Below are 72089 nucleotides of genomic sequence, written 5' to 3' on the forward strand. Positions count from 1 at the left end.
CTAAATACACATTATATTAATATAATATAAATCACTTATTTCAATTTAAATTTCAATGTGTGGTTGTTTTTCGAAATCTTTGCATAAATGTAACTTTTTTTTGCGTATCTTCATACTTCGATTTTTTGGTGGTGCACATCCCCAGCAAAAAGATCAGCTAAAAAATGATATTAAAAAAAACTAACTTATACATCAGCGCAGTGAGTGCAAAATTAAATTTATGTTATACATACATAGGTAGTTACATATTTACATTATTATACACTGATATTTTGTTCATTAAAAAAAATTGGTTGCAATGCCACCCACTGGCCCCTCTCTGTGAGCGCCCCTGATTTTAATACATGTTTGAAAATGTTTGGAACCAAATTATATATTTATTACCTGACTATTAGGAGGCAACTAAATTACTAGACGCTTTTCGTTTATGTTAAAATTTAGTCGGGAGGCAATTCGTATAAAAATTTATGACCTTTTTGATTTCGGGAGAGAACTAGTGTGCACCCGTGAATCTAAACCATTCAAGGACCCACTTAAGCACACCCAAAAAATGTCATCAAAATTGTTCCAGCCATTTAGAAGGAGTTAAATCACATAGACACTGATAGAAGAAATACATAATATAATATATAACGATATAAAGATATATACATATATAAATCCTTATATACTACATAGAAATACTTATCTATACATTTAGATATATATATTTATATATTATATTATATTATATTTAATGATTTGAATATAATTATTAAAATAAGTATAATATAACTAGCTGATCCCGTGCACTTCGTTTCCCGTTAAATGTACCAACTCTATATGACTCAAACTTTGTTCAATTCTTTATTTAATATTCAGTGTATGGTGTTCAAAATTTATCTTAACTTTTCCGTGGCCCGAAATAAAAATTCTTATTCGCAGCAGCATATAATCAGGTAGGCAATCTACCTGCGGTATATCGCGGGCCCCGTGCTGTTAGTATGTAAATTTATGATTTAACCCTAAAATATCAAAGTAAATTTTTAAATTAGCCTATCTTCTTCCCAGAGGTATAATCTACACACAAAAATTATTACGTTAGTGTATGATTTAACTTTAAAGTATCAAAGTTATACCAAGTTTGTCGTATTTATTCCACCTACGATGGATTAATATAATCAAAATTCTAACATAACCTAACCGTACTCTAATCCGATGAATAAAAAAAAACAAATTTAACCATTTTTAAATTAGCCTGTCTACACACAAACATTAATTTATATATATATATAAATAATAATACAAATTAATAAACATGCCGGATTAACCAATAGAAACCAATATATAATACACTGTTACGCTACTGTTGTATTTTTTACATTCAGATTTCCTACTTTTCCGGTGGATTTTTCTAAAATGTCTTTCATTGAAACCTACTCCTAGCAATTACGAACATCTTAAAAAAATTTGAGCCAAATTGGACCAGCCGTTTTCGATTGATGAGGTAACGACATTTTTCTCGCTCCATTTATATATATATATATATAGATATTGTATTGCAATTTTCTTTATATTTTTTTTAAATGTCGATTTAGTGGACTAAAACAAGTTGAAATATTTAATTTATACAATTTTTTTAAATAAAATTTATTATGATCATTAAAATTTGTATAATTTATTATTCAAAGATTTGCAAAATTAAAAGTTATTTATTCGAGTTTTTATGTTAATAAATTATGATAGTTAGATTAACTTAAGTAAAACTACCTACCGACCGTTTTTAAGGAGTTCAATATAGGCAATTATCTATAAGTATTTAGGTGGGTCGTGTAAATTTGTGCGTGGTAAGTGATCATTAGTGTTAGTGACGTAGTAGAGCGCTCCAGCACGTGCTCGCACATGTCAGTAACGTTGAACTTTGCACACCAATACTACAAAATATGTAAATTTTAGTGAAACACCGAAACTTGGTTTCGTTTTTCCAATCATATAGCTTACTTGGTGTCATTATAGTGTGAACACTTATGATCCAAGTGGTAGAGAAGAAGTTTAATATCTAGGATCATATATGAGTCGATTTTCGATATTTTATTTTAAATATCCAATATTAACTCTAAAATGTGTGATTTTTTACTTTTTGAAATTAAATTATTGAGTTTAGTTATTAAAATATCGAAAATTAACTTTTATACAGGCACAGATTACAACACACTACATACAGGCGCACTTCACTTCTACAATATTGATGATAGGTGTTTTTATTCTCAAAACTCTCAACAAACCATTTTATGGGAAATACAAATATTAATATGCATAGAATTTTTCCATACCATTGATACCCGTTAATTGTGTATGATTTATAGCGGTAACATTTTAAATTTAATGAATGTTTATTCAAGGTTTTATGTTTATTAATAATTTCAATAAATATTATATATTTTAATAATATTAAACCATATTACCTCCTATTATTATCTTATAAATAATTAATACAATTGATTTTATTTAATTTAAAAAATACATGACATTTTTCAATTGTTAATAAGTTCTTAAAAGATTTTAATAATGATCAGTATTAAATATAAAATAATAAAGAAACTTGGATATAATTATTAATTTATGTATAAACTAAATAATATGTGCCAGCAGTTACAGTGTAACATAATGTAATAATAAAATTATTTAGTGTTTATTAGTGTTTAATTTTATTGATTTTTTTTATTAGGGTTAAATACCCTATTATAAATATTTCAATTAATTTACTTAAAAAATAATAGTTAATTTTCTTTAAATTTAAGAAAATTGGCAGCATTTTACTGATATAGAGGGACCGGTTTTTTAATTGATAACCCAAGATTAATTTTACTTTTATTATACTATAATGCAATGTACTTATGTACCTATGTGTAATGGTATACTGTGGGTGGCACTGTGTAGAAGTTGTTCCTAGCTTAGTTTCCCTATAACGGAAATTCCTTTCTAATGGAAAAATCAGTTAGTTAATACCGGATACAAATCCCATTTATACTGTTTTTTGTTGGTATGACGTGCTCTATGAAATTTTAGCTTTGATTTTAAGATGTCTTTTTATTTGTATGCATCTTTATATGACTTTTAAAATAATCTCCACGAGTAAATCCTAGAAATGCAGATATCACATTTATATGGGTTTTCTTCAGTATGTATCCTTGTATATCTTACTAAAGCTGATGCAAGAGAAAATACTTTATCTAATAGACCACATTTATATTGGTTTTATGAGTCATGAATTACTAAAACATGTTTTTTCATGTTACTTTTTGACCTAAATGTTTTAGAACAAATACCACATACAAAAGGCCTTTCATGTGTACCTACGTGTTTTTAAATGTTTTTTTTAATTGCAGTTTATAGAAAACTATACAGAATGTATTCTCATATGAATATCCGCAGCACTCTTATAATGAAATGTTTTAAACAGATGTCGCATTCAAAAGATTTTACTCCGGTGCATATTTTTGTATATGATTTTAAATATTGGTTTTTTCTCATCTGAATTGTTATATGTCTTTCAATATGCCATTTTGTAACAAAGGTTATAGAACAAATGTCAAAAGACCTTTCACCTGTATGTGTTTTTATATGACATTTTAAATAGCAGTTTCGAACAAACCGTCTACCATAGATATCACACTTCAATGGTTTTCATCCAGTGTGAAGGTGTATGTATTTTGTATGAACGTTTAGATTTGATTTAGAAGTAAACATTCCATCACAAATGTCACATTTAAAAGGTTTTACTTGAGTATGTTTTATGGTATGCTTTTTTAAATGACATGGATAAGAAAATATTAGATTGCAATTATCACTTTTGTATGGTTTTTTTCCAGAATGTGTTTTCTTATGTAGCTTTGCTCTTGATATAATTGTAGTTTTCTTTGAGGTTTTTAAATATTAATAATGTTATTATAATTACGAGAAATCGAAAGAGGGATGAATTCTGATAAGTGGTTCTCATTATTAACTGATCCTTCAAAAACATAACTCTCTATAAAATCTTTTTCAACTTTAATTTCTGTATCAGTTGTCTTTACTTTTTCTTCAGCTCCGCATATAGTTCTAAAAAATAAAATAATTGAGTTTATTACCCATATTAACAAGATGATATACAAGATGATTTTTCCATTCATTTTTCACATTATAAAAATTTTACACTAGAACAAAAAGTTTGAACAAAACGAACTGCATACTAGAGCAATCTTCATTAAATTTTGGATAAAAAATCCAGACGTTTAAAATTTCACAATTCAATTTACACTTTTTCTAAGGTGGTAATATAACAATAATTATTATATTATATCATATCTATATAAATATATATTGTATTTAAATGTGAAAAACAAAATCAAATATGTTTACAAAAAAGTATAAAAATGTTATGATTAATAATCGTTAAATATTTTTATTTATAGGTTATGCATCATTAAATTTCATATTATAATATAAGGTAAATACGATTCTTACACAATTCATAATATAAAAATAATTATTTATTATTAGATAGGTAGGTTAGGTTAGGTTAGAAATACTAAAATATAATAGTGCACATAAGTGATTAGTTAAATTATGAGAATGTGTATCACGACTATTATAGATAACCAGATAAATATCTATATCTATAGCTGTATTGTGTTTAGTCAGTATGTAGATTTTAGACGAAATAGGAAATTATACCAAACTTATTTCTAAATAAGTTTTGTTATACCTGCATAGAGTACATTCAGTTAAGTATTACATTTTTATTTACATGGGTATAAACTAGTTATAAGCCGTTGAATAGAGATACATATTTTATTGTAACTTGAAGCTACATGATACTTATACTAATAGCAACACAGTTACTCATACTACTTACTCAGTGTAAATGATTTGAGCTGTTAGTTAATTTAAAGCTGATACTACTGAAGGTTTAAGAAGGTTGAACTCTGGATTTTCGGTCTGAAAATAAATATTTCACACAATCTGCAGCAGTTGTAGAGCGGTGGGCGCCTTTAAACATGTAAAATGCAACAGGTCTGCGCCCCGCAGTCGCCGGATACAACCGATGCACCGACAATACAATAGAATTTTACCCTACGATTATGCATTATGCATGTGTAAATTGCATAAGCATTCGACGTTCTAAAGTAACAAATTTGAGTCTACAAACGAAGATGTTCAAGAAGAATATAAATCGATATGGAATAGTTACGTGCCGACTCTTATCGAAGTCTGAGTCCGATACGAGCCCGGTACGTATCGCTTTATATTACCGCAGACTTCTATACCACACTACTATTATTACCTATAATAATAGGTCATAAATACTAAACCATGTTTATAAGACCATTAGTATAAGCCTGAATAATGTGAAAGCTGGTTTCTACACGTAAATCGAAACCCAACAATAATTTCAAATCAGTTCATATTTAAAATATTATGTATTCATTGGTCATCGGTAAAAATGAACACGGGAATAAAGAACAATTTTTAAAAATTAAAAATATACCTTTTTATTGTTTATTACAATAAAAAAATTATTGATATCAAATAATTATTAATAATCACCGGTAACACTAATAAACTGCTATAAACCCACGGACCAAGATAATATATATCTAAGTCCGTGAATAAACATAATAAGTAAAATTCACTAAACATTCACAGAAATGCTTCATTTTCATTCCTATACACGGATATATAAAAATAATAGATAGACGACTACTTTTCCTACAATGTAATAATAATGAAGCCGACGATATATGTCCAAAATTCTCTTAACTAACAGGCGAATGTTTACAAAATATAATTTATGATAAACATATTATCAGGTATTAAACATATTATTATTATTATTCTTTATAGAATTAGGTAAAATGGTAAATTTTTGCTGTCTTTGGCAATGCAACAGTAAAAGAGTTGCAAATAGTGGTACCTATTCATTTTTTTTCGTAAGTATATCATTTTTAAAACTGCATGTTTAAATAAAATGTAGGTATACATTATCTATTTTTTAGGTTTCCTTTAGTAAATAAAAAAATCAATATCATTTACATCAATAACTCCAAGAAAAGTACAACTAAAATGTAATGCTAAAAATGTTAAAAGACATGTCAACAAGTTAGAAGACTAAACAGTAAAATTACAAATCTTAAAAAATTACTTCAAAGTATTAGAAAAAAAGTTTTAATTGGAGATAATGTACATGAAACATTGTTAGATGAATTTAAAGGCATGTCCAAGGAAATATTTAAAAATCAGATGAACAATCAAAATAAGAAGGTCAGAGATATAGTAATGAGTTACAAATTTGTACTTACTTTAAATTACTATTCCCCAAAAGCATATACATATTGTAGGTTGGTATAAAATAATTAAATTAGATATATTTGTTTAATTAGATTATCCATACTGAAATGTTGAAATTATATAATGAAAATTCAACGGTAGTTGGAAAAGCTCACTTACTAGGAAAAAAAATCAGTAGCATTATTCTGGGGATTGACTAACTATAAATTATTTGTAAAAATTATTTTATAAATTATATATTAGAAATAAAACTAATATTGTATATTATGTTGAAAATTGTCTTAGACTCTATAATTGTCTTAAATCAATATAAAAAAATGTATTCTTTGATACCGAGTTTAAGTAAAAAATAATATATGTAATGTCAATATATGATTAATTATAGTTGTTAAAAAAAATAATTGTGGTAAGTGGATGTCGCTTTGCTGTACAGTAGGTTACAAGTGGGTCAATGTATAAACTTGATTTCAATGATATGATAATATCATTGCATAAGAAAAACTATTCTGAGCGGAGACAGCTTGTCAGTCTGGATATTTTTATTATTTATTATATCCTGTAAGTTAAATTTATGTTATAATAGGTATTATTATTTTTTATTCGTTTCTATGGAGATAAACAAAGTGTTAGAAATTAAAATTCCATTTTTTCGTGGTTTTTCGTAATTTGTTGGTGGTTTTTCATGTGGTATTAAATAACTATTGAGAAAATCGAAAAATGACCTGTTTAAAGTACCATCTTGTTCCAATTTTCTAAAAGATAAGGTACTATATGTTGAAATCGAAGCACTCCTTCTGGTAGATATTTTGTACACAGGATATAAAAAAAAAAGAATAAACACCATTATAAAACCACTAGCTTCTAAAATATAAATATATAATATGTATTATATCATTGATATTTTATAAGTTATTTGTTTTTCTTCAATAACAATAGGTATGCTTAGTTAAGAGGACATTACCAATTGATTTGTTGTGTCCGTCTAACACAGAATTATTAAATTATCATTTCCTAGTTTGTAGTGATATGACTATATTAGACTGAATAATTAACCTATATATTATCAATTTTTAGGTAAGAACATAATCTGTGCTTGAACGTCAGAAATGTTTCAATTGCGATTTTTCAAATTATAATAATTATAATAATTGAAAAATCGCCGACGCTTAAATAACTATTTCACCAACATAATATTATTTTTAATATGTATTCCCAATTAGGTTAATTAATCCCCAGTATAATGCTACAGGGGATTTTTTTTTTCCACAATTCAAGTCAACACCACGACAGTTGACAATAATAAGATAAAAAAATTGTGAAAAAAAGTACTTAACAATTAACCAATAGAAAAATAAATGTGTAAAAATAAAACCTCTGATAACCGGATTTAACAATTTTCTGCCCCTATGCCAAATCAAAATTATGAAAATCCTTCCTCGAATACAGTTTTGGTAAGTATAAAAAAAATATGACACTCCAAAAATTCGACGCTTTATGCAACCATATATTTTGCTGTGCTTTAAATCAACCCCTGGATAACTGATACGCCACACCATCAAAATTCGCGTTCGTATAGAAACCTGCCTGTTAGCGCTCATATCTAAACGTACGGTTCAAAGCGTTTACAATAAAGGCTCAGTCAGACAGCTGAGAGCGGGCTGCCATGGTCACTGAGATAGATAAAAGTATTAGTAAGTATATAATATATTCTTAATAATTAAGAAAAGTCTGATTTAATGTACCTATCTTAATATTGTCTTAACTTGTTTATATAATATATTTATGATTTATTTACAATAAAAGCTTAAAAATATTATATATATAATATAGTACTTCGTGGAGTTATTAAATCATAATCGTTATTTATTTAAATAGTTGTCATTGATTGCATTAATTATTAATCAGGAAAATGTCTTAACTATAAATAAGATATTTTGATGCAATTTTTAGGTGATTTTGGTTTGGTTATTTTTTTGGTTTAATTTTTTGGTGTCTGGTTATTATCTAGTTAATCTGTTATCAGCTTTTGGTTTTATTTAGTGCCACATTTCTGGCAACACTGATTCTTATCTAACTCAGTGGCCACGGTGGTCCGGTTGTATTATTTTACAGTGCCCACGCGGGGCCCCTTTCTGTTTGACTGAGCCTTGTGCGTAAACACTGAAAGTAAAATATAAGCGCCCATGTCAAACGTTGACCTAGTGACCTATAAAGAAATATCAACAACTCTCGCTTCTCGACACCACCTCATGGTCATAAAATCGACAGAGTCACACAGAGTCCCGATTTATACGGTGACTTCGAGACACGACACATGTGGCGAGCATTTAGAGTTGTATATCAGCAGTCGTTCATGTGTTTGTTACTCCCGTCATTTGTTTCTTCAAGTTTGTGAAATAATACAATTCATATACGATACTATTCGCCGTTTAGCATCATTTCAAATATAAGGTAAGTACGTACTTGTCCTCATAACGATAGCGAAATGAAGTTATTATACACATTCTATCTCATATTCTTGTCCTATGCGTCTGTGATTTATGATATAATAGTAATAATATTATGTACAATTACTCATAGTATTTTTATTGTCTATATCTGTACTTAATATTTTTAATATATTTTACGTAATATTATGCCTATATTATTTTAATTACCCATTAATTTAATTGAATTTTTCAAAGTGATTTATTTTAAATTGAATAAACCAAACTACTTTACTGATATAGTGATATCAATGAATATTTAATTAAAATATATTTATAAATTATAAGTTAGTGTTCAAAAATTGGTTTAGGTAAATAGAGCAAGCATTATACTGAATGGAATGAACTATATCTTAATGGGTAGAAACTGTAAACCAGAGTTTATCTTTTTATAATACTGGTTAGGCATTTTTAAGTAGGTTATAATATAAATTATGTAAATTGACATAGATTTAAATGGTACCTACCTATAATAAACATCCTCAAAAGGAACAATATAACTTTAAGACGCTCATGTAAGTTTAATACATTTTATACATTATATAATATAATACCTTTTAATTTCAGGATAACCTACAACTGACGTTACTATTTGGTATTGGTGAGGTCTTACAAATACACTGAAGATATTGATTCTAACTTCTATATTGGTTGGATCGTTATTTAAACAACTAGTGAGTATTCCTAAAACATTAAATACAAATTTATAAAATAAAATTTTAATGCCGTCCCAATTTGAGTTATGAGACTGCAGACTGTCGACCATGACCAATTTTCTATAAATTAGAAGCTATATGTATATTTATGCTTGACTGGTGTGGTTACAATTTATGTTGTTAAGTTACATTTAGTAATTTACCTATATATATAACGAATGTTGTGGAGTAACTAACTAATGTTACAAGTCATAATTAGTTTGAAGCAATTCATTAGTAATTTAAGTTACTTTTTAAGTAGAGCTAATCTCTTCAAACTAGTCACTTTTTTCCCAATTAAAATGTTAGAACCATTTAAAAATATTAGAATAGCATTTTGGCAAGTCCATGATATTTTATAAACTTATAATACTGCTATATCAGTTATGTAGACAATTTATTTTGTATTTTAGAAAATTTTTATAAATTGTTATCTAAAATTTGTGACAGAAACTTTGAAGATAAAATTAAATATAATTATTATTTTAAAGACTATATTATCATAATTATTATTTAAATAACTTTTTCAGTATTCATAATACTAAGAGGAAAATATTATGTTAGTTGGAAGTATAATAAATTTAAAATGTTTGAAGGATTTGTAAAATAAGATTTTAAGAAGGCGCTACACCAGCGTGCAAAGAAAATGAGTACTGTTATAGCGTTGAGCTTGAAAAACACTATCATTATACTCTAATCCTAATATAATATGTTTTATTTTGAATTTTGTCAATATTTTTTATTGGTACTTTAGCAAAATTTTAAATCTTTTCATTACATACGAATAATCAAAAACAAAAAGTAATTCTTTACTATGAAGTTATCCGCTCTCAGCAACAAAACATTAAATCATTTAAAGTATCTAGGTTATTTGTGTCTTAGTAATAAACATTTATATTGATAATTTCTGATTAATATTTTGAGAAATAATATTTTGATTTTTAATGTTAATATTTTGCCAAAATTATAAAAAAAAATAATAAATAGATATTTTTATAATTTTAATTTTTTTTTTTCTTATTATAATAAGACATAATTTTATAATTAATTTACAGGAATACGTATTGAAAATTCACTATTGATCCTAAAATTAATGTAATGGCTGATAAAATGAAGAAGAAAGATCTCGATAATATATTAAAAAGTAAGCAACCAGGAATTAATTCATGTTTTAAAATTTCAAATGAAGATAGTTATATTTAATGTTGTTTTGTGCAATATAGATGGTTTTTCTTGGAAAACAATAGCAGGATACCACATACCATTTATAGTGCGTTTAGTTAATGGTAAACGTTTGAAATTTGTAGCTACTCAGATGGCTGAATATGAACTACTTAAAAAATATTTACATAATATACATTCTTCTATTTATACTTCATGCACATCAGTGATAGCTTATGTGATCACTAATTCGGAGGCGAAGATATTAAATTACATAAACGAAACACATTATGGAAATGGGAAAAATTTCCAATTCTTGGCAGGAATAGATTATATTGTCCGTTTAAAAGATATTCATAACTTTTATTTATTCATAGACACGTGTTATAAAAAATTACTGATTGACAATACTTCAGGTTACAATGACAAATGCGGTTTTGTACGTATTGACTTTGACCCTTACTCCTGTGTACCATATTGTACTCAAAATGGCCAAAAATATTTGCCTTTATTCTACTTTGAAGGAGATACAGAAAATCTTATACAACAAGCTGTAAAATTAGAAAATTGGAATTTGGCCTATCTCAAGTTCTGTTGCAAAATCTATGGTATTAAAGATGAGTGTTTTGCTGGTGACTCTTGCTTAGTGGTCAGCCTTGATGATATCAAAAATTTGTATCCACCAGAAACACATTTTGAGGATTTTTGGCCAGCTAAATTGTCTAAAGTACGTCTCTCTAGAGCTCTCTCTTTCCAGACCAATTCACCAGGTTCCTGGTTCAAAGTAGTCCCTAAAATAGTACCTGATCAAAATACTATTCATCACACTTTAACAACACCAGTACCAATCATTCCACACCGTACGCATGTGATGGAGGACCAAAAGGTATGTGTTATGTACTTAGTTAATTAAATTCCTTTTATATTTTTGGATCTTTAAAAATATTGTTACATGTGTTTTTCACAATGTATTCAAATATATAATTTATCAATTAGTAATTATATATTTTAAACCTGACAAATAATGTAGTAGAAAAATAGTTTGAAAGCTTTACTTTTTACATACTTTTTTGATTTTTTTTGTTTCTTTTTATGTTATTATACCTTTTAGATTCCTTTTTGGATACTTTTTGATCCAACAAATAAAACTTTATTCACATTCAGTGAAAATTTGATGCTTCTACCATCATTTTTTAAAAATTACACCAAATTAAATAAAAACTCTCATTTTTAGATCCATTGTTCTTAGTTTTTATTTTGTTTTTCCTGGTGCTTCTCAAAACTACTGAGAATTTTCCTTTTGACCCTCTCCCCCCCCCCCCCCCAAAAAAAAAAGTAACAACTAGATTTCCTTTCAGAATAGATACTGTGGACAAATTTTAAGCATTTTTAAACACAAATAAAAAAAAAAAAAAATTAAAAACACATCATTACATCAAATAACACAAGTAAAATCAATACATTTATTGCTCCACTCAGAATCTAAAATATAAATACACTGAACCTTTGTTGTTGATGAAATTTGTTCTACATAAAAAAAACAAAAATGAAAAAATGTTTTGTATATTTTTAATTGTAATAATTGCACACTGTGTTTCGTTCATTCTTTACATCGCATTGGCAAAGAGTATAATTTTCAATATTGTTCTTTGAAATTGGGTATTGTCCTAACACGCTCGTTATACACATTTACCGTAACATATTATTTATTATATTGCATAATGATATTTTAAGTTAGATATGCATATAAATTTTTATTTGAATTTATGATTTGAAAATTTAATACAAGAAATCCCATACATATTCCTACCTTTAATAATAAAAAGAAATGCAAATTAATTTTTTTTGAGTGTTTGAAGTTCAAATTGTAGACATTAGATATTCACTTGTAAAGATAATATTTTACCTCAATTGATTTTTGATACTTTGTTATAATTCATAAATTAATAACCGTAGGTATGTTTTTACCAAATTTTTTTTTTAATTTTTCAACAGCAACAACAACAGAAGCAGCAACAACAACAACAAATAATAACTACTCCGCAAATTCAAGCACAAGAAAATAATTCAAATAATACTCCATACAAGGTTCATAATGTTCAATATTTTAAGTTTGCTTGAAGTTATTACTTATTGGGCCCTAGAATAAAATAATATTATTTTTCAAGCCTTTATATAAAATAAAATCTTGAGATTAAACATGAGATACTAATATAGATTCAACTTTAATTTACTAATAATATAATTGTATTGACTAATTTTTACATATAAATATTTTGTATTTAAATGTAACTGTCCATATTAATAGACACTCAATAAAAATATAAATAAATAATAATTATATATTTTAACACAGATCCAAATGGCAGCACTCGAAGGGAAAACTATCCACTGCATAAATGCCAAACCTTGTATATATTCGGATTGGATGGTGACCTTAAAGGACGTTGTTTGGATGGTGTTGCCTTCGTGCAATGTTGCAAAATGCGCTCACGTCCTGCACACTTACTTAAAAACGACAATATTATTTGGGAATTCGTAAGTATCTCTACTCCGACTACTTTTAATCATTCTACCACTCGTATATCACTAATTGAATGAGGTTAATACAATTTGTTGGTGGTATGTTTAACAGTGAACAGTTGACCGTGTTGAGAGAGAATGGACTCATTCGGTCAATGAACCCCGGAGATACACCGATGGCCATGTTGAAAGACATCATGCTAGTGTTACCACGGTTAAAAACATTTGTGTTAATGCAAGATAAAGAATTATAAACCAATACCAATCTGCAAGCGGACCTTCCAAATGACATATCAGCTATGAATTGGCCGGGCACAGGGGAAACCGGCCGAATGTCCGAAGCCATATCAACTTGTAAAATAATTAATTAATAAGTTGTTTATATTTAACTTTTGTACTGACCAAAAAACAAAATGGGACATATTAAATAAATTAATATTGTTTTATTTTGTGTTTAAAAAGAAGTAGAAATCTTCTGATGTCTTATTACTCACATATAATATAAAAAAGTTTAGCATAAACCCACATTACATTGTTGTAAATTGATTATAATAGTTAAAAATATTCATACACACTTAATTATTTGAGAAATCTGTACAATGATTACTATATGCTACAGTACAATAATATTTTTATTCCATATTTATTTAATAAGTATTCAGATTTCAATATACTGAGTGTAGGTAGCATAAAATATTAATTTGCATTTGATTGTCTACCCTTAGAGTTGAAACATGTATAAAAACGTAGAAACATGTAAGCATATTATGTGCATTAATCATATACTTTGGAAGAATTTCTAGAGTTGTTAAAATCATGTTTTTTTTAAATTTTTTGCCTCTCAGTACCTTACAAACTTTCTATACTTTGAGTATGAGCATTGTGCATTTGTGCATTAAATACCATCATTGTAATCTATTAGAGCGCATATCAAATGACAGCCGCTACTTTATATATATAAATATTATTATCTGCTTGTAAGTTTGTTCATTCTTCAATTAAAAAATATCGAAAAATCAGTCAGAATCTTATTTTATAATTGGTTGAAGTTAACATTTTTACGAAATTCGTCAATTTCAAGGTAATCTACAATTTATTTAAAACTACTATTAAGGGGATTCGATACCGTGATTTTCTGTTTTTGTCTAACACACATGCAACATAGGATAATAAGTAAGTGTTGTTTTGTATAACTGAAGTCACAGATGCGTATAGGTGTATATTGTGTATAGGTGTGTAATAAAAATAGAAATATTAGTAATATTTTTTTAAGGAATTTAAGCCAAATTTTTTAAAATTAACGAAAAATGTCTTTAAATCTATTAAAATGACCTAAAGTTGCATTAATGTAAAAGGTAAATTAATGTTTTATTTAAATTTGAAATTATTTAAGTTCATAGATAGGAGGTTTTTCAAATTATTTGATGTCTGTAGGACGTAATGACACATGAACTACCTAGTTGTTGAACTGTCTGTATGTCATGAAGGTGTTAATATAGAATTTTGGAAGGTGTTATGTATGTATCAGTATTGGTGATAGATCAACATTTCTTAACAGTATTGAAGCCTGTTGACTTATGATGGAGCATGATCTTTTATTGCTAGAATATCTCTCGATACATACCAGGTGAATATAATAATAATTATTGTTTTTAATTGTTTTTTGTAAAAAAAATACTGAATTTGAAGAAAATTGTTTTATAGGAGTAGTTGAATCAGATGGTTTATTCTATGATATTGACGGAGTGACAAAGAAATCTGAAGAATTTGTTAATACTATAGAAGGGTACAACCCAACACCAATAACTGGTCCATGGAAAAATTGTCAAGAAGTAATATTGACTTCTGTGTGTTTAGTTGAGTAGGTAGTCATTATTGGGCCACCACATTTTATATTTTATTAGCATTAATAATAGTCTTATATTTGTTTGTAATAATGCACACATATGACTAACTTATGATAAAATATATATTTATTATATTAATTTTCGTTTTTTTTTTGTGAATGTTCAATAAAAAGTGTTTTGTATAATTTAAATCAACTATTGCATTCAAGTTAAACAAATACAGTCATATTCCGTAGGTTTATTCATAATTGTAAATAATAGTTTTTTTTTCTCAAAAATACTTATCTTTATACTTCAATACATATTCTTAAATAGTAGTACATAATAAAATGTAAAGAGTCAGTAAGCTGTATATCAAGAAAATAACTATGGCCTACGTCGTCACAATACATGAGCAACTTCATTTAAAATCATAAGCATTAAGTTAAAATTTTTATAGTGAAGAAAATATTCATCATAGGTACATGGATATTATAAAATAATGTAAAAATAACAAACTTTAATAACAAAATAACCTTTTATTGCATATTACCTATATTATATAATAGCGGAAGAAAAAATGAAATATTTTAATTATCTAATAATAAAGATTGTCATTACTTACATAGTAGTTACATTTATATAGAATACAGTTTACAGATAAAAATTATATAGGAAGTAGTTGCACTGTGCATCAATACATCTAATCTAATTTTCAAAATAAATTTGATATTTTATTTTCTGAGTGGAGCAATGAATGTATTGTTTTACAATGATGTGTTTTTTATATAGGTTATCACCTTTTGGTATTTTTATGAAACTGTAATTTGTAAATTGGGTAAATTAATTTTTACGAAATTCTGGAGCTAGACATTGGATATTCACCATTAAATTAACAAATAATGAACGATAACGTAAATTAAGATTTTCTTATTTTTTCGTAATTCAAAACTAATAACCCTTGGAACTTGCAATTTTCATCAAAATATGTTTATATTATCATTTTCTATACATGATAAATTTTTCAAAATATTTAGAGTCGTTTTGAGTTAATTATAGACATTTTAAACTATCAATTTTATTCTATAAATTGTCAATGAAAATATGTTATTTGTCGTGTCAAAAAGGTTGAAAATTCAACACATGGTTCCTCATAAGTAGTTATAATAGTAGTTGAGTAATATTAAAGATCAATATAGGCACATTTTTTTTTTTTTAAATACCTATTTAAAGCTCAAATTTTGAATACATTTATCAAAAGCGCGAAGATTTTCAAATTATTTTGCTAAACAATTATAAAATATTGAATTTTTACAGCTAAGAATTGACAATTTAAAAAAGATTCTCATAAATAGTTCATACTGTAACCAAGCAATCTAAAAATATATTATATACGCAGTTATTTTTTACAGACATTTTAAGTTCAAATTTAGAAAAATTACATATTAAAACCAAGAATACCGATTTTAGTTTTATTGTTGTAATTTAAAAATATTATTTGTGAGTATATGAAACTTTTAGAGTATATGATTATATTTTACATACACAATGACATTTTCAAATACTGTGTTACTTGTGCCAGTGCCATATTTATGCAAGGACGAATGGGAAAATTATTTTTTTGATATACTTGATGCAGTTTCTTGGTGATACTTGACATTAGGTGTACTTTCATCTTTCAAAATGTTCTTAACTGCTTGATCTACATATATTTTCGCAGTACACTTGTATGTATGCACTGCCATTTAAAAGCATCTAAATATTTAATATAATCTTTTTTATAATATTTACTATTGTTATACAAAATCAAATAGTTTTTTTGTCCACTTGATATAATAGTAAAGTTCATTGTAATTAAATATGTAACAAATTGTAATTCAGATCCTAATACAAATGTGCGAGTGTGTAACACTTTATAGTCGTGGAGCAATTTCGTTAACTAGATCGATACTGTCGATACTGATTAGCAACTATGCGAGAAGTAACAATGGAAGTCCATATTTTAACAAGCGGAACCGAGCCAACAAAAATAAACTATTGTTGTCTTATATTTTATCTTAAAGATAAGATTTCAGTTAGAGTCATAGGAAGGTAATCAATATAATATATACGTAGCGTAATACGAAACTATATGAAACTTTTAGAGTATATGATTATATTTCACATACACAATGATATTTTCAAATACTGTGTTACTAATTCCAGTGCCATATTATTTATGCAAGGACAAATGGGACATTTTCACTGGGTCCGCTCAAAAGAGGGGCCCACCGACTTCAGGCATATAAAATTACTTGTATACCTTTTTGTTCTAATTTAGGAAAACAAAATAGATTTGGATTTTATTTGAATATTCTGTTGGGTTATTATTTTATAAAGTATGATGGATTTTCCCCGAAAACGACGTCCTTAATCAACATTGCTGACAACAAAATTTAATTGCTGTTATTATTGTCGTTATATTACTATTGACGTTATTGTCTTGTGTAGTTGCGTGATAAACGCAGAGTTGGTGTATTTTTTCATTTTTTACAAAATAAGTTACTTGAGTTTTTAACAGTTAAAAACAATGTTTTACACACTATATTTAAAATAACTTTATTTTAATTAATTATGTAATTTAATTATATGCCAATATCCTGTGTACTAGTATATTATGTTTCACTGGTTTTTTTTTTACTTATTTTAAATATTAATAGTATTTGAAATGTATTTGAAATATTTTCTGAATGGATGTTTTATATAGACATTATATTATGTATAAAATAACTATTTAATAAAAACATTTTAAATTTTGATAATTTATTCCATACTATTTAAAAAGAATTTAAATGAAGGATGGTAATAGATATAATTATTTAATACTTTTACTTTTTTTCTGAAGAACATCTATTATATTTTAAGCTTGGTACAGAGACGTTTCACTGTTTCAGGATAAATATTTATAACACCTATATGGTTTTAATTTTAATATTGATGAGATAGTGTGTAGATGTTGTTAATTGTTTTGTACTTTTACCACCCCCCTCCAACCACCTTGACTTCTGTGTGCTTAGTTGAGTAGTCGTTAATAGGCCACCACATTTTATATCTAATTAGCATTTATAATAGTCTTGTTGGTAGTTATAACAAACACATATATTTTGTAACTTACGATAAAACATACATTTATTCTATCAATTTTAAACAACTGATTCAATTAGGTATATTTTGTTAAATTTTAATTTAATTATATATTATTTTTATTTTGTGGGCCTTTAAATGTGTTATTAAATGGGTAAAACATGTTTTGGATTGTAGAAATACTATTGCTAGTTTACTGGGATATTATAATCCCCCAACACATTTGAAATTTATTTTCGTAATTTCATACACTGGGCAAATGTCTGTTATACAAAATGTCAACTTCTGTGGTCCGAAATTTATATTTATTTAAATTAACCAAATCGTATTGATACGATGGACCGTATTTTTTAACCATGGTCGACATGAACACTTCTTTTAAATACGAACGACGAACATATTGCAAATAATTTTTCACCACATACTTGTACAAAATTGCGTCCATCACGTAATCCTCCATAGGAACCGACGCCGTCAATTTGTTGGGGTTCCCTTCCGTCTGTAGAAAAATATCGCACGATGCTTTCCCAGTCCGACGACGTGAGGCGTATCGCCCAAACGCGTCTTCGAAGGCGTCGTCGTCCATGTTGGCGATAGAGGACGGATCGTTGCAACCATATACACCGACAAGCCGAGTTTGACTGTCGGCAGACGTGGACGCAATGGACATGGTCGCCATGGGCTGTGACGATGACTGGGAGTTTTGGGGGATACTGTCGAAACATAGTTTGTAGCTCTTTAGCAACTTCATCAACTCCGTTAGGTCCACGGGGGACAATAACGTCGCTGATGTATCGATCATTGCCTCGAAAATCGATGTCACAAAATCGATCGACAACTCTTCGAAGCAAGTGCTCATAAATGGGCGAGCCACGAGCAACATGGCCTTGATTTTCTCCCTCATAGGAACATCCTCCATATTGCATTCCTCCAATCTCTCGTCGCGTGCCAGGTTCGTAGTCATCCATTTCTTCGGGTTCATCATTGTTGCAAAATGTTCTGGGTGCCATAAAGATATCAAAACTATCCAAACTGAAATGTGATATTGCGTGCCCACCTTCAGTTTGAAATCCGTCAGTAGTTGAGTGACGTGAACCAAATTGTCCGCACTCAACTTCTCTATCTCCATAGCCGCCCGAATTTGCAACAGTGGAATGTTCGTGAACGCTGTTGACGTCGTCTTTGCCTTCTTCATCGGTGTAACAGGTTTCTCCGCCTTCCTCCTCTTGCATGTAGAATCCATTGATGCTACCGAACATTCCGTCTTGTCTCCGTCCAACATACTTACAGTCTGCCTTGGTAGGTCTGTATATTGTGTTGAAGTTAGACTGACCGTGCATTGTACACAACGCTCTTTTATATGCGTTTGTACTGTTCATGCCGGATGCGATAAACTATTATCAAGTTCGTTACTTATAAAGAAATAAGATAAAATGCATAATATGCATTTTTATCTCCATATCGTATGCAATTTTTTCATGTTTTTTTATTACACGCGTAACATTGCAATTTAACTCATGGTCAATACTGTCATTTTATGATTTATTTTTTATTATTATTATCACATTTACTCATACTTAATGTTTAGTGATTAGTCAAACATAAAATAACGGCTCCACGTGGAGCAATTAATTTTACATGGCCGCCCGTTTATGACTTCATCCCGCGAGAAAAAGAACTGGGTGCTTGCTCAAATTATTCTATAATTTCGACCACGACGACAACGACGACGACATACGCGGGTCCCCTCCTCTCTGTGCCATTACTTTTGCCGCATTAACGTACTAAGCATCGGCCTGATGGCCCCCATAGGGGCGGCCGCTGTATATACGCGGCAAAAGTAATGGCACAGAGAGGAGGGGACCCCCGGTAAAATTGTTTATCAGGGGGGTAAAAATATCATAGTATATAATATATTATATTCTAATAATGCATTTGATTATTGTTCATTACAATTTAGATGGTATTAACAAAGTAAAATTTAAAATGATTATTGGAAAATGTTGTGGGTAATCTTGTTTGTACTATAATTATTGGTTAAAGTAAGATCCTATAGAAAATAATTTCACAACTTCTATTTTTAAAATTACAAGTTGCAAAACTATAATTATTAATTTTATAAGAAAAAAGTAATACATTTTTAACCATTTAAAAATTAAACAATCTTAAATATTTAATATGTATACATAAGATTTAAAAATTCAATAAAAGGTTCTATATTAATTTTAAGATTAACTTGTAGTTTAAAAATACATTGCCATAGTAACTTTAAATTTTCATCAAATAGACATTTGCTAATTATTATACAATTTTAAAAGTATTTGGCTAATATTAAGCTAGGTATTTATAAGTATTTTAAATATTAAATTTTCTTATGTTTTTCTTTCATAGTTATATATAGGCATCTATTTGTTTAATTTCAGTCAAAAAGTATGACAATTTAATACAAGATTCCACACAAGTACTTTTAGTGTAATTTTAACATTTTTTCTTATTGCTTCTTCGTCTAAGGTTAACTACTGACAGACTGCAAATATTATTTTAATAAATAAAATTAAAAAAATATTGATTTTATTAAATTAAAATGTCTTACAATTATTCTACAGTTTGTCTAACCAGTAGCCACATTTACACAATAACATTTTTCACTCTTCTCGTAGAGAAGATAAATTGGTATCTACTCCATAAACATACTGATTAATCATTGCATGGACAATAAAACAATATTGAATGAAAACTGTCTACTTAGAAATTAGTATCAAACAAAAAAATATGTATATAGGTGACAGATGTCTACAAAATAAGTCATTAAATTCACTATATAAATTAAAATATATCAAGCAAATAAATTATAAGTTTTGGTAAGAAATCTAGGTCAAATTGTCACCCATAATATATTAATGTATGATGATAAGCATATAGAACTTAAATGTCAAGGAATAATATTAAATTTGATCCTAAAAAGCACTTATTATTTTACCTGTCAAACTATTTCACTATCGCCTATTATTAGTTATTTGATATTTATAATATCTTTTAGATTAGGTTAAGTACAAACGAATGAAAGAATTTTAAGTGAAAAAAGTACTTGATAATTTTAGTAAAATACTATGGTTATCAGAATAATATTGTAATTTATCTCTGTCTCAAAGTAAAAAATACCGGTTCTGCAATTTTTTTCCAATTACACAGGGCACAAATTATGCCATCATAAAGAAGATATATACTGCGGGACGGAAACCGGTCGCTGTTCGAAGTATTCTATCTTGAGATAGAATATATTTTATCCGGCCCGGCCAAACATTACGTAGGTCAGTGATCTCAAAATTATGGCCCACAATAAACATTTATATCTTCAAAAATAAAATTTTTTTTTAAATAAAAACAAATATGTGATTTGTAATACCTAGTATTATATACAGTAATATCATAATAATAGTATCTGACTCTAACTAAAAAAGTGATTTGCCCTCATACCTTTGACGTATAATTAATATTTAGGCCCGTTGGTAATTTAAGTTTGAGACCTCTGACATATGTAGTAGTTTAAAGATCGTGTGTTTTCACTAAATTTAATTAAAATTGTGTTAAAATAATCAATAATTAAATAATTTAAAAAAAAAATAAAGAATATTATTATATTATTATTTTTATATTTATTGAATATAAAATGTTAAGAATTTATTTTATCTTATAGGATACCGTATCATACCATATGCTATACATGCAAAACTTATACATAATAAAAATGTTAAAAATCAATGTATCTTAAAATTAATTTAATTACAATAATAATAAAAATTAGGAAGCTTCGGTTGTAGAGATAGGACTTGAAGGACAGGATGGACTGTCTATTTCAATTACTACTCCTTGCTCAGAACTGGTAACAGCTTGTTGCGGCTGTACTTGAGCTTGTGGTTTTGAATCAACTATGGCAACTGGTTGTATAGCATCAGCAGCCTGTGCCTCATTTTCCTGTTTATATTTTTCCTTTGGTGGTTCTTCCATTAATTTTATTTATTAACATTTTTACAGTACATATATTACTACAGTCTTTTAGAGTTGGACTAGAAACAACTTCCAAAAGATAGTTTTCTATGTCTATAATATCGTACAAACAAGGCTTATTACATGATCGGCGCATCCATGCTCGCTTCTTCGCATTCATTAAAATAAAAGTGCTAATATCAAAACATTGTAAGTGATCGCAGTGGATTGATTTTGCTGGTATTTTTATTCTAATTTTTCCAATGGGCACACCAAGGAAAATCTATAAGAAGTTGTGGTCAAACCTGGATAGAAATCTGCTAACTTTTAATTAATATAGATACTATATTAATGAAAAACTAGTAGATTTCAATCCAGATTTGGCCACAACTTCTTATAGATTTTCCTTGATGTGCCCATTGGAAAAATGAGAATGAAAATACCAGCAAAATCAATCCACTGCGATCACTTACAATGTTTTGATATTAGCACATTTATTTTGATGAATGCGAAGAAGCGAGCATGGATGTGCCGTACATGTAATAATCCTTGTTTGTACGATATTATAGACATAGATAACTATCTTTTGGAAGTTGTTTCTAGTCCAACTCTAAAAGACTGTAGTAAGATATGTATTGTAAGAATGTAAATAAATAAATAATAAAATATATAGCTTCCAATATGAAAGTTTTGTAATGTGCATCTGTCTGTACCAGCTTGAAAAGTTGGCTTATGAACTACGTTGATTATCTCATAAAATTGTAACTTATTGAACTTGATTTAGGCAACAGTTTCATTGGATGGAGTATATGAATTATTTCCAACTGTCATTCCGTGAATATCATATTCCAATGCATCTTGTGACATCACATTCATTTGTTGACTTGAAGACAAATGAGATGACGTAATAGAACGAGGTCCAGAAGGCTGATAACTCCCTGATGTATATTGAATGTTATTGTTAGCTATAGTATTTACTCCGACGGAATTACTATAAATGACTCTTTGAATTTGGGGCATAACCTGTGGTGATTCACATCGGTTCATATGCATTGGCTGTTGACGATATTGTGGGGCAGGTTGGTACATTCTTTGTTGTGGGGCCTGTATCTGCCCTGTCATTTGTCTCTGTTGGGTTTGTAATAAGCAGTGGTTCATAATAGCATTATTATTAGGCATAACTATTGGCATGGAACGATATATTTCATTTATTTTTGATAAAAATTCCGCGTGGTTAAAGCCAGGTGATCTAGTTCTTAATAATTCAAGTGCCCGATCTTTTAATTCACATTTTCGTCCTGCTATACTTCGACCAAAAGGCCCCAATAATGTTTTCAAGTCGATAGTTAGGAAACTGGCCAGCATATTTTTATAATCTTGGTTGGCCATCATAGTCACTAAACAAATAAATAAAAATAATAATAATTTAATTAATAATTTTTACTAAGTAAATGTATAGTTATAAATAGTTATAATTATCACATAATAAAAATAAATATATTTTATCATTTTTAAAATATGATAATATGTATAGGTTATTATGTAATCTTTTTAGATTCATAATAAATTTAAATTATGGAAACCAAATAACCTAACTAGATCAAGTTCTTGTAAAGGGTGACAAATATTTGATAGATCGTCCAAGAAAGTAATAATAATAATCAATCTGATTTATTTTTTTTTATACCTATACTAGGATTGGTTTACAACAGGGACGGGAAACTGGGTAACTATATTTTATTTTATTTATAAAATTAAAATAATCGATATAATGTTTATCGTAAAACGTACCTCGTAACGACGACGAAGTCAGAATTTGACAGTCAGAATTAATTGTAAAGTTATACCTAATTGAAAACGTTCATAACTGAATACTATGGAAAACGCATTGGGAAAAAACCTGTGCCACACTCCCACCGTAATATACTGCCATTTTGATTTATCTCATGGAATATACAATAAAAATTATCTGGGATAGTACATAAAAAGTAAAGATACCAACCTCGGTTAAAAGATATTAACCGGGGATACCACCGGTATATCAATGATATTTGGTAGATAATTAATTCTATCCATGACAAATCATCGATAAGGACACTCACGGAATAAAAATGGCGGCCCTCGATAAAGGGACATTTTCAACACGTCAGGAATTATATACAACGTGCCTTCCATAGAGTTCAGTGGTATTTTTATTTTACAGTCAAGTTTTCTGGGATCGACAGAAGAGTTAGTTGTATGTAACTACGTATCCCACGTTCTAATTTGAAAATTATCTACAATTTACAAAAAACCTCATGTAAATCAAATCTGTAATAAAAATTTAAAAAATGAAGGAAATATTATAAAATAACATCCAATCCAAAGAATCTAACTGGCTATAAAGAAATGTCCTTCGATTGGTTCTTAAATCTTGCATTGTTTTATTAACGGTTTCAATAGTTTGTTCACCATACTACATATATATGTCTCACATAACAAAGACGCGAAACGAAAAGGATACTGTAATGACGTAAAATAAATACGAAAAATACAAAAACGACTCTTGTAGATGGTTTTATTAAAATCGTATGTTAAAATGATAAAATTACGCTATTGGGTGCAGATGTTCGGAGGGCTCGTGAGATCGTGTATTCGAGAACTTGATCAAACACACCGTACAATATAATTGTATGCAAAATACACATATGATTTAATATCCGCGATCAGTATAAAATGTTAAATTAAATGCCTTACCTGATTCGAAGTTGTCTGTGGGTGTAGTATGAGTTGTAGGTGACACAAAGTAATACCAAAATGCACTTCAAAATACACAAATCGAATGAATGAAGATTCCAGTTGTTGCTCGACGATCGTAAACGTTGGTAACGTTCCAGCAGTGATGCCATTCCTTGCGACAAAAACATATGTTTTTAACACAAACCATATAATATTATACAACTCTATAAATTATACTATAGGTATATTGCAGTATTATTTTACAATTTATCAAAATCTGAACACGGTTAAACTGTTAAAACGGTTAGATAGACAACTATAAGTATTATACATAGCATATTAATGTCTTTGATACATTCTTTATTACAATACAATAAATTTTATTGTACTATATGAACACAACCTGGTTTATCTCGCGCATGCGCACAATTATTGGAAAGACAAGTTCAGCGCACCTTACTCTCACTACTACCATGCTCCGTCTATGAGTATAAGGTCTATGGTGCCTATTGATGGATTTGTCATGGATAAAATTATTTTCATACCTTATCTTCCACGGGGCGTAAGTACGTGCCGATCAACGTTCATTGATAGGTGTCGTCACTTGTTTGAGAATTTTACTACTGACAGTCATATGTCCCAGCGCTATAGAGGCCGATAATTGAACATTATTATACGTTAAATCCATAGAAAATTTAAAAAAAAATTATGATTTAAGGAATAAAATTCAAAATGTTATAATATGTTAGTGACATTTATGTTCTAAATTATTTGTCTACAAGTATTTAAATATTTCTTTTTTTCAAAATAATATTTTTATTAATTTTATTAAATAATGTCATGTTTAAATTTTCTATTACAAAAAAAAAAAAATATAAAAAATGTAAGAGTTAATTCACTAAATTATCATACATAATCCTTTCAAAGTGTAAGAATTAACAAATAATAATTAAAAATTATTAATCATTATATTGATCCTAAATACAATTCATAATATGTAGATATTGAGGCTTATACTAGTATTCATATTACCTATGTGCTACCAAAATGTATATATTTTTAATACTTTTTTATAATCATTTACTATTCGGTTGTAACTATCACCTTCGATTTTATAATATAATAATTTATTATACATTTTAATAAACTACCTGTGTTAAATAGTACATGTAATTTTAGTATATAGCTAATTTAGAAAAAACAATTAATAATTTTGATTAAGGGGGCCTTGACAGTTTTACATTGATTTTAGGGAGTCTTATGACAAAAAAAATTGAGAAACACTAGATTATACTGTAGAATATCTAAATATAAATAACTAGCTTTCCTAGTAAAATATCATGTTTTTAATGTTGCATTTCAATTTAAAAACCTTATAAACATTTTAACTCTTTATTTTTCAAATATAATTTATAGTTATTGAAGAAATATATCAACAACATTTTTGACAAAGGTTGGTTGCTCAATATATAGTCAAATATTAAACAAATAAATCATATCGCATTATGTCAAAACAAGAATGATTATGCACTTGTAAAAAAAAAAAATTGAGCTAGTTGCTAAAAACAAGAAAACTCTAAAAAAAATAGTATTTTAATTTTTAAGTTTTAGGACATTTTGCATTTAATAGTATGAATACACAGGCCTTCATGGGACAGGAAGCATAGCTCTGGTGACATAAGAACTGTGGTAATATTTTCAATCAAGAATGTATGGGGTTCAGAGTGACGACACCTTATCAATACACCTTGGTGCCGATTTCTTAATTTGTGATGGCATAAGCATGCCTTAGTACACCGATTCATTTTAATTATTTCCCATTATACCAATGTATACAAACTTATGGTATCCATTTTATTTATCGAACTAAATCTAAACCTATGACACTCACAAAGAATGTAGCTTTCTATTGGTGAAAGAATTTTTGAAATCGGTTTTTGAGTTAATTCGTTACAAACAAACAAATCTTTCCTTTTTATAATATTCTAGTATATATTATTATCAGTAGGCACTAAGCATAGACAAATATAAACTAATGGGCAGCGCATTCCACTCCGCTAGGCGCTAGAATGCTAGGCGATCATATAATAACCATATAACAGAGAGAAACAACATAATTTTTGTAACTGATAATAATTGATGTGACTAAATGTAAATTGAGTAAAAAATGTGTAGTTATGCTTATAGCAAATCATAAAGGCCATGATAATGATTTAGGGCATTTACCATTAAATAAGGATGTTCGAGACAACATAGCGTGTAAGCTATCTCAGAATATACCTTTTGAACATCTTTTAAAAGAAATTCATGATAATATTTCAAATAATTCTTTAGAAAGAATATATCTCTTAACAAAGAAAGATTTACATAATATTTAAACATCTTATAATATAAATAATAAAGCTATATTACATGCAAATGATGCAATAAGTGTTGAAAGTTGGGTTCCAAATTTAAAAAAAGTTGACAAATTTAACGTTACAAACTATAAGCAACAAGATGCGTTAGATCAACAATTTTCAAACTAAAAAAAGATGATTTCTTGTTAATTATAATGAATAATTTATTATCAACAGTCTATGCTGGGAAATTATTGACATGATGTAATTTGTATAGATGAAACTCATGGTATGAATTCCTATCACTTTAATTTAACAACACTCTTAGTACTTGACGATATGAGAGAAGGTTTTCCATGTGCCTTTATGATTAGTTATCGTATCAATGAGGCAGTACTGACAATATTTTATTCTAAAATAAAACCATTATCAGGACAATCGCAGCCCAATGTATTCATTTCCGATATGGCTGAAAGTTTTTTCAATGCATGGATTGTTGAAATGAAATGTCCAAAACATAGATTATACTTCACTTGGTATGTTGATCGTGCCTAGAGAAAAAATTTAGTTTAAATTAAATCTAAAGATAAGCAATGTGAAACATACAAACTTTTGAGGACTTTACTTCATGAACAAGTTCCAAAAGCCTTTGAAATAATTTTTGAAAACCAATAGACTAACTTTTGGATACTTATAGACCACCTGTTCACTATCAGCTATAATGATTAGTGATTACCAATGAAGTTGAAATTATAAACAAACATTATGAATAATAATAAGAAATTTAGAGAAAATAATAATACATTCAATCATAAGCAATGGTGGTGATAAAAATTATAATTATAATTTTTTATAAATCTATACTAATATTTTAAAGAGGAAAGATTTGATTGTTTGTATTGAATAGGCTCCGAAACTACAGAACCGATTTAAATGAAATTTGTTACATAGATAGTTTAGATATTGAGAAAAAACATAGGCTACTTTTTATTACTAAAAAAGGGCTGTAAGGGGCTGGAATGGGCTTAAAGGAGGCTGTAAGTGGCTATACTGGTTCGAATTTAAAAATTATTTTTTTGTTGGATAGTCCATTCATTGAGGAAGGTCATAGGTTATATAACATCACGCTACATTCAATTAATAGAAGTGCTCAAACAGGGATTTTGAGATTTATGATGGAAATATTTTTTTATAAATGATTGCTATTGTTTATAGGAGAAATAATTAATAGAAATAGTATTTATTTATTATTGGTTGCTATTGGTTAATCGGGCAGATCAGGTACAAGCATGCATCATATCGAATTTTCACACATTGCCTACCAGGGTGGCTGAGTTGCACTTACTGTAGTGAGTTACACCGAAAAGGAGTCGAACAATCACAATTTGTTTAAGAGTTGTAATTTTTTACGGGCCACAAAGTGTGCAGGATCAGCTATAGCCTATATTAAAATATATACGTTTGTGTGCAGATCTCTGTGAAGAAGATAGGCTAATTTAAAAAGAGTTAAATTTGGTTTTTATTCGTCGTAATTTAGTACGTTTAGGTTAGGTTAGGACTATGTATTAATTGATTACATTAATCCGCCGTATTAAATCAAAATAAACTTGGTATAACTTTGATACTTTAGAGTTAAATCATACACTTACGTACAAACCGCACTGGGTCCGCGTTCTACCGCAGGTAGATTGCCTACCTGATGATATACTGCTGCGAATCAGAATTTTTATTCCAGGCATCAGAAAAGTTAAGATAAATTTTGAACACCGTACACCGAACATTAAATAACGAATTGAACAAAGTTTGAGTCATATAGAGTTGGTACATTTAACGGGCAACAAAGTGCACAGGATCAGCTAGTATTAAATAACTATAAATGGTATATATGCAAATTTATTTAAGTTATACATTATTTTATAATAATAAGTCTTTTCAATAATGAATATAGTTATAAATAATGATTAGTTAAAGTTTAGGTTTATTAATGTCATTTTCAGACATGGCGTTTATATTCGTTCCTATACCTGTCAATGGCATGCTTAAACCATGACATTATATGTTAGATTATATCTAAGTTGGTAGTTTCTTGCGAACAAGTGCTTCTTACTAAACATTTTTTTTTTATGGCTTGAGTCAATGTTTACATAAACTCCACAGTTTATAATAGTTATATTGAATTTATTAAATTTTATTTACCTAGAATTATATCATGGATTTGATCATTTTTTAATGCCTTTTTATCTTTGCTCATTCCTGCATAAGTTTTCAATGTGACCAATTTGTTTGAAAAGATGTATTTCATAGCATTATAAGTTTTTGAACGAATATCATCACCACCAATTATCAACAGTTCATTCATCTATAACATAACATTAATTTTTAAGTTGATGACCATTAGTGTTTTAAATAAATTAGTGACAAATTCAAGTTTAACTAACCAACTGATTTTTAAATCAGTTGAATTTTCTATTATCATTGTATCTACATAATCGAGTTGCGTTTCATCTTTCAACGGAAAGTATGATCTAATTTTAATATTTTTATCGCCTGATGAGGATTTAATGGGAGTAAAACATTGATTAAGTTTGTCGTGCATTTTTTTCACGACAATAAGCATTTGATTGATCTTAATTTTCATGTGGCAGCTATTTTCTACCAAAACCTTTAAATCTATTTGTTGAACCGTAACAAGATTTGATGAATCGTTCGTGTAACCATTTTCTAAAAATATTTTTTAAATGTTTTACTATAATAGATTACAAACAAAAACAATAACTTCGAGTTACATGAGCTCAAGATACTAAGGTTCCATTGTAATCCAGAAACATGTAAATTGTATTAAAGTAAAATGTAATGTGTATCAGTATAATTACTTATAAGTTATAACTATTACATAATACACTACAACCATAAACTTATTTATTTAAAGTGAAAAATAAAATGACAATGATTGATTGGTAATACATCAAACATAGACATAACATAAAACATTATTATATAAACCATTATAATAATGTGTGAAATATAAGATATACTTAATAAATACAATATGACTTGTTAATTATTAATTATTATTATTACAGAACAAATCAACATTAAACCTGTTAACAAGACAAATTAATAGAACTATCACAGCAATTTGAGAGATAGAATTACAACAAAATTCTACATACACTACATTATTTAATTGGCTAGTTTAACAACCAAGGACTAAAGAGTTAAATGTAATAAAGAATACCTTAATAATACCATTCAATATTTTAAGACTGAAACAAATATCTGCTTAATTCTGAGCTCTAAAGTTTCAAAAATTGGTGAGTAGGAAGAGTGTTTTAAACATTGGGAATCGCACTTAACAGCAAAAAACCCAAATTTAGTTCTATTCACCTTAATATTGTAAGTTCTTATTTAAGGGACAATTAAATTAATTAGATTAAAATATGAGCATGGGCAAGAAGGTAGTTTTTCAAGATAACTCTAGAATATGCTCTGCCCGTACTTATTCTATTAACAAATAATATAATCTAAAATTTTTTTTCAAGGAAATCGATTTGATGACATTTAATACTTGTCGAGTATGCCTTATTTACGTGAAAAACAAAAATAATAAACCAGTTCTCTCTTGGATTACAGTTTCCGTGTTTTTTGATTGTATTCATCTGTTAAACAAAATTGGATAAACCAAAAATGATTGTGAATGTTTAATTTGAGATAAAGATGACGATGAGATGATGAATTTTGATATATTGTAGTAATGTACGTTTTGCAATTTTCAATAAACCATCTAAAAGCATAATGGATATCGGGTCAATGGATGTCAACAATTTTCCTGCTATGGCTATTTCAAATGATGGTTTCTGGAAAAATTGGAATACATACTTTGAGAATAAAAGGACTAAGGGAAAATTTGAACATTGTAAAAAAATATTTTTGAGAGAAATCTTAAAGGAGGAGCTCTTGTCAAAGATAAACATCACTAAAATAAAATCCAAAATCCAAAATGTGTTTTGCTGATTGAGATATTATATTGTCTCCTGATATAAACGAAAAATTTAAAATGGTGGCGCCTGGTGCTGTGATCAGCAATAAGATTGTCAGGGTTGAATTGTTTGGAAATACATAAGCAGAAGCAGATGTGTATGATGGACCAGATTTAGTGTTGATAATAACATTTTGAATTACAGCATAAAAATCATGGTCTACCAAAAATAAAAATCTGAAGACGTTGATCCAGATTTAAAAGTTCTTGGCAATATAGAAGATCAGTAAACAGAAAATTAATTTAAAAACACGACTAGTAAAGTAATTTATGTAGTCACTTTTCCTCATTCTTCAACCAATTATCTCTGATGAAATAAACATTTGAAGAACAGAAGACTGGTACACGGAACACTAAGGATCTAGAACAGTGATTCCCAACGTGGGCGCTACCGCCCCCTTGTGGGCATTTTTTATTTTGAAGGGGGCGTTTTTATGAGGGGGGCGCTAAAGGGGGCGCTCATCTATCATTTAAATTTTTTTTGTTTATAACTGATTGTAATGAAATGTATAACTACGTAGAATAAAATACCTAATGTAATCAACACAATTATGTAGGTATAATATTTATAGACACTTAAATAATATCAAAAAAATTATCTTGACAGGTACTTGACGTTATTATCGAAGTTATCGTATAGATTACGATTAGCGGCTAATGATTAGCCGATTCCGACAATGTTATGTGGAGATTTAAGACTAATGCTGACATCTATTGAACCAGATATCATTTCGTTAGCAGGAAAACATCAACCTCATGGCAGTCATTAGTCACATAAGTATTTTTTGTATTATAATTTTATATTAGCGAATTCGAAATCAAATTATATAATTATTAATTATTAGTAGGTATTTAAATTTAAAATTAACTAAATTGTAGCGTTAAAATGTTAATGATATTTTGTCTTAAATTAAATAGCTTATTAAAAAATAAAACGTTTATCATTTTAAAAAATTGATTGGGGAAGGGGGGGGGGGGCGGTGTGTGATTTTAAAAATCTAAAAGGGGCGTTGAGTAAAAAAAGGTTGGGAAACACTGATCTAGAATATCTCATCTGTTATTTGTTATGAAACATATTTTAGTCGTTTGTCATTATCAAATACAATTAATCAAAACAATTAAAAAAACTAACAAATATTTAAGATGTTTGTTGATAAAATACAGGAAAAAAATATTTATTACCTTTTATTATCATCAGCAAATATGTAATGTATAAACTCCATCGTGTAAATTATAGTTTGTACCACTCTGTCCAATACCATAGTACCAATAGTACCAATAGAACCATCAGAAGCAATTACAACTACATTTGGTAATTTAGGACGTACACCATTAATAACTTCAGCCAATGAAACTTATTGCTCACTTTGCCTATTATAAAAAAATAAAAACAAATATTGTGTAAAAAATGTATGCTATCAGTGATTTATTTTAAAACAAACTATTATGATCGGGATTTAAATTCACTTTTAAATAACCATAATACGCAACAGCTACATATAAAAATTTTGTTTTTTCCATAATTAAGTCCACAAATATATTCTTTGTATAATCAATCTAATACAAATAAATCAAACTAAAACCAGAAATTGGCATTTATAGAATAATATACATTGGGTTTAGTACAAAAATTATTTACAACATGTTAATATGATGTTTGGCACAAAAATTTAGTTAAAACTGGAAAAATTATATTTTCAATAAGTGATATTATCAAGTATTTATAAAACAAATTAACTTACCACAAACTTTTCCAAATTCCACAACAGGAACTATTTCATTATCAACAATTTTAACAATATGGCCATAATGCAATGTTTTATAATATAAAGTATTATTATGTTAGAACAGACCTTCAGGCCCAAAGATTTGATCTTTAAAAAGTTTTGATATGCCAGATAACTTTTAATTAATCTCTAACGGTCCTGTCAAAGTTCTTTGTTGTGTGACACTGTAAACAATTTCAGTAATATAATAATAATAATAATAATAAATTAGTATTCCATGATATGTTTATATTGTATTGATGTATTAAGGTTTCAGGAATAATGGCCCAATTTATTAACAATTAAATATTATTGACTATGTATTGATAATATTGAAGGTGTATTTAATAAGTATTTTAAAAATATCAATATATTTTATGATTAATTGTTAACACATTAAATATATTGTGTATGTTTTTGTTTACAACTCACCTGCATTCAGATGTTGTACATTAAAGACATCATGGTGAAGAAGCCAACTAGAGCCAAGGTATATATCAAATTTCAACAACAAGTTTGCGGTTGTCTGCAAATGAAATAAAACAATTATTACTATAGATAGGTACACAGAATAAACCAATTATGATGGACAACGGTGGTACAGCTCATGGGTACCTATAAGTACCCATGAATTTACCATTTTTTAGCCGTTGCGTCATTGATATAATATAGTTGTTTAATTATTTGTAAGAATGTGTTGTCGAATTAGCAATAGTAACAGTAGAAGAAGAAATAGCAGTGGCTCAACTTTAATAAATTATAAAATAACCCGATGTTAATGTTATGTAACTTGTTGAAATCGAACGCTGGTCACACACGATAAATAATAATATTGTTATTACAAATTTTAGGTTAGGTATTAGCATTGATTACTTATACATGTATAGGCATCCAATTCACCAACGGCCTACAACAACGTCTACTAGACTCTTAGAGTTTGTACTCAGTAATAGGTACCTACTTTCCTGTCAATGTACAATAATAATATCGCAATTCGCACACAACCATAATGATATAACTTCCACTTACACTGCCTGGTTCCTACTGCTCCTAGTGACTTCCTACTTGAGTGATGTATTCATTATGCCTACAATAGGCATAGTTTTATTTGGTGTATTCGGCCGCTCTAGTAAGTATATCAATACATTATGGTAGATATGAAGAAAACTAGTAAATAGTAAAATATAATAAATATTCCGTGAACACGACAGGAGACTGCAGGTGATAAAAAAAACTCCTGATAACAATCACGGCTAAAGATACTAGTATCTTTATCCATGATAACAACCAAAACGTTTTTAAAACAAAAACAAATCTACGATTCTTATTTGACTGATAACTGGTAAGTGATAAATGACATTATTCTTTTTTGTTTGAACTTCCATCAACTTTTGATTTTTAAATGGAAACCTATACTAAAAACTTCATAACGTAATACAAATATTCTATTTATGAATTTCCACGTTGAAATTTTCAGTCTTCGTTTGCAGATAATTAAATTGGCATAGCCTTTCCATTTATAAAGTACTAAGGTAGGTACTCATAATTTACGAGTTATATCATAACTTATAGAAATTAATTATCCTAATTCCAATGTAATTTCCATTACATTTTCATTCCTGGACACAATTCTAACGAAATTACGTGACTCGTATTACATATTTTCGTTACGCTATTACACCCAAAGCAGCCGTCTTCTAACACGATTAAAGATAAAATTAATTCTTTAATCGTGTCAATGAATCATTGACAATGATTCATCATTATTGGACTCAAATTTAACACACATTGCTGTGACTTACTCAATGATGAAGTACACTCAACATCTACTGAGGTCGGCCACCCTAGCAGAGAGGTAACCTACTGTTTTTAATTTTTAATTTTTATATCGTCATCAGTGATCACTGATCAGTAATTGCTTTTATTGTGGTGGGGATAGTCAAATTGCATTTTTTAGTTTTTAATTAAATTAAATGGTCAAACTGCAGTTGGGTAAATAAAAGTATTATATACAAAAATGGTCAATAAATAAAGTTAATTTAAACGTTAGTAAAACACTAACATCCCTTCCTGCTTAAAATGCAAGCATTGGCATACTAATTATTTTTTTAATACTCTTTAATTTTATAGATCATAATGTACCTATATTACAAGTATAATAATATTTTATTTAATGAAATTATTTTTTGTAGAAATTATAAGAAAGTGAGTTATGATGTTACTGTATAGGTACTTAAATATAACTGCACTAGTGCACTGTCAAAAAAAAAATACCTTCGAAAATAGCCAAAGTTTGGTTTTTTTGGAGATACAGTCTACCATAATCCGAATACTCTTTTAACTCTGATATCAGTAAAAGTTTAGATTAATAAGGACTAGAGTATCAATGAATTTGACAGTACTTAAATTTTATTTTTATATCATGTAAAATTAGTACCTATTATTCTATGAAGTATGCGCTTTTTATTTGCTGTGTTAAGATATAGAATAATTTAGAAATGATTTAAAGGGAAATAGGCAGTGACTTAGTTGTGTTAACCATTCATAATGATAAAGATATTAATGAGGGCGTAAAATGATGTTGTACACTCGTGGTTGTCGGTTGTCTTTCAAAACTGAAAATTCTACAATTATTTTTTCATGTGAGTTACATGATCACAAAGAACCATGAATTTATCTCGAAAAATTATTTAAAATTCAGGAATGAGAAAAGCAGCTGATGAAAGTATTTATAGACCATTACAAATTATTACGGACGGCATTGTCAAAAGCAAAATTTGTATTATTTTTCTTAACAATCCAGAAACATTGGAATTTTTATATAAAATCAGTTTTCGACATGATTTTTTATACATTTGGTGTATCTTAAAAGTTAATAACTATATAGATACTTGACATTTTCACCTTAGGTTTATAGTTATTCTTTTTCATACATGATATAATTTTTAAAATATATTAATTTTTTGTTGTATAATATTATAAAGATACAATTTTTCAGAAAGCTTGAAAATTTTATACAACTATAAAAGGATTCTGATAAGTGATTATTAGTATATAATAAAATAATCAATAGTATACCTACCTACTACATATTATATTCATTATAAACTGAATTTATCATTAAATTTTGATAAAAATGACATAACATGATAAAAATAATGTCAGTTCACGCGAATGTAATTGAAATAAAAATATTTAATGTAATGAGTAACGCAATTGTGTTTCTTATCAAAAGTAATTTACCCAACTCTGGATAGTTGTTAGCTCGTAGTTTTGATGATCAAGCCAGGATTAAGGGAAGGAAGGCCCTAGGCTAACAGCGGTATTTATATATAGTCACGATCACATCTATAATTATCATATGAAGAAAAACCAAGTTCAGAAGAAAGGAAATTACTAGTTTACTAGTTTCAACAATTATATATAATAGTCTAAAATAAATTATGGTTCATCGATACTCAGTAAATCTAACTTCATACATATTCCTGATACCCATAACATTAAGAAATTAGCCAGCTATGCTGCACCTGAAGTGAAATCCTGGGACCGCCTATGATTCCCTATATACAAAATATACAAAATAATATTCAAGTTCTAAATTAAACTTTAAGTATCACTTTTTCATAGTTGTATTGTCTTGTCATTTTCTAAGACTCCTGAAGCAATTATATTTGCTGTTGGATGACATGAAGTACACAAAACTACATCTGAAAAACAATAACAAGTTAGATAGTGTTTACTGGTTCTATACTAAATGTTTATTTTACCCTCTCCAACTACAGTAGAGGCATATATGACTTTCACCACTTCCTAATAAACTGTTAAGCTTACTCTCTCTTTAATATGACTAAATTAAAAATACCTTTTTCCCTCGCTCGGTCTCTGACTTACAAGCACATAACATATCAAATTTACGCTCAGGACTATACCTATGCTTTGTTTGTTTAAAGATTAGAGTGAATCAAACTATTATGAAACTTAATAGTAAGAACTGAAAGTGGGTCAAACTAAAATATATGGTCTCAAACTAAACCTTTTAATAGCACGATGAACCGCACCAATCATTTTGTTTAGTACTGAACTGGAGGTTATGTTATGATTGTTTTTGTTTTTATCACATGAGACCTAAGAGTCAACATATATATGAATCTAAGTTATTACCATATTAAATAATATTATTTTCCAAAAAAAAGATTATTAATATTTTATTTGTTTATTAAACCTTTCTTATAAAGATAATTTTTGTTTTTAAGAGTAGATAAAATAATACATTTTTAAAATTAGTGTTCTAAAGAAACAACAGCGTATGACTTAGATATAAAAATATATATTATGGCAAAATTTAAATAGCACCGGACAAAAACTATATATTAGCATACAAATATAAAGTTCAATATGAATTTAAAATAAGTTTACCTATATGAGCTTCTAATTTCTGTACAATTTCTTTAGATTGTAAATTCCAAATATATATCATATTATCTTCAAACCCAGAAACAATCCACTACAATAATACATACAAACAAAATAAGCATATACTAAATAGTTAATAATTAACATGTAACACTTGCCTTTCCACCAGTTACAGAAAAATTTGCAAATGTACAATTTTTTTCATTTTTATGGCCAACATAAGTTTTTAGACATTTGCCTTTCGTATCATCCCATAATTTAAGTGTATTATCAAGAGTAGCTGCCAAGATGTACTTTCAATTAGGTGAGAATTTTACAAATGAAACGGGTGAATTTTCATCGTTGATAAGTGTTTTCAAACATTGAGCACTGTCAGTATCCCAAATACAACTAAAGTAAAAACAAACCAAATAAAAGTATAAAATGCAAATAAATGAACTAAGGAATTTTTTTTTTTTAATTACCATGAACCATAGTAATTACTAGAAACCACAAGGGATCCATTTCTAGTAAATCAAACAACACTAACTGGATCAGAATGGGCAGGAAGTGTTATCAGACACTTACCACTTTTTACTTCCCAAATTTATACACTTTCATCAAAATAAACAAATAAACAAATTATATTAAAACAATAGGTGTTTACAAATAAATTTAAAATTTTTACTAAATTTTTAAAACTTACAAATCCAAAAGCTATCAGATTTGATTGTGGATTAAAATTACATAAAAAAACATAGTTTCTGTGGCCTTTAAGTGTCTTGACACATTTTGACTAAAAAATAAAATAATAATCAAGTGGTTTATTAAATTTAATGTGTTATTTTAATTTTTTAAGTCTTTTCAATTCTAATGTATTATTCAACAATGAAATAAAATACATATTTTTGTATAGAACAAATTAAAATATAAAGTCAATTATTATTAGATAGGTAATAAACAATTTACAGGGTGATTCACCATGCAAGCTCATCCCTTTTTTTTTCAAGAACATAGTTATTAAAAATCTGATTTTTTGAATTATTGAACATTTCAAATTCTTGAGATTTTTTGTACTACTTAAGGAGTGTCTTGTGGAGATAGAAACTTCTGTTTTTCAAATGAGAACCCCTATTCAACTATAATTTATACAGTAGATAATTTTTCTGAAATTTTGTACTTATCAAAATCAAAATTTGTACTATTAGGTTTTGAGTTATTTATTTTTGCGTTCTAAGTTGATTTGAAATGTATTGTATTCATTAATATTAATCGATCAATAATAATTTGTAAAATTTGCCCAAGTATAATAAATACTGGATCCAATTTTACGTCTATATTATATTTATGTATATATATTTTAACAAACATTTTATTAATTAAGAAACTACTGATTTAAATTTTGAATTAGGTACATCAACATTTTCAAAAAAAATCCAGTAAATAATTTACAGTAAAAAATAGGGTTCTCATTTGAAAAACAGAAGTTTGTATCACCACAGGACACTCCTTAAGTGTTACAAAAATAATTGAGAATTTGAAAATATGGTCTTTGAGTATATTTAAAAATTCTAAAAATCAGAATTTGAATAAATTCATTGTTAAAGGAAAAACTGGTGGTGAGCGTTCTTTGAAAAAAAAAGTAATTATTAATCTATCCAAATGTTCTTGGAAAGATTTTGGTGTTAAATCTTGTAGTTGTTCTATATTATTATATTTTTTTTTAGCTTAGGCGTTTTTAAAATATTAAACAATTAATAATTACACAAACTACTATAATAATATTTGAAGAAAATTGAATAATTGAAATATTTAGATAATTTATTTAGTTAGATACAACAAACAGGTACTATACTAAATCTCATAAAAAGAATATATTTTTATTCCATTCCGATTATATCACTCACTATGGATAACACACTCATTGTGTTTGTCTCTCATATCATACAAACTTACAATTTAGAAAATTTGGTTTCAGCAGTACCAATATTGGGTTGTTAGCTGTAACATTAGAGTAAATTAACCTATTATCAATCATAAAGCTAAAAACATTTTCTTTGTTTATATTTTTTTTACAATACTTGGAATTTCTTTGATAATGTGCCTTTTTAAATTGTAAGATTTTACATAACTTGCCGAAAAATTTATATATTGAAAATAAATCCAATGTACAAAAACTGATAATGTTCTTAACTTTAATTCATTATGAAACTAAATAAATTTTACATTAATTTAAAAAATACAATAATTTTATTAAAGTGTAAGATTTTGGTGAGTTGTCCATTATCAGTTCGCAAAAAAATGATGCTCCAACAACTTTTTTTTAAGTGCTTTATCTTATTTACACGTTATAAACAAACTATACTACATCTTTTATCACACCATTTCACTGATCCCCATGTATATTAGTGAAAAAATAATAACATGATTCATTATTACCTAATGTCAAATGAGTTCCAACATGGTAATTATTAACATAATAATTACAATATCTGCGGTATGTAATTTAGTAATTTATTAATATAAATATATTAGCAATTATTATTTGAAAAAGTAATGAATCTTAAAGAGGTGAATATGTACTATAATTAACAATCTGCAATCGAGTTCCTATAAGGCCAAACAATTTTACATTGATATAATGCATATTATATTGTATAGTTTGTTTATAATGTGGACTCAGAGCATATTATTAAGTATAACGTTTCTTAGAACATTCATGTCCACCCTTTAGTTAAATAATGTAGACAATTGAATACAAAACACAGATATTACAAACTTGAATATAAAATTGATGAAAGAAAACTTACATGAGCTCATAAGCTAAGTTAAGTTTATAATAGGTCTATGATTTATACGATGAATATAGGTAGTACTAGAGTCGTACTTGCCCCATTTTCCCCACCTACCACACAAGACTACTCAACACCTTAAGTGGATCGGTTCCCCGTCCTAACCTAACCTCATGGTCTTATCCAGTCCATTGTATCTTAGTTCGTGATTATGGGCCACTAAAATACTAAAGCATGTTTAAGGGACCATTAGCAGAATTGTGCAATTCACGTCAACACCTCGACAGTTGATAATGATTGTATAAAAAGTTATGAAAAAAAAACGTAACCATTAACCAATACAAAAACAAATGTGTAAAAAATAAAACCTCTGATAACCAGATTGAACAACTTTCCACTCCTATGCCAAATTATGAAAATCCGTCCTTGAATACAGTTTTGGTGCGTACAAAAAAAATGTGGCATTCTATAAAAATTCGACGCTTTATGCAGCCACATATTTCGCTGTGCCTTAAATCCAACCCTGGATAACTGATACGCCCACCATCAAAATTAACGTTCGTCTAGAAGCCTCTAGAATTAACTCCATTTGTTTGTGCTTCGTTTTCATCAAGATCGGTCCAGTAGTTTTGGAGTTTATTCCGGACAAAGACGTGATACGGGATTTTTATAATATATAAGATAGAAAAGGTGAAATACATACGTTTTCTTAATACATTCTTACACGTACCATCAAATACGTACCATTAAATAATTTTCTAATTTGCATGTGGTGAATATATTTTAGAGTTACCTATCAGCAGTCGTTCATGTGTTTGTTACTCCCATCATTTATTTCTTCAAATTTGTGAAATAATACAATTCGCATACGTTACTATTCGCCGTTTAGCATAATTTATTTATTTCAAAATTCTATGTAGTACATACTTTAATATTAATTATTATCTTAAGTTAGAAGTTGATAATTACTCTCTAAAAGCGATGTTTGTGTTGAAAGTAGGGAGTTTATAACAATAATAATTGGTTACATTTTATGCATATCAGGGATAAAAACTATGCTAATAATATAATACAATAGTACAATTCGCTTATAATTATGCAATTGCAATAACAACCATAACAATAGTAATAATAATAATAATAATGAGACATTAATAAAATTATCACACATAAACTTTTTTAGCATTAATTTCAATTTAATATTACTCTCAATTAATTTAATATTTGTAGGAAGTTGATTAAATAATTTTATACTTCTGATTTATAATAATTCAGCACTAATGCTGTATTCCGTTCAATAAGTCTCAAATTAATATCATGGTCACCCCTTGTTTTGCAATTTAAAGTATATTTTGTTGATATACATCTTTATTATTGACACTTTATCTTAAGTTTTTTAAATAGGTGAATAGTATTATAATTATGATCAATAAAATAATTTTTATGAATATTCTGTATGTGATGTTTAATGGTTCCAACACATTTTGATAATATGCAGAACCCTATAATATATTATATATTACTATGGATTGATCTAAAGCAAAATAAACATTTTTCTGACTGGAATGTCTAGAAATTTTTAGTTATTAAAATACGTAAAAACATTTTCTTAAGCGCGTTACTTTTAAGGGACTTATTGTATAATTGGTTACCAATTTAAATTGTATACATTTTACGTATAATATACGTCTGTGATTGAGGATATAATAATAATATTATTATGTAGGTACAATGTACTCATAGTATATCTATTGTCTATATCTGTACTTCAATATTTTATCATAATTTACATAATATAATGCCTATATTATTTTGATTCTACATAAGTTTAATTTTTCGAAGTGATTTATTTTTAAATAGAATAAACCAAACTACTTTAATGATATCAATGAATACTTAATTAAAATATATTTATAAATTATCTGTTAGTGTTCAAAAATAGGTTTAGGTAAATAGAGCAAGCATTATACTGAATGGAATGAAGTATAACTTAATGGGTAGAAACTGTAAACCAGAGTTTATCTTTTTATAACACTGGTTAGGCATTTTGAAGTAGGTAATAATATGAATTATGTAAATTTACATAGGTATAAATGGTACCTACCTATAAGAAACATTCTCAAAAGGAAAAATATTAATTTAAGCCGCCATGTTAATTTAATACATTTTATACATTATACAGTATAATACCTTTTAATTTCAGGATAATCTACAACTGACATTGCTGTTTGGTTTTGGTGAGGTGTTACAAAATACACTAAAGATATTGATTCTAACTTCTATATTCGATGGATCGTTATTTAAACAACTAGTGAGTATTCCTAAAACACCTAAGACATTAAATACAAATTTATAAAATAAAATACTAAATGCTGTCCTAATTTGAATTATCAGACTGCAGAGTGTCGACCATTTATGTTGTTAAGTTTCATTTATTAATTTACCTATGCATATAACGAATGTTGTTGAGTAAAAACTAATGTTACAAGTCACTTTAGCACAATTAGTTTGAAACAATTCATTAGTAATTTAAGTTACTTATATGAGCTAATCTCTTCAAACTAGTCAACATCTTTCTCAATTAAAATTTTAAAACCATTTAAAAATATTAGAATAGCATTTTGGCAAGTTCATGATATTTTATAATTTTATTTGAATTATCAGACTGCAGACTGTCGACCATTTATCTAAAATTTGTGACAGAAACTTTGAAGATAAAATGAAACATAAAATTATTATTTTAAATACTATATTATTATAATTCTTATTTAAATAACTTTTTCAGTATTCATAATACTAAGAGGAAAATATTATGTTAATTGGCAGTATAATACATTTAAAATGTTTCAAGGATTTATAAAATAAGTTATTAAGAAGGCGCTAAACCAGCTTGCAGAGAAAATGCATACTGTTGTAGCGTCCAGCTTGAAAAAACACTATCATTAATCCTAATATAATATGTTTTATTTTGAATTTTGTCAATATTTCTAATTGGTACTTTAGCAAAATTTTAGATCTTTTCATTACATACGAATAATCAAAAACAAAAAGTAATTCTTTATTATGAAGTTATCCGCTCTCAGCAACAAAACATTAAAACATTTAAAGTATCTAGGTTATTTGAGTCTTTGTAACAAACATTTATTTTGATAATTTCGATTTTTAATGATAATATTTTGCCAAATTTATAAAAAAAAATAATAAATAGATATTTTTATAATTAAATTACAGGAATACGTATTGAAAAATATCTATTGATCCTGAAATTAATGTAATGGCTGATAAAATGAAGAAGAAAGATCTAGATAATATAATAAAAGGTAAGCAACCAAGAATTAATTCATGTATTAAAATTTCATATGAAGACAGTTATATTTAATGTGTTTTCTGTTCAATATAGATGGATTTTCTTGGAAAACAATAGCAGGATACCACATACCATATATAATGCGTTTAGTTAATGGTAAACATTTGAAATTTGTAGCTACTCGGATGGCTGAATATGAACTACTTAAAAAATATTTACATAATATACATTCTTATATTTATACTTCATGCACACCAGTGATAGCTTATGTGATCACTGATTCGGAGGCGAAGATATTAAATTACATAAACGAAACACATTATGGAAATGGGAAAGATTTTCAATTCTTGGCAGGAATAGATTATATCGTCCTTTTAGAAGATATTCATAACTTTTATTTATTCATAGACATATGTTATAAAAAATTAAAGTGCAACATTACTTCAGGTTACAAAGACAAATGCGGTTTTGTACGTATTGACTCTGACCCTTACTCCTGTGTACCATATTGTACTCAAAATGGCCAAAAATATTTGCCTTTATTCTACTTTGAAGGAGATACAGAAAATCTTATACAACGAGCTGTAAAATTAGAAAATTGGAATTTGGCCTATCTCAGGTTCTGTTGGAAAATTCATGGTGTTAAAGCTGAGTTTTTTGCTGGTGACTCTTGCTTAGTGATCAGCCTTGATGATATCAAAAATTTGTATCCACCAGAAACACATTTTGAGGATATTTGGCCAACTAAAATGGCTAATTCACATCTCTCAACTAATCAGAAGTCTTTCCAGACCAATCCACCAGGTTCCTGGTTCAAAATAGTCCCTGATAAAAATACTATTTCTCACACTTCAACAGCAACAGTACCAATCATTCCACACAGTACGCAAGTGAAGAAGAACCAAATGGTATATGTTATGTACTCAGTTTATTAAATTGCTTTTATATTTTTGGTTCTTTAAAAATATGCTTGCCTGTGTCTTTCACAATGTATTAAAATATATCATTTATATTTAGTAGGTATAAACTGTAAATAAATACATACATCAATTAATAATTATATATTTTAAACCTGACAAATAAATATGTAAATGGGAAAGGTAGTTTGAAAGCTTTACTTTTTTGATTTTTGTTTCTTTTAATGTTATTATACCTTTTAGATTCTTTTTTTGGATGCTTTTTAACCCAACGAATAACATTTTATTGATATTTATAGAAATAAAACTTAACGAATTGGAAACTTAAAACGTCGGTAAACCGCTCATAACAAGTCCAAATATTTTGAAAATGTTATCGCTTATAGAAAATGCTTATATAAACATTCAGTAAAAATGTGATGTATCCACGATGTTCTTTTTGAGTTACACAAAATTAAATAAAAATTTTCGATTAGATTCATTGTTCTTAGTTTTTGTATTGTTTTTTCCTGGCGCTTCTAAAAACTACTGGGAATGATACTTTTGACCCCCCCCCCCCCCCCTAAGTAACAACTAGATTTCCTTTCAGAATAGATACTGTGGACAAAAATTTAAGCATTTTTAAACACAAGTGAAAAAAAAAAAAAATGAAAAACATACATCATTGTAAAAACAATACATATATTGCTCCAATAAGAATCTAAAATGTAAACAAACTCAACCTTTATTGTTAAAGAAATTTGTTCTACATAAAAAAAACAAAAAATGTTTTGTATATTTTTAATTATAATAATTGCACACTGTGTTTCGTTCATTCTGTACATTGCTTGGGCAAAGTGTATAATTTTTAATATTGTTCATTGAAATTGGGCATTGTCCTAACACGTTCGTTATACACATTTGCCGTAACAAATTATATATTATATTACACCATGATATTTTGAGTTAGATATTCATATAAATTTTTTATTTACATGTATGATTTGAAAATTTAATTCAAGAAATCCCATACATTTTCCAACCTTTAATAATAAAAAAAAGTCTTCCAGAAATTAAAATTAATTTTTTTAGAGTGTTTGAAGTTCAAGTTTTGTAGACATTAGATATTCACTTGTAAAGATAATATTTTACCTCAATTGATTTTTGATACTTTGTTATAATTCATAAATTATTAACCGTAGGTATGTTTTTACCAAATTTTTTTTTTAATTTTTCTACAGCAACAACAACAGAAGCAGCAACAACAACAACAAATAATAACTACTCCGCAAATTCAAGCACAAGAAAATAATTCAAATAATACTCCATACAAGGTTCATAATGTTCAATATTTTAAGTTTGCTTGAAGTTATTACTTATTGGGCCCTAGAATAAAATAATATTATTTTTCAAGCCTTTATATAAAATAAAATCTTGAGATTAAACATGAGATACTAATATAGATTCAACTTTAATTTACTAATAATATAATTGTATTGACTAATTTTTACATATAAATATTTTGTATTTAAATGTAACTGTCCATATTAATAGACACTCAATAAAAATATAAATAAATAATAATTATATATTTTAACACAGATCCAAATGGCAGCACTCGAAGGGAAAACTATCCACTGCATAAATGCCAAACCTTGTATATATTCGGATTGGATGGTGACCTTAAAGGACGTTGTTTGGATGGTGTTGCCTTCGTGCAATGTTGCAAAATGCGCTCACGTCCTGCACACTTACTTAAAAACGACAATATTATTTGGGAATTCGTAAGTATCTCTACTCCGACTACTTTTAATCATTCTACCACTCGTATATCACTAATTGAATGAGGTTAATACAATTTGTTGGTGGTATGTTTAACAGTGAACAGTTGACCGTGTTGAGAGAGAATGGACTCATTCGGTCAATGAACCCCGGAGATACACCGATGGCCATGTTGAAAGACATCACGCTAGTGTTACCACGGTTAAAGACATTTGTGTTAATGCAAGATAAAGAATTATAAACCAATACCAATCTGCAGGTGGACCTTGCAAGTGACAACATAACAGCTAGGAATTGGCCGGGCCCGGGGGAAGCCGGCCGACTGTCCGAAGCCATGTAAACTTTTAAAATAGTTAATTAATTAGTTGTTTATATTTAACTTTTGTATTGACCAAAAAACAAAATGGGACATATTAAATAAATTAATGTTGTTTTATTTTGTGTTTAAAAAGAAGTAGAAATCTTCTGATGTCTTATTACTCACATATAATATAAAAAAGTTTAGCATAAACCCACATTACATTGTTGTAAATTGATTATAATAGTTAAAAATATTCATACACACTTAATTATTTGAGAAATCTGTACAAAGATTATAATATGCTACAGTACAATAATATTTTTATTCCATATTTATTTAATAAGTATTCAGATTTCAATATACTGAGTGTAGGTAGCATAAAATATTAATTTGCATTTGATTGTCTACCCTTAGAGTTGAAACTTGTATAAAAACGTAGAAACATGTAAGCATATTATGTGTATTAATCATAAATTATGTTGATACGTCATGTCTTCACAATAATTTTCCATCGCGGTATACTATTATACTTTGGAAGAATTTCTAGAGTTGTTAAAATCATGTTTTTTTTAAATTTTTTGCCTCTAAGTACCTTACAAACTTTCTATACTTTGAGTTTGTGCATTGTGCATTTGTGCATTAAATACCATCATTGTAATCTATTAGAGCGCATATCAAATGACAGCCGCTACTTTATATTTATATATTATCTATATAAATATTATTATCCGCTTGTAAGTTTGTTCATTTTTCAATTAAAAAATATCGAAAACTCAGTCAGAATCTTATTTTATAATTGGTTGAAGTTAACATTTTTACGAAATTCGTCAATATCAAGGAAATCTACAATATATTTAAAACTACTATTAAGGGGATTCGATACCGTGATTTTCTGTTTTTGTCTAACACACACGCAATATAGGATAATAAGCAAGACGTGTAGTTTTGTATAACTGAAGTCACAGAAGCGTACACAATAGGTGTGTAATAAAAATAGAAATATTAGTAATATTTTTTTAATGAATTTAAAAAATTGTTTTTCTATTAGTTATTTTATTTTACTGCAGAAATCATAACTCCATCGTGTAATTTTGGGGTAAAAACCTAAAACAGTAAAAGGTACGTACTTTTAAAGTAGAATGATACATTAAACATACATTTTCATTGGAAAAACAACGATAAATCGATTGGGATCGTCTTATAGTATAGACTAATAAGTAAAGACCGGATTTATATTCTCTTAAAATACCTAAAATATGATGCTAATATTCTCCAAAAAACTGTAATAACGTAGAAATAAGATAAAATAAAAATAAATATAAATACGACTCCTGTCGATAGTTATATTAAAATATTAAAAGTTAGAGTAGTAAAATTACGCTATTACCTTCCTCCAGGTGTTCGGAGGGCTCTTGAGATCGTGTATTCGAGAATTAGATCAAATACACCGTACAATATAGTTTTATGGAAAAAAGCACATAGAATGTATTAACTGCAATCAACATAAAATATTATATTATAAGCCTTACCTGATTTGCAGTTGTATGTAGATAATATTGTAGGAGTTTTAGGTTTTAGATAAAACAAAGTAATACTTCAAAAACACAAATTGAATTAACGAACGCACTAATTATTGCTTGCATAAGAAGTCCAGTTGTCGAAATCGGTTTCTTTGGTACTTGAGAGGTTGTTACTCTGGTGGTTGGTGCTCATGCACTGATTTAAGGGACGGGCGCGAGGATGCTGACCAGAGAGTGGTGGGTGGCTTTGTCACTAAATTATTGTGAGCCTGGGAACTAGATTATTCTTTGGCGTCAGCATAAAATAAGGTCACACACATCCTTCGTAATATTGTTATGAGTGCGTGTCGATATCTTAGTTGTCGTTGTTAATGGTTTTATTTTATTCGACCGATTTCTACAAGCGACAGTCTGGCCGTTGTTTATTATTCTGTAAAATTTTAGTTTATTATAATGGTGTGTGAGCATATCATTACAAACCTTCAAATAATCTCATTTTATTCTCCTAAAAATTCAACTTTATTTTAATAGTGAGGTATTAAAAGTTGCGTATTCTAATGGAATACTATTACACTTGAGTAAGAGTTAGAAATGATAAAAAAAAAAAAAAAAACTGTAAATGTCAAAAAAAATTTTCTGGGTACCTACCGTAATCAAGTCCAGATTAAGGGGGGCGGGCAAGGGGGGCACGGTCCCGGGACCCATTGATTTTTGGATCCCATATTTATCTCCAAAATATATTTTTTTAACGCATCCAATACAGTTTAAAAAAAAAGTGGGTAAGTGAATGTCGCTCTACTGTACAGTAGATTACAAGTGGGTCTCTGTAAATGGAATGTATTAAATATGAATTCAATGATATCATATCTTTACATACGAAAAACGATTCTGAGCGGGGACGGTTCATCGGTCTGGATATTTTATATTACTATTATATTTTATTATAGCCGCTATATGTTGATAACCATTGTAAAACCACTAGATCCCTCACTCCGATCAGAATCCAAAAATTATGTAAGTATGTAGATAAATTATTATTAATCATTATAAAATAATATGTACTCAATTTTATATCATGAAAAATTACTATAAATAATGAACTATGTTTGTAAAACTAATACATTCATCGCTGCACTCTGTACGAAATATGTTTAGAAGAATATTTTATAGGTACCTAATCTAACCTAACTATATAATTCAGAAACTAACATAATTTTTACGAGCGATTTACTTTATTTTAAATCTGTGAACTTACAAAATATAAGAGATGATAGGGCCACTTTGTATACCGATATTAATTATTTATTATATGGTAATAACCTGTAGACTTTTTATACCAAACACAGGGCTGTAGTAATAACTGCATGGATAGAAATTAATTTCTATCCCCCGGAATTTATTTCCTGAACTTGGGTAAAACTTGGATTTGTTAAATTTGAATCCAATAATATGCAGATAAATAGTTACCTATAGTTATGCATAATATACAAAAAACTATTCTGAGAGGAGACAGTATAATATGTGGCAGCCTCTATTTCTTAAGATACTTATATTATATTTTTATTTCAATCTTTATAGTATACCTAGGTAGTGATGTTATGAATAAAATATATTTATATTACGTACATATTATAGACCAAATATTCATGTCATGTGAATTGCCTAAATATTACTCCTTAAAACATGGAGCTACCTTAATGCTGTAATGTCTATGAATCCATGATTCGATAACGGCAGCGCCATCTACTGTGTCAAATATTTTTTAACTTTAACGCGTGCGTAAAGAACTGGCTCTCACAGCTGCTCAATTTCCTAGTTAGATAGCGCTGCCATATCCGATTTTGAATGATGATAGGGATAAGGACAAACCTCTATCGGATTTATTTTTATGGAGGAGCTCCAGCCCACAGATATATCCTAATGACATCGTGTATAATAATTAATACAGTACAATTGCACAATAGCACAGATGCCCAGTCCACCCCTGAAAGTGAATCTATTGTTTTTCGTTTTTGAATTACAATTAAATAAAAGAATATTTTGATAAGAACTCGTTCATTTACAGTTCAAAATGCTTTGCCGGAAAAATCCTCAACTACAGCATATGAACGCTCATAAAAATGAATTTACTTTTTACTTTAAAGGAAAACTTACAAGTAAACTTGTATTACATTATCAAGTGTTAACTGTGAAAAATATTTTTTTGAATTTCCAACTACAAAATAATTTAATACAATTTAGAATATAAAAATAATTATAATTTAGAAATAAAAATTTCCCAGTAGTTTCCAAAAGTGCTGTAAAAACAAAAGAAAAACGGGAATTTTTACACAAAATCGATTTTTGACATATTATTTTTGGTTTTTGGTTAGGTATAACTCTAAAAAAATTTACCGTAGATTCTTGAAATTATGATTAAATGTTTATATTAAAATTTTCTATACACCATAACATTTACAAAATATTTTGGTTTGTTTTGAACAGACATTTTCAGTTTCTAATAATTATTTAAATTTTTTATTCTACAAATGTCAATAAAACTTTATTTGTTGAGTAAAAAAGATTGAAAACTTAATGCAAGCTCCTAATATATTGTTACAACGATATTTGAAAAATATTAAAAACACAGTCACAGTTTTATTTTATAAGCATTTTCAGTTCTAATCTTGACAATATCCGGAAAAATCATGAATTTCAGCAAATTATTTTGAGTTAAGATTCTAAGAATTCATAAATATTTTTCTTTTTCTTTTTAAATCTAAGATTTTAAAATATAATAAAAGATTCCTTATAAGGTTAGCTACTTTTATTAAAAAAAAAATAGCTATAAGAAAGTCCAAGTTAAATTTTTATGAGCGTTCGAAGTTCACATTTTTACAACATTGGATATTTACTCGATTTCTAACGTAGCGATGTTCTTATTTTGTTGTAATTCAAAAACCAATAACCGTAGACACTTGAGATTTCTATCACGTATGATAGAAATCTCAAGTAATATAAACGTATTTATTTTATCAATTCCTATACTTGATAAAATGTACAAAATATTTTGACTTGTTTTGAGCTGTATACGGACAGTTTAAGATTTTAATATTTTTAGTTTGTTTTTCTATGAATATAAATAAAGTTTTATTTTAAGTTCAAATTTATGCAACATTTATAAAATTTAAAATTTAACAATTATTGTTGTTAAAAATGCATAAAATATTAAAATGTTCAACCGATATTTCTTTGTTCTTATATTTTTTAAGTGTTATTTTTAACTATTCTTTTTTGTTTTAGTTCTTTAATGACCGAAGCCATCAAGCTTTGGTATAACATAAGTTAGGTTATACTTTCCCACCATATAAATGAGACCGAGCCGCTACCCGGGAAGTAATACCCTCAAGTTGTATACCTATAGCAAACAATAATATATACCTAATAATAATAATAAACATAATATATAAGGAATTGACTATATATTTAATGAATGACATTGGTACATACGTTGATATACACATAGTTCTAATATAGCGTGGTTTTGCCGTTGAATAAAACGTATCCAATTCTACGATAAGGTAATATATTACTTAATATTTATATATTATTATCCTATATTTTTGTTAGCAAAAAACGGTTTTATGCTGGATATTTGGAAAAATTCATGTAATTAAAACAAAATCGTATATTAAAGTTAGAGCTATTACCTGTATTTTTTAAACAATACAGGCGTTTATACTTTGTAAGTAACTACCGGATTTTTGCAAATATATTCACTGTTATTGTAGTCACCCGTGGTCCGTGGGGCAAATGTAAACTGTGCCTTGCGGTTACCTTTTTTGTTGTAAGCTTGGCCCGGAAATTGTAGCTAATAAAATAGGTCAATTGTAAACACGGCCCCAAAATTCTAGGTAGTAAAATAGGTAAATTATAAATAGGGCCGGAAATTTAAGGTAAGGAAAAAGGTTGCTTGGAAACTTGGCCCAACAACTTTGACCAATAAAATATAATAAGCACGACATAATTTAATCTGCAAATAGATTTTTTGATACGGAAACATTTTACTTAAATGTTTACACAATTTTACATTTACATAACGAATTTCATACTATGAATAATAATATGAAAATCAAAATTATTTTTGGAGAACGATGTGAATTGCCTCCTCATGGTGTCCTTTAGGGAATGGTAAATGGTTTACAAAAATATTATACGTAGGTAAATTACACCGAATTTACACGTCAATCATTTTTATCTGTGAAAAACACGGGCCAAGTTTTCAACGGGCTTGGTCCATTTCCGCCAAAAAACAGATTCCCCGATTTACGCATATCCCGTTTCCGCCAACAAGACGTTTCCGTCAATTATTATTTGGGAACTATGTACAGTATAATATATTCTATATTATAAATAATATATAATATTCTTATTATTATAAATTATAATACAAGTGGATAATAATAATACATTAGTCGAATATAGGCACGATTAAATTGGTGTATTTAAATATTATGTAATTGCATATTATAATATATCATTTATATTTAATTATTTCAAATTATAATACAAGTAGGTATAGATCAAATATAGTCTCAATAGAGTTTTGAAAAAAAACACGTTATATCGTTATTTTTAAATAATTAAAAATGTCACAAAAAATAATAACTATTATAATACAAGGATATGTCAGGTTATAAAAAATCACATTCGTAAGTATAGGTCAGATTTTAAAATTCATATAATTAAAAGAAACAGTTTTGACAAAAGTGTACCTATCTACTAATTTCATTGCAATTTTTTTTAGTAATTGCGTCTTCTGTAGTTTTTAAACAGTTTAATATTTTTTTGTTTAAACTATACAGTGTATGCTTTTTTCCGTTATCGACGATTATCAACAACTATCGAATATTTTGATGTATATATTTGTTTATGATCTTTGCAATTATTTACAAATGCCATTGCTTTTACCTACATGTTACATCTTATTTTACGTTATTACAATACTATATTTTATACATACCACGACATATATTGCTTAAAAATTAAAACCTATGGTTTCCAAACTTTTTTTGGCGGAAACAAGAATCGTACCGTTTCTACTGTGATAAGCTAATCGTTAGAAATTTAAGTCCCATTTTTAGCGGTTTTTCGTATTTTGTCGGTGGTTTCTCCTGTGGCATTAAATAAATATTGAGAAAATTGAAAAATTACCCTTTTAAAGTACCAACTTGATCCAATTTTTTAAAATATAAGATAATATTAATTGTTGAAATTGAAAAAGTCCTTCTGTTAGAAATTTTGTATACAGGATAAAAAAAAAACTAAATAAATAAACACCATTGTAAAACCACTAGCTTTCTCGCTCCGCTCAGAATCTAATATAAAAAAAGTAATATGAGGTGAGGGAATACGTCAAACACATGGCTTTACTTAAAAAAAAGATTTTACTTATATCATTGCAATAAAATTTTATTTATACATTTACATACAATTTTATTTATATTTTTACACTACTTTTTTATATTTTTATCTATATTTTTAAAATTACAATTTTACATAAATACATTTCAAGCGATTTATCATGATTATATTTATATTTATCATTACTATTTTGATAGTTATGATATTTAATTACACTATATCATTTTTGGAGGACAGTGATTGCGTCGATTCCTCACGGTGCCGTCAATAGATAATGCTAATGACTATCATACAAATAATATTAATTATAAATAAAAGTCGCTGCTGAGTGCAATTAACTACAAACAAATATATATGTCTACAATCTAAAAAGCACGATTTAAAATGTTTCCCCTTCGTTAAGCACAATTTTTGTTTGTCCAATATTCTAACGGGTGACCTAAGTAAAAAAAAAAGGAAGTTTTTAGTAAAACGTCTGTATCATTTTAACTGAAATCAATTCAAATTTAGTTTGCTTCGTCAGATACAAATCTATTTATTTTGACTGGGCTTGTATTATATAACATACGTACTATATAGTATACACAGTGCTATAGCTAGACCTTAGGTTTTTATACTCGATATTCCGAAAAACAAAATATGTACCTCCTTATTAGTTTTAAGAAAATCTGCATCACATATTACATAATATCATAATGTTCATCTATACAATTTTAAGGTTGCTAAATCTTCCAGCCAAGTAAACTAAATTGTAATTGATTTTATTTCAAATAATTCATATAACAAATAAATATAAACAATTAATTTCTATTAAATTTGGATAACTATTAAATATATTTTAAACATAAGACTTATTTAGACCATTTATTTAGATTCTACCTAATTTCTAAAGATTGGATTTATATTCTCTAAAAAAACATAAAATATTCTCAGTATCTTAGGAAATAAAAAAATATGCAAAAATGTTATACCTATGTATAATATGCAATTTTTTTTAATTACATTTTTTACCAATTAGTCAAGTGTCACTAATGGGTGGGTGCTTAAATCACGCCTGTCACGTATCATGTACTTATATCATATAAGCTTATTGTGCAAATTGTACAGATTGTTTATTTCAAATAAAAAAGAAAAAAAAACATTTTTTACAATATTCCTTTATTTAATTAGTGAGATGTAACATACACTGGCATCTTTTTAATTCACTGTTTTTTTTCTTTTATTCATTTTAAAAACTTGATATTTACGAAATCCGTTCACTTTTTTACGGTCATAAGAGGTACGTATACTCAGTAGCGATATGTAAAAACAAATAAATCCAGTCTTTACTTATATTACACATTTCAAAGCAATTTTATTATTTTAATGTTTTTTTTACTTAGCGGGTTTTTTACACAAGTGTTTTTTGGGGGATACATTATACGGCAGTTATAGGTACAGGTTTACGTCCTGCAGGTGCATTATTATTCCGATCTACCCTCCGGTGATTATAGACTATCCCCCCCCCCCCCAAATTATTTATCTTTTTGTCGCGGACAGATCGTACAGTAATAATAATAATAATAATAATAACAATAATGTTCACGTCGTGTAAAATCCATTAAGGCTTAGGTATACGCCAGGGGTCGCCAAACTATTCTTTTGGGTGAGTCACATTAAACACTTTGAGTTTCTGGTGATTTACTATATTTTGTGAAAGCTATAAAAATATGCTTAGGGGGGGTGTCAGGATTCAAATACTAAAAGATTATAACACGAATTAGAGTATCACTGTGATTTATTAGACATTAGCAAACAAACGTCGCCGAAGCGTAAAACGATTATAAAACTACAGAAGTTCAGACGGGTAACGGCGGTTCGACCTAGAGCACAAGCGTCGTGCTCTACGGTATCGGCAAAACAGAACGATGTACGAACTACGAAGTACGGCGGCGGAGACAGACTGTCCGCCGGCCGTCCAGTGCTGCCCAAGTGTACAAAAAAAAAGATCGCTAACATTCGGCCTTCCTAACTTACGGTCCGTCCCCGGGCCGTTTACAAAATTGAAGTTTCATATAACAAAAAAAATTAAATTATCGCACAATTCTAAAATAGTAATCGCGGCGTGAGCGATCGGAACTTGCGTCGTCATCGACGGCGAAGCTCATTATTAATAATACAAAAAAAAACGAGTGCGGCGATTATATAAAACACATAACAATTACGTAAGGTAATTCGAACGAATACATTTTAATAAATAATTGTTCGCATCGACATCGATGGCGGACAATTAATTCAAAAAAAAAAATAAATAAATAAATCATGAGACAACGAATATAAACTTTTCTTTCTTTTAACAAAAAAAACAATGGCGACTTAAGGCCGGCCGAGCTCGTAGTCTTCGAGTCGCGCGGGTAACTTACGCCTTCTAGTGGACTGACGAAATTGGTCATGAGGCTGAACCTCGTCGTTGGGCGTGTTCTGGCTGTTGACCTCGTCGCCGGATTGATCCCGGTCGTTGACCTCGTCGCTGGATTCGTCGCTGGAGTGATCCCGGTCGTTGAACTTGCCCTCGTCGTCGAATTCGCGTAGGATACGCCACGACTTGAGTTGCGAAACATGCGCGGTAGTCGCATACGTCTCGTGTCCGTTCGAACCTAGCTCGGCGACGCGGTACGTATTGCTAGGTAATACTTCCATTACTTGCAGTGGTTTTTCTCGGTATTTGGCTTGTAGCTTCGTCGGCTGGCCCGCCGTGGGTTGTTTCAACATGACCACCACCTCCCCGACGTCAAACCAAATTCCGTCGAAGTGCTTCCGGTCGTGTTGGGTTTTCATTTTGGCTTGTTCGATAATTATCTGATCCCTCACCTCCGCTTGAACATCCTCGGGCGGGGTACTCTCGTTCTGGGTACGGCTCAACGCGGACAGCGCTCCGGATCGGAAACGCGGTCGGTAGCCATGGAGGACTTCGTAGGGTGTCCTCGACGTTGTCTTATTCACGGCGGTGTTCATCATGCGTTCGACGTTCTTTACCTTAGTGTCCCATCGACGCTGATCCGTGGTCGACAAGCCGAGGAGAGGAATAATTGTCCTATTCGCTCTCTCGACCTGACCGTTAGCTTGGGGGTGTCGGGTGGAATTCAATGTATGCGCGATTTCGCGGTCGAGGCAAAACCGGCGAAACGTTTGTGATGTGAAGCAGGTACCTCTATCGGAAATAATCCGATCCGGGATGCCTCTTTCGTCGCAAAACTTCTTCAACAGGCGTATTACGCCGGCGGCGTCGGTGGTTCTGCATGGGTAGAGGTAGACATACTTGGTGAGATTATCCGCCACTACTAACAAATACTTATTGTTCGCTGTGGATGTCTCGAACGGCCCCAGGTGGTCGACGTGTATAATTTGAAACGGACGTCGTCCTGGCGGTATTGGTGCAACATTCCGGGCCTCTTGCCGGAAGGGCGCTTATGTGTGAGACAGTCGATGCACATAGCGATGTGTTGACGTACGTAACGGCGAAGACACGAAAACCAGTAGTCGGCGGTAATTCGTGCCACGGTTCTATCGACGGCGAAATGACCTCCGTGGTCATGAGCTTCGATAACAATACTTTTTCTCATTGATTTTGGGATTACCAGCAGCGTGCGTCCCTTATATCGTCGGTATAAGACACCCGAGGACAGCTCGTAATTCTCGACCTCGTTTTTCTCCTGCTTGGTGAGTTTACCGTGGACTTCGAGGAGTTCAATTAACCTGCATGATCGTTCGTCAGCTTGCTGCATAAAACGAACTCGTTCTTCTTTCGTCAGGGCGACGCACACTTCGAGTCGCTCAGTCAGCTCTACGTCGACGGATCTCGACTCCGTCTCGTCGTCGGTCGCTCGAGAAAGGGCGTCGACGTGGGCCATGCGTGTTCCCGGACGATATCTTATCTCAAAATCGTACTCGTGGAGCACCTCGTACCAGCGGGCTATTTGCGGCTTAACTGTCTTATGTAGGTTCAGGTAGACCAGAGCCTGACAGTCAGTGTACACGACGAACTTGACACCCAATAAAAACTGACGTAGACGGTTAAGGGTCCAAATTATCGCGTATAATTCTAGGCGGGACGAATGATACTTTGACTCGGCGGAAGTCGTTCTCTTACTCACGGCGTATACCATGTGTAACGTCGTCGCGGTGTCACCTTGTAATAATATGCCGGACAGCGCGTGGCTGCTGGCATCCGTGTGCACTTGAGTGACGGCGGCGTTAGGGTCGTACATGCTGACCACGGGCTCATTACACAGAGCTTCCCGGAGGGTGGTAAAAGCTTCTTCCCGTTCCTGAGACCAGTCGAATGGCACGTCCTTACCGGTCAACTGTGTGAGCGGGGCCGCGATTTGGGCGTATCTCACTATAAATCTCCAGAAGTAGCCAGCTAGACCCAAAAACCGTCGGACTTCGTGAGCATCGGATGGACGTGGGAACTCGGCGATCACGTGCACCTTGCGACCTGGCTTGACGGTCCCTTCAGAAATGCGGAAGCCCAGATAATCGAGCTCACGGGCACCGAACTTGCATTTCGATGGTTTGAGCGTGAGGTTTGCGTCGCGTAAAGCGCTTAAGACTCGACGCAGATCGCTCATCATCAGCTCCCAATTTTTCGACGGTAGTATGATGTCGTCCAAATACGTGCTCAAAACTCCGTCCTTCTTCAAATTTTCGAATACGATTCCCATCATTTTCTGGAACGTCCCCGGCGCACCCTTTAACCCAAAAGGCATGCGCTCAAACTTGGCGGTCGACTCTTCGGTGACGAACGCTGTTTTATCTTTGGCCGCGGGGGTAAGCAGCACTTGCAGAAATCCGTTGGATAAATCCAGGACTGTAAAAATCACGCCGTGAGACAGTGCACCGAGCTGCGAATCCACGTCGGGCATTGGGTACGGCTGGTTCATGGTTTGTTGGTTCAGACGTCGGTAATCCACACATAGTCGCTTTTCACCCGACGACTTGCTAACGAAGAGCACTGGGCTGGCGTACTGGGAGGTCGAGTCGCTCACGATACCTGCTTCCTTCCAGTCTCGAATCGTGTCAGCGATCAAGCGGCGGTCGGAGGGTGACGTTCGATATGGCTTGAGATTAACCGGAGTGCTATCAGGAATTTCCGTGATGTCCATCGAAATTACATTCGTACAGCCGAGCTCCTTAATATTTTTCGCGAAGGCGTCGCGATATTCGTTTAGTAGCTCGATCAGCGATTCGCGTTGAACCTCCGTCACGTTGGCGTCGAACACAACGTCGTCGACTGTGATGGGTTCCTTCGTGGGCGGCTGCTGTTCGGTTTCCGCGACGTAGATTTTGTCGTCGCCGGCGACATACGTCTTGGCGAGTGCGTCGACGGACACGCAGCTGTTTGATTCAAAAACAATTTCACCCGCTTGTTTTGAGTAATTTACGTGCGGGAGGTTAAGCCATGTGCGACCGACCAACACGTCAACAGGTATCGCGTTGTCAGGCACAACCTTCAGAACGTGGTCAGCTCCCAGCACCTCGTCGACGGTGACGTCGGCGAAGCCTTCGCCGATCGTCGTCGCACCAGGTTTATCGGCATTTCCTACGGTGTACAGTGGACACACGGCGTCGCGTACGTCGATACCGCACTCGCGGGCTATCGATAAACGTATCAACACAGCGGAGCTGCCCGAGTCGATCAGGCCGGTTACGGCATGTCCGTTAACCAACACGGTTTTTGAAAACGGATTTTTCGGCCTTGTGCTCGAACTTGCGTCGACACGGTACGCATGATCGGCGGCGGACGCGCCCTCAGAACGTTCAGCGACCTCCGGGCATCGGCCGCGTGTGTGCTGATTGGAGCTACAGTTAGAACACTTAATCGGTCGTCTTGGTTTCGGGCAATCCTTACTGATATGTCCCGTACCACGGCAATTATAACAATAAATCGTCGGACGGTCCCTCGACGCGTCCGTTTTCAGTTCGGGCTCGGACGTCGACAATCCAGCGACCGCGCCAGACGTCGTTTTCGGCAGAACAGCGGGTGCGACGCTAGTCGATTTCGCACTAGGCTGTTCGGTGGTGGCCTTCGGTTTACGGGGTTTGGAAAACGTCGACCCGGCGGCCTCGAACTTTTCTTTTCTCTTGGTGCGCATACGTTCCCAATCTCGAATGTCCGATAAAAGATCGTCGCGGTTGAGGTGAGTACGACTGTAGACCCAGTCGGTCAGGGCTTGCGACCTCAGTCCCTCGACGACGTATTCCCGCGTATCAGCGAACGTCAAATCAAGCGAGTGGCACAACCCGAGTTTTGCATAGAAATAATCAATGGTGGGCTCGTTCGGCTCTTGAATTCGGGCTTCGAGTTCACGCCACAGATCGGCCTTACGCAACGTGCGTACGAACGTGGTTTTGAACCTCCGGACGAAGGTGTCCCAATCCCGGAACTCTTCCAACAGGTACCAACTCCGCGCGGCTTGCGAGATGTGCGATCGAACGTATTGCAAATGGTGTCGTAAGGGCCACTGGTTGACCTGAGCCATCCCGTCCACAGAGCTGATCCAATCCTCCGCTTGGCTGCTCGACTCGTGTCCGGTGAACGACCAGATGGACGTTCCCACATCCGGGAGTATGCGGTAGTCGATTGAGGTGGCGGCTGAGGAGACATTATTTTGTATAGGCAGCTGTTGTGCAGAGGAGGCACTTTCGAGTGCTTGTAACCTTTCGGTCAACGCGCGCACTTCCTCAAACAATGTGTTGTACGAAGGAGCCTTCGGTGTTGAATTGTCGTCCGTCATCGTGTAGACGAACGTAAACAGTAAACACTGTCGACACAAAACTCGATATCGTCGCGTTGCGTTAACGTCGTGGTGCCGGTTGCGATAAGCGATGCGCACGGTCGCGGTGCCGGTTGCGATAAGCGGCGCGCACGATCGGGGTAACGATTGCGATAAACGTCGCACACGGTCGCGATAACGATTGCGATAAGAACTAACCTCCAAAATCGCAAGGTCGAACTTTGAACCGCGACGGCACACGGCGGCGTGTACAACACGTGAGTACGTGAGACGGATTTTCACGGACACGTTACTTTTCGGCACTCGGCGATTTTCACGAACGCGTTGCTTTTCGGCACTCGCGAAAACGACGACGCGAAACTGCGGTAGACGGCACGGCGGATACAATCGACTCCTTGCGCTCAAAAAGTCGTATCCCACTTCTGATATGAAAGCTATAAAAATATGCTTAGGGGGGTGTCAGGATTCAAATACTAAAAGATTATAACACGAATTAGAGTATCACTGTGATTTATTAGATATTAGCAAACAAACGTCGCCGAAGCGTAAAACGATTATAAAACTACAGAAGTTCAGACGGGTAACGGCGGTTCGACCTAGAGCACAAGCGTCGTGCTTAGGGTTGCCAACCGTCCCGCGTGAGGCGGGACGTCCCGTATACAGGGCTCAAATAATGCGTCCCGCGATGCGTGTTCGCGGGACGCTAATTGTCCCGCTTCTAGGTAAACCTGTCAAAGTCCTATTAAATATAAATATTACGTTCGTATTGTGCGCATTTGAAATTATTTTCCATCGATTGCACGTGCTGGTTTTGTCAAACATTAGTAGTATTTGTATTCAGTATTCTCAGAATATTTAGGTTGAACATTTATCGAAATGTCTATAACAAAATCAATATTATTTTCGGTGCGTTATCTATGTAACATTATGATTTACAATTGATGAACAAGAATCCATAAAAATTGTTTTGGTTACATGGTACAAAAATGCATTGAAATATCTGGACGATCACTTTAATTTTTCGGAAGATAATAATTTGGCTACAATGCGAATATTTGCTTTGGAAGTTTGGAAAATACATTTATCTACAAGGATCTCTCTATGTGTTGTGAAAAATTATCACTCACCAAACTCATAGATATGGACGAACTTTATAATGAGTTTTGCAGTATTAAAGAAACTCTGGATAAAATTATTGAGGAGCGTAAGCAAACACATTCGTCGAATGAAAAAAAAACTATTTATGAAACTTGGCATGAACTGTTTCGGCATTTGAATATACCGAACTTATTAAAGATTTTCCAGTTTATTGTGTCTATTCCATGTTCAAATGCCGCTGCTGAGAGGGCATTTTCACTTTGCGGAAACGCCTGGACTGATTCAAGAAATAGACTGAGTGTTGAACACGTAAAGGCAGAGCTGCAAGTAAAAATTAATTTTCAGTACAATTGCAAAGATTTTTATGACTATGTTATTAAAAATAAAAAATTGCTCAAATGTGCCAAATCACAAGATAAGTACTCTTTCAAAAATAAAAACTAATTGTCTTGTGATAAGGTAGGTACTCTTAACTGAGCAAAGTGTTTTATTTAATGATTAATATTGTGTTAAAAAACTTAAGACGATTATTCTGTTAATTTTATTTCAAATTTTAAATAAAACTGATAAAAATGATAAAAATTGTTTTTCTTTCGATTTTGTAAATTTGTAGTATTGTCCCGTTTTTTTTTGTCGAGTCCCGCTTGTAAATATCTGGTTTCCCGCTTATCCGCAAATAAGAGTTGGCAACCCTAGTCGTGCTCTACGGTATCGGCAAAACAGAACGATGTACGAACTACGAAGTACGGCGGCGGAGACAGACTGTCCGCCGGCCGTCCAGTGCTGCCCAAGTGTACAAAAAAAAAGATCGCTAACATTTGTTTAAATATATTATTTATATTATTACATCCGGCATAGTAATACATTAATTTATAATGGTACAAATGATATTAGAACAAAATTATATTGATAGTAGTAATTGTACTAACGATTTATTTAAAATGCTTAGGATATTAAATATTAGTCAAATATATAATAAATTATTAACTATTAAAATATAAATGATAAAAAAATTAATTTTTATCACATAATAAAAATAATTCGATAATTACACGAAACATATACAAACAATGGTATACTTACATTATTTAAGTCCAATACGGCCGTAGTTGAATGTCTTATATATAAAGAGGAATAAAACTCAAATAAAATTGAATGGATAGATTGCCAAACAATATTAATCATAATCGAAATTTTAGTAGGAAATTAAAACGTGGTATGCACATCTATTCCACTAGTAGTCTTACTACTTTTCAACATAGGTATATATTAAACATTTAACTATTTAAATTATTTTTTTTTTTTTTTTAGTGTTACTGTATAGATCACATATTGTGTTAAATATGTACGATTTTTATGTGATGTATTATTATCATAATTTGGCAATTAATTATTAATAAGATATACATATAATTATTTATTTCAGTCCCTAATCCAACCACAAGCATAGCTTTCAAAGATAAGGTATCACATTTATATTAGTACATTAAATAGGTATGTTTATATAATTTTAATATTTATACAAAATGTTTTGATGACTAAATAAATAAAATAAATTAGTAATAATATTCTTCTTGCACATTACTTCTACATTCAAATTGTAGTTTTTTCTTCGCTTATAAAATATACTTTACTTTGTGTATATGAACCTACAGGTACTCATCCGTGTTCCTTATTATTGTATGATTTGACCTTGAATAAAAATATATATCTGTAATATACTTACTCTCCAAAGCTGTGACGCAACAATAGGGGACACAAGGTATGCATTGCATAAAAGGAAAAATTAAATAAATTATTATTCAAAAATCAAATGGAAAACGTACCTTCTATAATAGATTGATATTATTTTAGATATTATTATTTTAATATTATTCGAAAAACAAATAATTCAAACAATTCAAGAATTGACAATTTTTTGTTATTGAAAATGATCTCATCCAGCAAAATTTTTACTGTTTGTATTATATATTTAAGTCTCCCAGTTACTGCAACTACAGCCGAAAGGTCATTTTCAAAATTAAAACTGTTGAAAAACTATTTTTGGAATTTAACTTTCACAAAAGAGATTAACTGGCATAAATACAGTTAATATTGAAAAACCAAGGACAAATGAACTTGATCTTGAAAAATTTTTAAATGACTTTTCAAATATAAAGTCTAGAAAGAAAAACTTTAAATTATTGTATACTATTTGCTGATATTTTATTTTTCGTTATTTAAGTTTTAATGTAATACTGTGTTAAATAGGTACCTGTTAGATTTTGTTTAATTAATTGCTTTTTAATTAACTTGACTACTTGACTTCTGATAACTGATGTTTTGTTATAGATATGTTTAAAAATATGATGTATTTATGCGGCAATAATATTTTTTTAATTGTATTGGAGTACAAGTACAGGTTACAGGGGCCCCATAATATTTTTCGCATCAGGGCCCCACAAAACCTAGTTGCGGCACTGCTCCAAAGCCGACTAAATTGTTTTGCCGAGTTGAGGCACAAATAATTATTCATTATATACATTTATGCTATTATATTATTCAAATACAATTTAACATAAATCAGTATTCAGGGATCGAAAACGTTCCAAATTTTATGTTTTAAATTTGAGGTTTTGGTTTTTCAAATGTTCTGATTTAGGTTTGGTTTCAAGAACGGTTTAAGAAAATGTTGATTTTAGTTTCCAGTAATGACTATATAGACCCGATTTATATTATCTATTAACTATTAAGGGCTGACCTTAAAGCTCTAAAATAAATCCAATTTCAGGATACACACTTTATGTGTTGCATCTGTCTTACAAAAGTACAATGTAGAAAATTTGCGTTCAGCACAACCAATTGTTAACTTCATGTTAACTTTAATTATACATTTGCACAGAGGTGGGCGAGTTAATGAAAATAATTCACTCAAGTTAAGTTAAATTAAGATAACACAAGATCGATAAATTAGTTAACAGTAAATAAATCGTAAATTTAACTTGATAAGTTAAAAGTTAATATGGAAAAAAATAATATTAACTTAACTCAGTTTAAAACAAGTGATACTACTTTTTTAATTAGTATGTGGATCACATAAATAGTGATTTCATTCTCATTTCCTAAATTATGATAAATAATTTTATTGAATTTTTATCCTTAAGTATAGTGTATATACCAGCCAATATTACATTACATGATTATTTATATTTAAACTATACACTCGTTACATAATAATTTTAAAAATATCTATTTTTTATATCAAATAGCAATTTAAGGTCATATAATATTATGCCCATCTAATCCACTAAAATATATCTATATACAAAATTATTTAATCAAGAAAACTAATAGAATTATTTGTATTATTTTAATATTGGATAATGTTTATACTAATATGTACGTATAAAACCAAAAAAAAATGAAAAATATCAAATTGTTTTTAACTTGATTAATTCGTTTTAAATCAACTGAGCAAAACTAAGTTATGTCAACTGTTAATTAAACTAGTTATGTTCATAAGTTGATTAGAAAATTAACAAACTAATGTGTGGTTAAGTTAAAAAGTAAATAATAAGTTAACTTTGCGAAGACAACACACGAGATCATTATTCCATGGCATTGTAGGCCCCGATTAAGAATCATCGTGTTAGGAATTTACATATTTTTAATAATATTTGTTATTTTTATTACCAATAGTCAATGGGCAATAATCAATAGTTAATAACATATTACTAGCAATTATCAAATCAATACAATTATTTTTTGGAAATTGTAATAGTTAGGACACAGTAAGAAATATATTTACATATTATGTATTCACATTTACATAATATAGGTGCCATTATATTATGTAGTACTTATACTAGAATATTCCTACCTTTTGTTGTCGGTTTTTATCCTATTGATGTCTATGGAAATATTTAATGATGTATGCGATTAATTATTAGACTGGAACAGACGCTGATTAGTCGAGTACCTGTGAAATAATACATTGTAATACAAAAGAATACTGATGAATACCTCATACTAGAGGTTATAAAAATAACAATATTTGTATTGTACCTATAATATAATACAATTTCATAATACTCGGTAATTATAGCATCGTGTCTTTTATTAAAAAATTCAAACATAATATTCTCTTCGTATAAAAATACTAATTTAAACTAGAATTATAAATAATAGAACCTAGGAAAAAATATCCCAGGAAATAAAACCCCCAAAGCCGTACTGTTGGGTACAGCTGTCAAAAATAATAATTAATAATAATAAAAATATATACAATTTCAATAATAGTTATTATATTCAGTGGCGTAACCATTGGGTGTGGGAGGGGGGAGTAAAGGGGTTGTACCCCCCCCCTCTCCCAAAAAAATTTATCCGAGGCCTAGTATAATAACCTATATAATACAGCAGTGATCTCAATTCAAGATGTTTTTTTATAGAACTTATTAATATGATATTATTAGTTATTACTGTGGTGAACCATCCATACTGAGACTTCTGCTTTAGCTAAACAACTTAGTTCCTCCATCCATCAATTAAGGTTTCAAGTAACCTTACTGATAGGCTATATTAGTAAAAGTAGCCCTATTAGTAAAAGTATTTGTTATAACTGCTCCTTTGAGCAAATTTCTTCAAACTGAAAACTTAGATTTAGAATTTGCTGATATGACTCAATAAACTATAAAACAAATCCGCGATAATGCTGATGTTGAGTTTGATAATATATTTAAAAAAGTTGAAGATGTCTGTTCTAGTTTTGGTATAACTGTTCGTGTTCAAAGAACAACAAGTCGACAAAAAATAGGAGTAATGTTATGAATAATAATCTAACATTCATCCCATTTCTTGATAATTTTAATTTTATTAACTCCATGAACGATTTCTTGAAGATAGGGCCAAACTAAAAAGTTTCAACTGCTTATTACCCAAGACTAGCAAACAAATATCTGAAGAAACTTTTAAGGACTTCAAAATTATTTTCAATTTTTATACTGATATATTGAGTAACAGCAATAATTTGACTAGCTTAGAAGTAGGTTATGGTGAACTTAAACTGTGGTATAACAGTTGCGCATTCAAATCACCAAATTCATCGTCAACAATAACAAAACTGTTTTTCCTTTATAATCCTGATTTTTTTCCTGTAATCTCAAAGTTATTGCAAATATTAATTACACTACCAGTCACAACAGCTACTGGAGAGAGGTCTTTTTTTTTCCTTGCGTCAACTTAAAAATTATCTCAGAAATACTACTGGTCAAATGAGATTTAATGGATTGGCAGTCCTCAATATACACCAGGATATTTATGTTGATCCATTGATGATAATTGATGAAATGCCTAAAATTTCAAAATTTTTTTTCATAATAATATGACTTTTATTGTTTCATTTCTTATGATATATGACAATTATAATTGAGAAATGTATACAGTATATAATACTATATATATTAACATTATTTATGTAATATTAACTATGCAGAATTGTAGCTTATCTATGTATATTGTAATAATGTAACATTGTAACCCAATATTGTAACTAATATTTGTTTTTGAGTAAAATTCGTGGCAAGTTCAAACATGTTTTCAGAAGTTTTGTTCGACGACTGGAATAGTCTCAAAAATGGTAATGAGATGGGTCTTTTTGGTGGAAACATCCAGACCGCGGGGCGAATCCCCTGAAAAATTTTAGACAGTCAGTGGTAAATGATAAATTATTATTTGTGTCCAACTCGGTGAAATATTTTTTGTCGGCTTGCTTCGGTGGAGTGTATAATAATATATTATATTTTATTCGAGGTCAACGATTATAATATATGACAAAGAAACGGATAAGCACCCAAACATATTATTATATTTGTTACGTTGTACTGCAAATATATTATAATGTATACAAAAACGGTATTGAAGAACTATTTGGAGTCAAATGCACATTTCAATATTTCATTATTGTGTCGCTCGATGCTTTGACCCGATATATAAGTATATAATATAATATATATAGGTATAGTGTTTGCGGTATGCACATTCGGTATTGGGGGAAGATACGATCACTATTTAGATACCATCCCTTATTATTATTATTATTATTTTTATTATTGTAATAATTTTACGGCGTGGGTGTGTTACTGTGTTCATACGTACGAGTATAATATATAGAGAATACAATGTGGTCCGATAATAATATTTTGCGAGTATGTACTATAAAATAACAAAGGTCTGACAGCCAGAGGGTTAATATTCATCATGTGTGGATGCGTGCGTATCTGGGCCACTGTAATATTAGGTGAGTGTGTGTGTTTGGTGTGGTGTGAAAACCTAAATACATAAGTATATAGTTTACGCTATAATGGATTTAAACGACGCAGACATTATTGTTATTATTATTTTTATTGTACAATATGCCGAGAGCGGTAATCGAGGTGGTTAAGCTACGGAGGGTAGGTGGGAACAATACACATGCAGGTACGTAAACCTGCTGTATAATACATATTATGACATAATGGTCGCCCTTTATAATATATTATTATATATAATAAAGACTTTTATACAAACGAGGCCGCCACCATAACGATTTGTGTGGCCTTATTATAGGCGATTACTAAACTGTGAATGGCGAGGCCTTTTATAATTGTAGAATAAAAATAATATGACTTTCTTTTAATAATATATTATGAAAATCAAAAGTGCAAATATTTAGTAAGCTTAGGCCTCCAAATTAACTTGGAATGTATACCTACATTATTACTCGTGACTACGGCCAAAAGTGTGTAACTCTAATATTCGTGTAGAATTAAATCCAACAAGTACTCAATATTATAGAAATGTAAATAGCCAAATAAGTACAGTGGAACCGAAATTAGTTATAATTACATAACTAATTGATATATAATTGACTTTAATAATTAGGTGATAATTAAAAAATCACTATTTATGTATTAAAGGTCAGCTAAACAGGGTTCAAGTTATTAAAAAAGTTTCCACATGACATTAATATTATATCTAGAATAAGTTACATAGTTATAATTTTGAAGTTAATACGTTCTAAAAGCTCGGGGCAATCAATTCAATTAGGTAGAAGTTTAAAAAGAAATTTTACATTAAACATTTTAAATCTACTATTTAAGGAAACTATGTTTAAATAAACACTAATATTGATATAACCTGAAGGAAGACGTCTTTCAAAATTACATTTAAAGGATAAATATCTTAAAAAATTATTTTGGACACTAGAAAGATGGACCTTGGTTTTGGCAAATTCCTTATGAAGTGTGATCCACCGTCGAATGACGTTAAACCGTAGGTATTGGTGTGAAATAAGTAACACGTAGATTACGTATACTAAGATTACCAATTTATTAAATTAGACACTTGTTGTAATAATGTATATAATGCTTTTATAAGTTGATATTAATACTAAATATTTCAATTGAACACAAAAGAATTAATGTATATATAATTTATGCAATGAATCTATATAAATACTGACACTGAGAGAGGTTCTGATTAAAACTATATGAGGCTCTGTAATAAACTATAAAAGATGCTCTGACCAGTAACACGGGTGTTACTCACTCTTTCGACCTTACACGACTGCCGTCCGCCGGGCGAGGCCCGCCGCAACGGTCCGTCCAGGCCTCTAAGAATGTGCTGACCCAGCCCTTTCGGTCACGTAGACCATCGTGAGAACCGAATCGGTCACACACTCGTCTTACCCCGAGTCAACACATTTATCCCTATATATGTATTACATACATACATACATACATACATGTGCATGCATATACAACACTTATGAGTGCCAAATTAAAGAGGCCTAGTCAATATGGGAACGATAAAGGTGGACGTAGTGTGTTGTCTCCATATTACACACGTACGACATAGCAATTTTTGTTCACCAGTTTCAATAGTGTGCTGTTAGTTTTGATATTAGAGTGAATTGGTCTATAATATAATTTTGTGACGACACTATTTAATATTTTTCCAATTTTTTTTTTGCAGAGTTGTTCTAAATACCTTCCTGAGTGTCACCACGTCACCCGATTTTTCATTTTTTTTTTTGTCGGAGAGGAGGGAAAAGAGATTCTATATGTATTATTTATAAATATAAAATCAAAATACCACTTAGTCACTGATCGCTGTAACTCAACGTAAGAACTTAAAATTTGGATTAGAGGTTCTTCGCATATTTTCACCGTGCAATAAGAAAGGATTTGCCAAAATTCGCACTTTTAATAGATGCTCAAACAGGGAAATCGAAGATTACATTGGAAATTTTATTTTTATTTATTAGTAGTTCCCATTGGTTACAGTCAACAGAAGAAATTATTTGTGTTTATCTATTATCGGTTGCCATTGGTTTTTTGGGCAGATTAAGTACAAGCTTCCATCAAATTGTATTATTGAACATTGCCTACAAAGGTGAAAGAGTTGCCTTTTGTCCTTTTGTCCTACCATGGTGGCTGAGTTACACTTACTGCAGCAAGTTACACCCAAAAGTAGTTAAACAATCATAATTTTTTAAGAGTTGCGATGTTTTGTGGGCAACGAAGTGCACGGGTTCAGCTATAATAATACATCTATCATTTATACCACTAGAAACATTTCAAGACGTTGTCATTAACCGTTTTTTATATTTACTTGCCGATCACATTAAACAATGAAATTTGAATAAAAAATTATAGGAAGGCAAAATAAACAACCAATCACGGGCAAAGCTGTGACAAGTCGGCTAGTAATTTATAATAAATAAACATTGCATTATCTTAGAAATAGATATTGATCCAAGGAAATATATAACTATGGTAGTTATTAGTTGGTACTATAGTATAATTATATAGGTACCATATTATGTCTTGTTAAGAGAGGGCCCAATAATATTTTAGGCACCCCTGCGCACGACTATGTACTCATCGATTATAAAAGGGCATATTCCGAATTTTACACCCTATATATAATCAAATTGTTATTATAATTAAAGTCGTTGCCACAGTACCTAACATGAAGAAAAATAATAATAATATAATTATGTATGCTCCACCGCCGACCGACACTCACACACGCACAACAGTACAACACAATGAGTCTTATTAATAATTGTATTATTTATGTTATCTATTATTGTGCTGTTTGTGAATTACCTTTATAATAATATTAAGTAGATTACGAAAACGCAATTATACCGACGAACCTGTTCGCACCTTATAACACGGCCGCCCGAAAATGTACAGTTCGTTACAAAACGTCAACGCGAAACAAAATCGTTTTTACGTGTGCGAATCACCGTGGCTTTATATGGGTAATTTGTATTGTATTGTACTCCATAATCGCCGTGTTTTTATTTTTTTATTTATTAATCACTGTCTTTTTTATTGTATTTCATAATATTATAAGCGCTAATCGCCAAACTAATTTAGTACGCGTTAGCGTTCGCAAATCGTCGCCGTCTTTTCCTTTAGATAAAAAGCTGTGTGGACGGCCAAATTATTATTATTTTTAGCCACAAATCGCCTAAAGGTCCCATTGTTTAATAATTATTCAGGCCACTTATAAATTATAATATACCTGTGTGAGTGTACGGTAATCGCCACTAATGCCTTCGCCCGACGAAGGCAAACAATTGTAAACTGCACCCAATATCTATATTTAAGGTGTAAACTTACACATAGTAAATTGCGTCCAACACATCTCAGGTATATATTTCTATGTAGTAAATTGCGCCCAGCAGATATTATACTAATTTTATGATAGCCATTTAGCATAACCCAGGACACCACAATGAGGCCACTATCAAAGTTCTCCAAAAATATTAATTTTAGTATTTTAAATAATATGAGTGCGTATATTAAGTATATTATTAAGTTGTTAAAAATATCGTTTGTTAGGTTAATTTATACAGAGTAGACAATAAAGAAAAATATTTATTTCTTAGGTTAATTCGTTAAGAATAATGTTAGATGGATTATAGTAAATAATTATAAAAATATGAGTTATATATTATATCAGCATAGTAATCACGAATCACTAATGCGACATTATTTTTTACATCAAGAACGAAAACTTACTCAAGTTTCATCTTTCACAATAGTAATATACCGTCCGTGGTAATCGGATTACAATATGACTCACAACCACATGAAAATGGTTGGACAAATATATTTAAACGCTAATTAATGTAATTACCACATTATTAATATTTAATTAAAAATATAATTTATACTTATTGTATAGGTTATACTTATATCACTAAAACAATAAAAACTCAAGTAGGTTTTAAATTAAAATACCAATCTATGTTCAAAGTTTAAAATATATATACCTATTAGATACAATATTTATGTTACCTGCATTTATACTTATCTTATAATTTTCAATCATTGACAATAATATTTTGTTTCTAGTATGTATAATAGAGTAAAAATTAAATCCCTGAAATAAAATATTATGTTTCCTATATAATATTTTGACGATAGTTTAAATATTAATAATAATCATTATTAGGAGTCATTTTTACAAGTTTTACTTATGTATTTAATATAATGATGTTTCGAATGATCGATACGTCAAATGATACAAATAATGTAGTGAATGTAAATATACAAATTATTTCAAAAGAACCATTAAGATATTATGTTGTTTCAAATAGTGATATGAAACAAAATAATATATTTGCTTATGTTTGAAAATTATTTATTTTATATTAATTTTTTTTAATGATAAGTATACCACCTATATTATAAGTATATATTTGTAATTAAATATTAATAATGTGGTAATTAAACTAATTAGCTTTTAAAAAGTGTTTGTTCAATAATTAATGTCATGGAGTTGTGAGTAATATTGTAGTCTTGGGATTATTTTTC

At 29.8% G+C, this 72089-nt stretch overlaps 4 protein-coding genes and 3 pseudogenes across 4 annotated transcripts; 2 read left to right on the forward strand and 5 right to left on the reverse strand.

Moving 5' to 3' along the window:
• The first annotated feature begins 10588 nt into the window (after window positions 1-10588).
• On the forward strand, window positions 10589-13690 carry LOC132936924 (uncharacterized). Its single transcript, XM_061003734.1, has 5 exons — window positions 10589-10634; window positions 10714-11543; window positions 12647-12739; window positions 13008-13189; window positions 13287-13690. Exons 1-5 carry the CDS (start codon window positions 10589-10591, stop codon window positions 13426-13428), a joined length of 1293 nt encoding a protein of 430 aa, XP_060859717.1. The 3' UTR covers window positions 13429-13690.
• A 4677-nt stretch (window positions 13691-18367) lies between these two features.
• LOC132937099 (uncharacterized) lies at window positions 18368-19405 on the reverse strand. Its single transcript, XM_061003929.1, has one exon. It carries the CDS (start codon window positions 19403-19405, stop codon window positions 18368-18370), a length of 1038 nt encoding a protein of 345 aa, XP_060859912.1.
• A 3095-nt stretch (window positions 19406-22500) lies between these two features.
• On the reverse strand, window positions 22501-34149 carry LOC132937017 (uncharacterized; annotated as a pseudogene).
• Window positions 29161-36453, reverse strand: LOC132937109 (uncharacterized; annotated as a pseudogene).
• Window positions 34346-46538, forward strand: LOC132937016 (uncharacterized). Its single transcript, XM_061003841.1, is given in 8 exon segments — window positions 34346-34827; window positions 42360-42467; window positions 43388-43476; window positions 43557-44371; window positions 45601-45693; window positions 45962-46143; window positions 46241-46376; window positions 46379-46538. Coding segments are annotated over 6 exon segments (1311 nt in total). The 5' UTR covers window positions 34346-34827; window positions 42360-42467; window positions 43388-43430; the 3' UTR covers window positions 46418-46538.
• On the reverse strand, window positions 36505-42728 carry LOC132937118 (WD repeat-containing protein 5-like; annotated as a pseudogene).
• Window positions 46539-56685: 10147 nt separating the features above from the next.
• On the reverse strand, window positions 56686-60141 carry LOC132937126 (uncharacterized). Its single transcript, XM_061003958.1, has one exon. The coding sequence runs from the start codon at window positions 60139-60141 to the stop codon at window positions 56686-56688; it is 3456 nt and encodes a 1151-aa protein (XP_060859941.1).
• Between the last annotated feature and the right edge of the window lie 11948 nt (window positions 60142-72089).

Source organism: Metopolophium dirhodum, chromosome 1 (genome assembly GCF_019925205.1).
Source record: "Metopolophium dirhodum isolate CAU chromosome 1, ASM1992520v1, whole genome shotgun sequence".
Lineage (NCBI taxonomy): Eukaryota > Metazoa > Arthropoda > Insecta > Hemiptera > Aphididae > Metopolophium > Metopolophium dirhodum.

Bases quoted from the DNA above. Each gene is read 5' to 3' on its own strand.
- LOC132936924 (XM_061003734.1), top strand. From the start codon at position 10,589: ATGGCTGATAAAATGAAGAAGAAAGATCTCGATAATATATTAAAAA. The intron at 12,740-13,007 runs GTTCATAATGTT...ATTTTAACACAG, and splicing joins CAAATAATACTCCATACAAG to ATCCAAATGGCAGCACTCGA. The intron at 13,190-13,286 runs GTAAGTATCTCT...TATGTTTAACAG, and splicing joins ACAATATTATTTGGGAATTC to TGAACAGTTGACCGTGTTGA.
- LOC132937099 (XM_061003929.1), bottom strand. From the start codon at position 19,405: ATGTTGGACGGAGACAAGACGGAATGTTCGGTAGCATCAATGGATTCT.
- LOC132937126 (XM_061003958.1), bottom strand. From the start codon at position 60,141: ATGACGGACGACAATTCAACACCGAAGGCTCCTTCGTACAACACATTG.